This window comes from Oncorhynchus mykiss, chromosome 20, assembly GCF_057628025.1.
Source record: "Oncorhynchus mykiss isolate SJ-2025 chromosome 20, ASM5762802v1, whole genome shotgun sequence".
NCBI lineage: Eukaryota > Metazoa > Chordata > Actinopteri > Salmoniformes > Salmonidae > Oncorhynchus > Oncorhynchus mykiss.
Window position 1 is genome coordinate 35,911,245 of NC_143041.1, and position 72,089 is coordinate 35,983,333.

Here is a 72,089-nt window from a genome sequence, read left to right on the forward strand (position 1 = left end):
CATGCTCTATTTTACAGAACATTACACCTCGAGACAGTGACAGAGAGACAGGGGTACATTACACTAAGAGAGAGAGAGAGAGAGAGAATTGTCTATAGCCTCAGCACACCTCATCGTAACCACAGCAACCGTAGCTAAAAATCGCCCACCACCATCTCGAACACAGAGAAAGACCTTGGGTTTCAGGAGGAAAGATCAAAATATATGTGCATATGTTTACATGGAAAATTCTAACCCAACCAGCCAGTGAAAGATGTAGGCGTGTATAAAATCTACACCCAATCCACTTTGCTGCTTTAAGGTCTGCGTCACAAATGGTCCCCTGTTCCCAATATGGTGCACTACTTTTGACCAGTATGCATAGAGCCCTGGTCTAAAGTAATGCACATTGTAGGGAATGTGGTGCTATTTGGGATGTAACCTAACACTGTCTGCTGATTAATAGAGGGAAGGTGAACTTGGCCTCAGGTTGAGATAAGCAATGAATCCCTGCATTATAAAACCTTTTCTGTGTGACCTTGTGATGGGATAGGACAGTGGGGAATAGACCCAGGGCAGGGCCGTCGTTAGCTTAGCCCTTTCCCCTCTGGGAGAGCTCTGCTCCTATAGACCCCTGCCCCAGCCCGAGACCCAACTCTATGGCCACTGACCACCTTCATCAATGGAAGGTTGGAGTCACAAGTTTAAGTCATTGTCAGATTTCAATGTATCTCATATACTGTACTGTCTCATAATATATTTCTGAAAATATTTGTATTGTTGCTATGGGCAGCAGGTAGCCTAGATGTTAAGAGCGTTAGGCCAATAAGGTTACTGGTTTGAATCCCCGAGCTGACTAGGGGAAAAATCTGTTGATGTGCCCTTGAGCAAGGCACTTAACCATAATTGCTCCTGTAAATCGCTCTGGATACGAGTGTCTGCTAAATGACTAAAATGTAATGTCTGCTTAAAATGTTACTGTCCTAGGTCTAGGTTGCTGATTGGTCTGAACTCGTTCACCTGATTTTTCATATATTTTAACAGAGGCTCTCTAGCAGTCATTGCCAAGAAAGTGCACACACACACGCACGCGCACACACACACGCGCACGCGCGCACACACACACACACACACACACACACACACACACACACAAACCATACACTGAGTATTTCATGTAATTTAAAGGGACCAACCACACACACGCACAAACCATACACTGAGTATTTCATGTCATTTAAAGGGACCACACACACACACACACACACACACACACACACACACACACACACACACACACACACACACACACACACACACACACACACACACACACAAACCATACACTGAGTAGTTAATGTAATTTAAAAGGGACCAACCACACACAGCAGGAAGGCTAAGGCTGGTTCAGTCTTTTCAAACCACTGAATTCAAATTCAAATGAGTTTGGGGCTGCAGGTAGCCTAGTGGTGAGAGTGTAGGGACAGTACCCAGAAGGTTGCTGGGTCAAGTCCCAGAGCTGATAAGGTAAACATCTGTCATTCTTCCCCTGAACAAGGCAGTTAACCAGCTGTCACTGTAAATAAGAGTTAGTTCTTGACTGACTTGCCTAGTTAAGTAAAGGTTAAAAAATAATCTGCTTTTCTATTGCACATTCTAACTGACATAAGCATAACCAAACTTATTCAACTTATATGACAACTTGTGTGCATTGTAACTTGTTATCTGTCGCTCAAAGATTTACAATGGAGAAGTACTGTAGATAAATGACAAAAACGAGGGGAGAGAAATAAGCTAGTAGCCTCATTACCGTGTATGTAACTTACCTTCAAGGTTACACTACATAAATATCAAGACCAGAGTGTTGAGAAAAGGATGTTTTCTTCCCTGGTGTTACATTACCAACCTAGTATCTTACATAACATAGTGTTCTGAGAAGACTCCAGGAGGGTAACCTATTCAATACTACTATTATTATTTAATGCTATTATTATTATTATTCTATACCATTATTATTTAATTATATTATTTAGCTGCTAGCTGCTGTGTACTGTTGGTTGGGCTGTACAAGGAAGCACGGTCTGTGTGCGTTCGTGTGTGTGTTTGTGTGTGTGTGTGTGTGTGTGTGTGTGTGTGTGTGTGTGTGTGTGTATGTGTGTGTGTATGTGTGTGTAAGGTCAAGTTCTCTGTTCCTCTGGCAGTGTCAAGGTACACTAAGAGCATGGAAACACATGGGTCGACACTCTGCTACATACATACACATGCTGAGACATACTGGGGTTAATTCCATTTCAATTGCTGTCAATTCAGAGAGTAAAGCAAATTCCTATTCAAATCAAATCCAATTTATTTATATAGCCCTTCTTACATCAGCTGATATCTCAAAGTACAGAAACCCAGCCTAAAACCCCAAACCTCAAGCAATGCAGGTGTAGAAGCACGGTGGCTAGAAAAAACTCCCTAGAAAGGCCAACACCTAGGAAGAAACCTAGAGAGGAACCAGGCTATGTGGGGTGGCCAGTCCTTTTCTGGCTGTGCCGGGTGGAGATTATAACAGAACATGGCCAAGATGTTCAAATGTTCTTAAATGACCAGCATATTCCAAATGTTCCTCATAGAAAAGCACAGATCATTGGCATTTCAGTGTACCTCCTGGATTGACTGATATTGAAATTGAATTGACCCCAAAAAACTGTACACATACTGAAGGAAGAACAAGCTAATCAGATCATGTCATTATGACTTCAGTATTTTCTTTGAACACTTTATTTAAACAGTTTGAAACAGAGGAAGAGACAGGCAAGTGGGAGAACACTATGAAGGGTGGACATGGGGAATGAACCCCAGTCACCAGTGGGGACCAGCATGTGACTGGATGGGAGCATCACCACTAGAACATGGGCTCTGCATGTGTCTTCCCTCTTCATAAAGCCCTTCCTTTGTATAGGAAGAGACAGGCAAGTGGGAGAACACTATGAAGGGTGGACATGGGGAATGAACCCCAGTCACCAGTGGGGACCAGCATGTGACTGGATGGGAGCATCACCACTAGAACATGGGCTCTGCATGTGTCTTCCCTCTTAATAAAGCCCTTCCTTTGTATAGGAAGAGACAGGCAAGTGGGAGAACACTAGGAAGGGTGGACATGGGGAATGAACCCCAGTCACCAGTGGGGACCAGCATGTGACTGGATGGGAGCATCACCACTAGAACATGGGCTCTGCATGTGTCTTCCCTCTTAATAAAGCCCTTCCTTTGTATAGGAAGAGACAGGCAAGTGGGAGAACACTATGAAGGGTGGACATGGGGAATGAACCCCAGTCACCAGTGGGGACCAGCATGTGACTGGATGGGAGCATCACCACTAGAACATGGGCTCTGCATGTGTCTTCCCTCTTAATAAAGCCCTTCCTTTGTATAGGAAGAGACAGGCAAGTGGGAGAACACTATGAAGGGTGGACATGGGGAATGAACCCCAGTCACCAGTGGGGACCAGCATGTGACTGGATGGGAGCATCACCACTAGAACATGGGCTCTGCATGTGTCTTCCCTCTTAATAAAGCCCTTCCTTTGTATAGGAAGAGACAGGCAAGTGGGAGAACACTATGAAGGGTGGACATGGGGAATGAACCCCAGTCACCAGTGGGGACCAGCATGTGACTGGATGGGAGCATCACCACTAGAACATGGGCTCTGCATGTGTCTTCCCTCTTAATAAAGCCCTTCCTTTGTATAGGAAGAGACAGGCAAGTGTGAGAACACTAGGAAGGGTGGACATGGGGAATGAACCCCAGTCACCAGTGGGGACCAGCATGTGACTGGATGGGAGCATCACCACTAGAACATGGGCTCTGCATGTGTCTTCCCTCTTAATAAAGCCCTTCCTTTGTATAGGAAGAGACAGGCAAGTGGGAGAACACTATGAAGGGTGGACATGGGGAATGAACCCCAGTCACCAGTGGGGACCAGCATGTGACTGGATGGGAGCATCACCACTAGAACATGGGCTCTGCATGTGTCTTCCCTCTTAATAAAGCCCTTCCTTTGTATAGGAAGAGACAGGCAAGTGTGAGAACACTAGGAAGGGTGGACATGGGGAATGAACCCCAGTCACCAGTGGGGACCAGCATGTGACAGGATGGGAGCATCACCACTAGAACATGGGCTCTGCATGTGTCTTCCCTCTTAATAAAGCCCTTCCTTTGTATAGGAAGAGACAGGCAAGTGGGAGAACACTAGGAAGGGTGGACATGGGGAATGAACCCCAGTCACCAGTGGGGACCAGCATGTGACTGGATGGGAGCATCACCACTAGAACATGGGCTCTGCATGTGTTTTCCCTCTTAATAAAGCCCTTCCTTTGTATAGGAAGAGACAGGCAAGTGGGAGAACACTATGAAGGGTGGACATGGGGAATGAACCCCAGTCACCAGTGGGGACCAGCATGTGACTGGATGGGAGCATCACCACTAGAACATGGGCTCTGCATGTGTCTTCCCTCTTAATAAAGCCCTTCCTTTGTATAGGAAGAGACAGGCAAGTGTGAGAACACTAGGAAGGGTGGACATGGGGAATGAACCCCAGTCACCAGTGGGGACCAGCATGTGACTGGATGGGAGCATCACCACTAGAACATGGGCTCTGCATGTGTCTTCCCTCTTAATAAAGCCCTTCCTTTGTATAGGAAGAGACAGGCAAGTGGGAGAACACTATGAAGGGTGGACATGGGGAATGAACCCCAGTCACCAGTGGGGACCAGCATGTGACTGGATGGGAGCATCACCACTAGAACATGGGCTCTGCATGTGTCTTCCCTCTTAATAAAGCCCTTCCTTTGTATAGGAAGAGACAGGCAAGTGTGAGAACACTAGGAAGGGTGGACATGGGGAATGAACCCCAGTCACCAGTGGGGACCAGCATGTGACTGGATGGGAGCATCACCACTAGAACATGGGCTCTGCATGTGTCTTCCCTCTTAATAAAGCCCTTCCTTTGTATAGGAAGAGACAGGCAAGTGGGAGAACACTATGAAGGGTGGACATGGGGAATGAACCCCAGTCACCAGTGGGGACCAGCATGTGACAGGATGGGAGCATCACCACTAGAACATGGGCTCTGCATGTGTCTTCCCTCTTAATAAAGCCCTTCCTTTGTATAGGAAGAGACAGGCAAGTGGGAGAACACTATGAAGGGTGGACATGGGGAATGAACCCCAGTCACCAGTGGGGACCAGCATGTGACTGGATGGGAGCATCACCACTAGAACATGGGCTCTGCATGTGTCTTCCCTCTTAATAAAGCCCTTCCTTTGTATACTATCCGATTCATATAACACATATAACACATATATATAGACTGTATATACAGTATGTAGAACATTCATACTATTAGGAGAATGATCTACATATCCTGTAGGTTTGTTAAAATATGAATTACACCAACTACTCTGACATGGAGAAAAAGCCATACCATATTACCCATATTACATACTTTTAATGATTTCATTACAAAGGAGCAGAAGCCATTACACTGTATTACCACTGGCACCTCTGTCTCGGGGATGGTCTTATCAGAGAACAGTGTGGGCCAGACAGTAGGTGAAAGGAAGAGGAAAGAGATGTTTTGTGGCCTGGATCATGGAGCCATGGTTATGTCAAGGAGGGGGGGGTAGAGGAAGAGGAGGGTAGAGGAAGCGGAGGGTAGAAGAAAATGAGTGGAAGAGGAGGTAGAGGAAGATGAGGGTAGAAGAGGGTAAAGGTAGAGGAGGGTGAGGGTAGAGGAAGAGGAGGGAAGAGGAGGGGGAGGGTAGAGGAAGATGAGGGTAAAGTAAGAGGAGGGTAGTAAAAGAGGACGTTAGAAGAAGAGGAGGGTAGAGAAAGATGAAGGTATTGGAGGGGAGGGTAGTGGAAGAGGAGAGTAGAGGAAGATGAGGTTAGAAGGAGAGGAGGGTAGAGATAGAGGAAAGGAAATTAGTGTAGATGAAGATGGACGTAGAAGATGAGGGTAGAGGAACATTAGAGGAAACGAAGAAGAGGGTATAGGAAGATCAGGGTAGAGGAGGCAAAGGGTAGAAGAGGGTAAAGGAAGAAGAGGGTAGAGGAGGGTAGAGGAAGAGGAGGAAGAGGAGGGTATAAGAAGAAGAGGGTAGAAGAGGTGGAGTGGAAGAGTTGGTAGAGGACGATGAGGGTAGAAGAGGGTAAAGGAAGAGGAGTGTAGTGGAAGAGGAGGGTAGTGGAAGAAGAGGGTAGTAGAAGGTAGAGGAAGAGGAGGTTAGTGGAAGATGAAGGTAAAGGAAGGGGATATAGAGGAAGATTAGGGTAGAAGAGGGAGGAAGAGGAGAGAAGAGGAGGGTGAAGGAAGAGGAGAATAGAGGAAGAGGAAGGTAGAGGAAGATGAGGGTAGAGAAAGAGGAGGCTGAAGGAAGAAGTGGGTAGAGGAAGATGAGGGTAGAGTAGATGGAGGGTAGTTGAAGCGGAGGGTAGTGGAAGAAGAGGAGAGAGGAAGGTAGAGGAAAAGGAGGATAGAGGAAGATGAAGGTTAAGGAAGAGGAGAATATACAGTGGGGCAAAAAAGTATTTAGTCAGCCACCAATTGTGCAAGTTCTCCCACTTAAAAAGATGAGAGAGGCCTGTAATTTTCATCATAGGTACACTTCAACTATAAAATGAGGGTAGAGGAAGATCAGTATAGAGGAAGAGGAGGGTATAGGAAGAGGAGGGTAGAGGAAGGGAAATGGAAGAGGAGGTAGAGGATTATGAGGGGCGAAGAGGGTAGAGGAGGATGAAGGAAGAGGAGGATAGATGAAGAAGAGGGTGAAGGAAGAGGAAGGGGATGTGGCAGGGTAGAGGAAGAGGAAGGTAAAGGAAGAGGAGAATAGAAGAAGAGGAGGGTAGAGGAAGATGGGGTAGAAGAAGGGGAATGTTGTGGAAAAGGAAGGTAAAGGAAGGAGAGGGTAGAGGAGTGTAGAGGAGGTGGAGGAAGGTGAGGGTAGAGGAAGCGGAGGGTAGAAGAAGAGGAGGGAAGAGGAAGAGGAGAGTAAAGGAAAATGAAGGTAGGAGAGGAGGGTAGAGGAAGGGGAGTGAAAATTAGTGTTGAGGAAGAGGAGGGTATAGGAAGATCAGGGTAGAGGAAGAGGAGGATAGAGGAAGAGCAGTGTAATGGAAGATCAGGGTAGAGGAGGGTATAGGAAGAGGATGGTAGAGGAAGATGAGTGGAAGAGGAGGGTAGAGGATTATGAGGGGCGAAGAGGGTAAAGGAAGAGGTAGAGTGAAGGAAGAGGAGTGTGAAGGAAGAGGAAGGAAGGGGAAGCGGCGAATGGAAGAAGAGGATGGTAGAGGAAGATGGGGTAGAGGATGGTAGAGGAAGAGGAGAGCTGCAGGAGAGGAGGGTAGAGGAAGAGGATGGTTGTGGAAGAGGGTGGTAGAGGAAGAGGAGGGTAGAGGAGGGTAGAGGTAGAGAAGGGTATAGGTGAATAGAGGAACATAAAGTTGAGGAAGAGCAGGGTAGAGGAAGAGGAGGGTAGAGGAATAGGAAGGTTGTGGAAGAGGAGGGTAGAGGTGGTTTTAGGAAGAGGATGGTAGAGGAAGATGAAGGTAGAGGATGTGGATGGTAGTGGAAGAGGAGGTTAGAGGAAGAGGAGGATAGTGGAAGAGGAGGGTAGTGGAGGGTGGAGGAAGAAAAGGGTAGAGGAGAGGAAGAGGAGGATGGAGGAAGATGAGGTAAAGGAAGATGATGGTAGTGGAAAAGGTACATAGAGGGAGATGAGGGTATAGGAAGAGAAGGGTAAAGGAAGAGGAGGGTAGAGGAAGAGGAAGAGGAAGTAGAGGAAAATCAGTGTAGTGGAGGGTAGAGAAAGAGGAGGTAGAGGAGGAAGAGGAGGGTATAGGAAGTTAAAGGAGGGTAAAAAGGGGACAGAGGCTATCTTGGTACAGCAGTGGTATCAATGATTCAGTTCCATTCTGACCTCCCGACAGACACATCAGGTCCAAATTTGGATTTGGATCAGGTCCAAATTTGTTTTCTCTTCTCTCTCTCTCTCTCTCTCTCTCTCTCTCTCTCTCGCTCTCTACCTGATTCTCTCAACCAGCTTCACCTGGAAAGCTTTTCAAACAGTCTTGAAGGAGTTCCCATACATGCTGAGCACAAATAACACATAAGAAATCATGCAAAATTGATAAACTAATCAAAATATATTGTATATTTCAAATTCTTCAAAGTGCCACCTTTTGCCTTGATGACAGCTTTGCACCCTCTTCGCATTCTCTCAACCAGCTTCACCTGGAATGTTTTTCCAACAGTCTTGAAGGAGTTCCCACATATGCTGAGCACTTGTTGGATGTTTTTCCTTCATTCTGCGGTCCATCTCATCCCAAGCCTTCTCAATTGAAGAACAGATCAGCTCTGTTTCTCTTTCAATGTTCTAAAAAGAGAGAGTGGTGAAGTTGTTGTGAATGTGTTTACCTAAGTAAAAGCATAGGGCTGCAGTCGGAGGCTGTTTAGCTGGCGATTAGATTCTGCCAGGGCGAATCAGCCAATCTCGCGCTGTAAACAGTTTACTCCAGCTCCCATCCCACTGATGTCATTGTGCCACTGCTCGTCTTGCCATGCTCCCAATTGCTCAGCAGCCGGAGGAGACGCAGAGAGAATGTGTTCTCTGTTTTGCTGTGCTATTTCCTATCCTTTTCTTCAAACACGGTTCTCTCGCTCTCTTTCTCACACTCTTTCTGTTTTTCTATTTCTTTCTCTCTCTCTTGACAATTGTACCTGCCTCTCTCTCTCTCTCTACAACCCTATCTACCTCTCTCTCTCTCTGCCTCTCTCTATCTACCCCTCTTTCTTTCTCTCTCTTTCTATTTCTTTCTGTTGTAGAGAGAGAGGCAGATATATTATATATATATATATATATATATATATCTCTACAACCCTATCTACCTCTCTCTCTCTCTCTCTCTCTCTCTTTTACAACCCTATCTACCTCTCTCTCTCTCAATTGACAATTCTACCTGCCTCTCTCTCTCTCTACAATCCTATCTACCTCTCTCTCTCTGCCTCTCGCTATCTACCTCTCTTTCTCTCTTTCTATTTCTTTCTCTCTCTGCAATTCTACCTGCCTCTCCCTCTCTCTCTCTGCCTCGCTCTCTCTCTCTACAACCCTATCTACCTCTCTCTCTCTCTCTCTACATTGATATATATATATATATATATCTGCCTCTCTCTCTCTACAACCCTGTCTACCCCTCCCCCTCTCTCTCTCTCTCTCTCTCTCTCTCTCTCTCTCTCTCTCTCTCTCTCTCTCTCTCTCTCTATCTCTCTCTCCTCTCTCTCAATTCAATTCAATTCAAGGGGCTTTATTGGCATGGGAAACGTGTTAACATTACCAAAGCAAGTGAGGTAGATAATATATAAAGTGAAATAAACAATAAAAATGTACCTCTCTCTCTATCTGGCTCTTTCTCAATCCCTGCAACTCTATCTGCCACTCTCTCTCTTTCGCTCTATCTACCTGCCTCTCTCTCTCTCTCTCTCACTCTGCAACCCTTTCTACCTCTCTCTCTCTCTCTCTCGCTCTCTCTCTGACTCTCTATCTACCTCTCTTTCTATTTCTTTCTCTCTCTGCAATTCTACCTGCCTCTCTCTCTCTCTCTCTCACTCTCTCTCTCTTTCTCTCTCTGTCCCGCTCTATCTACCTCTCTTTCTATTTCTTTCTCTCTCTGCAATTCTACCTACCTCTCTCTCTCTCTCTCTCTGCCTCTCTCTCTCTATATGCCTCTCTGTCTCTGCAACTCTATCTCCCTCTCCCTCTCTCTCTCACTCTAAAGGAGAGGACACTACCTTAGACTGGTAAGTGAAATACGAGTCTTTATATTTATATTATCTTATAGTGCAAATCCGAACAAATCCAGTTGTTTCAATGGTTGGATGGTATTCATTTGAGAGATTTATTAAAATATTTTCTTTGGTTGCTATATATTTATATACAGTTGAAGTCGGAAGTTAACATACACTTAGGTTGGAATCATTAAAACTAGTTTTTCATACACTCCATACATTTCTTGTTAACAAACTATAGTTTTGGCAAGTTGGTTAGGATATCTACTTTGTGCATGAAACAAGTAATTTTTCCAACAATTGTTTACAGACAGACTATTTCACTTATCATTCACTGTATCACAATTCTAGTGGGTCAGACGTTTACATACACTAAGTTGACTGTGCCTTTAAACAGCTTGGAAAATTCCAGAAAATAATGTAATGGCTTTAGAAGCTTCTAATTGACATAATTTCAGTCAATTGGAAGTGTACCTATGGATGTATATCAAGACCTACTTTCAAACTCAGTGCCTCCTTGCTGGACATCATGGGAAAATCAAAATAAATCAGCCAAGACCTCAGAAAAAGAATTGCAGACCTCCACAAGTCTGGTTCATCCTTGGGAGCAATTTCCAAACACCTGAAGGTACCACGTTCATCTATAAAAACAATAGTACGCAAGTATAAACACCATGGACCACGCAGCCATCATACCGCAAAGGAAGGAGACTCGTTCTGTCTCCTGGAGATAAACGTACTTTGGTGCGAAAAGTGCAAATCAATCCCAGAACAACAGCAAAGGACCTTGTGAAGATCCTGCAGGAAACAGGTACAAAGTATCTATATCCACAGTAAAATGAGTCCTATATTGACATAACCTGAAACGACGCTCAGCAAGGAAGAAGCCACTGCTCCAAAACCGCCATAAAAACGCCAGACTACGGTTTGCAACTGCATATGGCGACAAAGATCATACTTTTTTGAGAAATGTTCTCTGGTCTGATGAAACAAAAATACAGGTGTTTGGCAATAATGACCATCGTTACATTTGGAGGAAAAAGGGGGAGGCTTGCAAGCCGAAGAACACCATCCCAACCGTGAAGCATGGGGTTGGCAGCATCATGTTGTGGGGCTGCTTTGCTGCAGGAGGGACTGGTGCATTTCAAAAAGTAGATGGCATCATGAAGATGGAAATTATGTGGATATATTGAAGCAACATCTCAAGACATCAGTCAGGAAGTTAAATCTTGTCACGAATGGGTCTTCCAAATGGACAATGACCCCAAGCATACTTCCAAAGTTGTGGCAAAGTGGCTTAAGGACAAGAAAGTCAAGTTATTGGAGTGGCCATCACAAAGCCCTGACCTCAATCCATTAGAAAGTTTGTGGGCAGAACTGAAAAAGTGTGTGCGAGCAAGGAGGCCTAGAATCTTGACTCAGTTACACCAGCTCTGTCAGGAGGAATGGGCTAAAATTCATCCAACTTGTTGTGGGAAGCTTGTGGAAGGCTACCCAAAACGTTTGACCCAAGTTAAACAGTTTAAAGGCAATGCTACCAACCACTAATTGAGTGTATGTAAACTTCTGACCCATTGGGGTCAATGTGATGAAATAAATAAAAGCTGAAATAAATCAGTCGCTCTACTACTATTCTGACATTTCAAATTTTTTAAATAAAGTGGTGATCCTAACTGACCTAAGACGGGGAATTTTTATTCTGATTAAATGTCAGTAATTGTGAAAAACTGACTTTAAATGTGTTTGGCTAAGGTTTTGCTATGTAAACTTCCGACTTCAACTATATATATAATTATATTGAATAGCTAATGAAATATGTCTATGAATAGCAAACAATGCACTTTAAAGACACAATATGTCAAAGTCAACATACGATACACATTGGGCTGCTGACTGGTGCAGTGGTCTAACACACTGCAGTACCTGGTTCGAATCCAGGCTGCATCACAGCTGGCCGTTTTATAATTTTTATTTTTTTAACTTTGTGTGTAGTTTGTGGTGGCTGCTAACATTGGATCAGTGTTGGCTGCTAACTTGGCCCTTATCTTAAGTATTTCACTTCTGTGTTTGGAGACATTGGATCAGCATTCTTGTCGCATCTCCCGTTAGTAAATTTTATGTAGGGAAGCTAATGATCCATAATGATTGACATTCCTGGGAGTGCGTAAACGTTTATTTTTTATTAGAATAGCATTTTTATATGTTTTCTATAGTTATGTTCTTGAAAATGTATCAATTTACCAATTCGGCCACTTGGAGGCACTTGGGCAAATCGTGAAGGACACCTGGGTGACTTCATACTAAATGTCATGGAGCTTGCTAATTCTTGAAGTTATCGGTCTTAAACTTTGCACATACACTGTTGCCCTCTTGTGGACATCATTTAAATTACATCCAGCTTCCTAGCTGAATGTGTGGCTTTTCTCTTGCATTTCAAAGATGACGTTACAAAAAAAACAGCTATAATGTGTTATATTCTCCTACATTCATTTCACATTTCCACAAACTTTTAAAGAGGTTCCTTTCAAATGGTATCAAGAATATGCATATCCTTGTTTCAATGCCTGAGCTACAGGCAGTTAGATTTGGGTATGTCATTTTAGGCAAAAATGTACTATCTTTTTGTTTTCTCATGATTTGGTTGATTCTAATTGTGTTTCTTTCCTGGGGCTCTGTTTATGTTTGTGAACTGAGCCCCAGGAACAGCTTGCTTAGGGGACTATTCTACAGGTTCATCTCTCTGTAGGTGATGGATTTGTTATGGAAGGTTTGGAAATCGCTTCATTTTTGCTGGTTGTAGAATTTAACATCTCTTTTCTGTATTTAGATAATTAGCGAGTATCGTCCTAATTCTGCTCTGCTTGCATTATTTGGTGTTTTATTTTTTACACGGAAAACTTTTTCATGGAATTGTGCATGCAGAGTCTCAATTTGGTGTTTGTCCTACAACAATAAAGGTCAATGGGTTCTATAACCGATTCAAGTATTTTTTGCCAGATTTTAGTTGGTATGTCGAATTTTATCTTCCCTTTGATGGTGTAGAAGACCCTTCTTGCCTTGTCTCTCAGATCGTTCATAGCTTTGCGGAAGTTACCTGTGGTGCTGATGTTTAGGCTGAGTTATATTTTTTTGTGTGCTCTAGGGCAACGGTGTCTAGATGGAATTTGTATTTGTGGTCCTGGCAACTGGACCTTTTTTGGAACACCATTATTTTTGTCTTACTGAGATTTACTGTCATGGCCCAGGTCTAGGTGATCAAGGCAGAAGATCTAGGTGCTGCTGTAGGCCCTCCTTGGTTGGGGACAGAAGCACCAAATCATCAGCAAACAGTAGACCTTTGACTTTAGATTCTAGTAGGGTGAGGTCGGGTGCTGCAGACTGTTCTAGTGCCCTCGTCGATTTGTTTATTTATATGTTGAAGATGGGTGGGGCTCAAGCTGCATCCCTGTCTCACCCCATGTGGAAAGATATGTGTTTTTTGCCAATTTTAACTGCGCACTTGTTTGTGTACATGGATTGCATAATGTCGTATGGTTGCCAACTTGAGTCAAAAGCTTTTTTTAAATCATCAAAGCATAAGAAGACTTTGCCTTTGTTTTGGGTTGTTTGTTTGTCAATTAGGGTGTGCAAGGTGAATACTTAGTCTGTTGTACGGTCAGTTTGTAAAAAGCCAATTTGACATTTTCTCAGTTCATTGTTTTCACTGACAAAATGTACAAGTCTGCTGTTAATGATAATGCAGAGATTTTCCAAAGTTTGCTGCTAATGCATATCACACGGTAGTTATTCGGGTCAAATTGTGACTGACCGGCTCACTTTAGTCTTATGTAGCAAAATTTGAAATTTGTGTTTTTGACATTTGATAAAAGTACAGTACTCAGAGCTAGAAAATTGTATATCATATCAACAGTTGGGAAAGTTGGGAAAGTAATTCTGCTTTGAAAGTTGATAAACTTGTAACCCCACTTTTGAGAAAATAGACCTTGAATGTTTTGGTAAACCTACTGGAGAGCTCTTCTTTGTCTACACCCATTCAGCATGGTTCACACCCTCTTAAGCCTTAGCCCCGCCCATCTCTTTAAGGATTCACACATGAGGCCATGTACTAAACAACCAACGATTTGAAGACTAAAGGCTGGTTTATACTACGCCTATAGACAGTTGTCGCAGTGACATCATGAACATTGTATTCTCGTCCGACAACAAACTTGTGATTGTATTTATGAAAAAGTATGAACACAAAACTACAGGCTGCATGACATCAGCAGCCTGGTGGTCCATAATAGCATGACTAATGTATTTAACACAAATAAACCCACCCATTTTAAATGAATTTAGTATAGGTCAATCTAGCAAACCAGGCAACTAAAATAAACTTCCTAAAAAATGTTTTGGTTAGTTTCTAGCTTGTTAGCTAGCTAGCTAATTAATGTTAAGTGTAATATTTGAAGGTGTTTTATACAACAGGCCTCTGTGTGTTCTCTTTTCGACTCAATCTGCATATTTGCAATCAAACGCCCAAATTATCAGAGCTGCAGGAGTTGTGAACCGTTTTGGTTAGTTGTGTCTACTGGGGGCATATTTGGGAGGGAATGCTGTCACCTCCAGGTAGGTGTTTGTTCCACTGTGTGCTAAGATTGCCAGGTTCTTGTCAAGTTCTAGCAATTAGGTTTCCCAGACATGTCCCTGGGCCTTGAAATGGTTGATCTCCCCGTCTAAGATGGAGAAGCTGTCATCGTATAGGGAATTTATTGGGGGGATGTACTGTGCATTCGGAAAATATTCAGACCCCATGACTTTTTCTACATTTCGTTATGTTACATCATTATTCTGAAATATATTACATTGTTTTTTCCCCTCTTCAATCTATATGCAATACCAAGTAATAACAAAGCAAAAAAAGGTTTTTAGAAATGATTATACATTTATTAAAAATAAAAACTGAAATATTACATTTACAGCCTTGAGTCTTCTTGGATATGGCACACCTACCTGTATGTGGAGAGTTTCTCCCATTATTTTCTGCAGATCCTCTCAAGCTCTGTCAGGTTGGATGGGGAGTGTCGCAGCAAAGCTATTTTCAGGTCTCTCCTGAGATGTTTGATTGGGTTCAAGTCCGGGCTCTTGCTGGGACACTCAAGGACATACAGAAACTTGTCCCGAAGCCACTCCTGCGTTGTCTTGGCTGTGTGCTCAGGGTCATAGTCCTGTTGGAAGGTGAACCTTCACCCTAGTCTGAGGTTTGAGTGGTCTGGAGCAGGTTTTCGTCAAGGATCTCGCTGTACTTTACGCCGTTCATCTTTCCCTCGATCCTGACTAGTCTCCCAGTCCCTTCCACTGAAAAACATCCCCACAGCTTGATGCTGCCACCACCTACAAGCATTTCGCAACACTCGCAATAACGTCTGCTAACCATCACCATGTGTATGTGATGAATAAAATTAGATTTGATTTTGATTTGATTTGACCATGCTTCACCGTAGGGATGATGCCAGGTTTCCTCCAGATGTGTCGCTTGGCATTCAGGCCAAAGAGATCAATCTTGGTTTAATCAGCTCAAATAATCTTGTTTCTCATGATCTGAGAGTCCTTTGGGTCCTTTTGGAGAACTTGAAGCAGGCTGTCATGTGCCTTTTACTGAGGAGTGACATCCGTCTGGCCACTACCATAAAGGCCTGATTGGCGGAGTGCTGCAGAGACTGTAGTCCTTCTGGAAGGTTCTCCCTTCTCCACAGAGGAACTCAGGACCTCTGTCAGAGTCACCATTGGGTTGTTGGTCACCTCCCTGACCAAGGCCCTTCTCACCCGATTACTCAGTTTGGCCGGGCAGCCAGCTCTATCTAGGAAGAGTCTTAGTGGTTCTTCCATTTAAGAATGATGGAGGCCACTGTTTTCTTGTGGACCTTCAATGTTACATACATTTTTTGGTACCCTTCCCCAGATCTGTGCCTCGACACGATCCTGTCTCTGAGCTCTGCGGACATTTCCTTTGACCTCATGGCTTGGTTTTTGCTTTGTCATGCACTGTCAACTGTGGGATATTATATAGACAGGTGTGTGCCTTTCTAAATCATGTTCAATCAATTGAATTTACCACAGTTGGACTCCAATCCAGTTGTATAAACGTCTGAAGGATGATAAATGGAAACAGCATGCACCTGATCTCAATTTCGAGTCTCATATCAAAGGGTCTGAATACTTATGTAAGCGGTATTTATTTTTTTATTTTTTTTATACATTTGCAAAAAATTCTAAAAACCTGTTTTCTCTTTGTCATTATGTGGTATTGTGTGTAGATTGATAAGAAAAAAACATATTTAATACATTTTAGACTAAGGCTGTAAAGTAACAAAATGTGGAAAAGGTAAAGGTGTCTGAATACTTTCCAAATGAAAAGCTTTGTGTTCCATAGTGTCTTGTGTTGTTTTTGTGTGGTTTAGGCCTGGACCATTACAGTCAGTGTGAGCAGAGCATGTTAATTAAGCTTCTCATACCTCTTAGGTCACAGGATGGGGCTTGGTTGGGTGTATTAGTGGGGGTTGGGCCTGTTGCTCTGCCACGGCCTGGGCATACAGTAGTAGTCAACAGTTTGGACACACCTACTCATTCAAGGGTTTTTCTTTATTTTTTACTATTTTCTACATTGTGGAATAATAGTGAAGACATCAAAACTATGAAATAACACATATGGAATCAAGTAGTAACCAAAAAAAAGAGTTAAACAAATCAACATGTATTTTATATTTGAGATTATTCAAAGTTACCACCCTTGATGACAGCTTTGCACACTCTTGTAGAAAATAGTACAATTAAAGAAAAACCCTTGAATGAGTAGGTGTGTCCAAACCTTTGACTGGTATTGTACGTAGCAGACACTTTCATCCAAAGTGACAACATTCCACATATTTTGGCATGTGAACCCAGTGGGAATCAAACCCACAACTCTGGTCTTGCTGGTGCCATGCCTAACTGAGTCACGTTTAGGACCTCCACAATAGATCGGTACAATGCTGTACAATACAATACACGATTACAATGCAGGTGGAAGATGTATGATTTCCATCTCCATGAACTCCTGAGTGGTGCAGCGGTCTAAGGCACTGCATCTCATTGCTAGAGGAGTTTTTACAGACCCTGGTTCAATTCCAGGCTGTATCACAGTTGCACAGTTGTCCCAGCGTGGTCCAGGTTAGGGTTTGACCGGGGTAGGTCGTCATTGTAAATATGACTTGCGTAGTTAAATAAAGGTCCAATTAAAAATCGTTTAAAAAATGAGCATTCCACCCTCCTTCAGGCCATGGATCAGACCTATGTCGGGCTTGGATTCGCCATGCCAAAACGTTTTTCCCCAGGTGCATGAACAATTAACATATTTACTGCTATTTTGATGAGAACCTATGGCGAAATGCTCAAGACAGGCTTGATGCAAAATATTGCTGCTAAACATTATGTTTCTTTGATTTATTTCATTTGATTACATGATGAAAGATGTTTCCAATGATCACACTTTTGATCACACATGGGATATAAATTATGGAAATGTGATGTTTAGTCAATTTGAATAGGTAGTGCAAGTGTTGAATTGGCATTTGACAGCATTTATGCAAGATAATTATTTTAATCGACTTACAGATGTATATGAATTGTTTACAAGAAATCTTATTCTATACTAAGCTAAACTGTGCTTACAAAAACATGTTATTCCAGTAGATGAATCATCCTGTTTTCCCCTAGCGGAACTCGCAAGGCTACACTTACCCCTTCAATGCCGGCAACACATAGAAATCCTTGGTTCTGTCCCGAATAGCACAATATTCATTATATAGTGCACTACTTTTGACCACAGGGCTCTGGTAAAAAGTAGTGCCTCATGTAGGGAATAAGGTGCAATTTGGGACACAGACCTTGCTTCAATGCTATTCAAATTCCTCCCTGCAATAAACAACAAAGCTGCTCGTGTCCATACACTGTCAGCAATCACAGAACCTGAGTCATGCATGGTTGGAAAAACACGCACTTAACTGTTTCTACTGAGAAAAGTGTTCTGCAAAATAACAGCATTATTTCTACCATTTCACTCAAGTAATTGTCAAGTAATTGTCTCTGCCCATCATACAGATTGTAATAATTGTCATAAGCCATCACAGAAATGGACCAATTGTCAAGTGTTATAACTCAATTCAAATGGTTAATTCATTTTCAAACCATTTACTATGTGAAAATGACACCCCTGCTCCAATGACAAAAATAGACTATTTCATCATCAGATCAGATCCTGGAACACAGGCTAAGAAGAGGGGAGGTTTTGTGACTGTGTGTGTTTCCTTCTGTGTACATTAATCATGATTAGCCAGGGAGTGAACCGAGTCCTGCAGCACCACATTGTTTGAGATGTCTGGGAGGGTAGGAGGAGCAGGAGCTGAGGGAGGAGGGTGAGGGAGAGGGAAGTGGTGCAGAAGGAGAGGAGGAGGAGGAAGGTGGAGGAGGAGGATGTGCTAGGTGGTGAAGGAGGAGAAGAGGGTAGGGTGCCGCAGCCTCAAGTCAGATGTGTTTACTGCTGCGTCTCACACACACACACACACACACACACAAGTCACTGCAGCTCTGTCCTGTCTGCCATGCCTAACGGAGTTGTACATCTCTCAGCCAGCCAGCCAAGCAGCGACCTGTCCAGCACCCACTCTCCCCCTGCCTCCTAATGATAGCCTTCCCCTGAGGTACCAGGAGGGAATTTTTTTTTAAAGAGATTCAGGTGGAGGAAAAAAGAAGGGTGAGGATAAGAAGGAAAAAAGGAGGCTCACGCACTCTCCTGCCTCCTAATGATAGCCTTCCCCTGAGGTACCAGGATGGATTTTTTTTTTTAAAGAGATGCAGGTGGAGGAAAAAAGAAGAGTGAGGATAAGAAGGAAGAAAGGAGGCTCACACTCTTCTCTCCTGCTCCACTAATGATCGCTTCCCCCTGCGGTTCTAGGAAAAGGAGGGAGGACGGGAGGTGAGAGGAAGCGGTGGTGGTGCTGGGGGGGTGGTGGAATGTGGAGGAGTAGGGGAGGACGCAGAGGTGGATGAGGAGGAGGAGGATGTGAAGTGGGTGGAAGAGAGGAGAAGGAAGAGGTAGAAGTGGATGAGAGGATGAGCAGAGAGGAGGTAGGGTGGAGGAGGGGTGGAGGAGGAGGAGGAGGTGGTGGTAGAAAAGACGGTGGAGGAGGTGATATAGGAGGAGAAGGAGGAGGAGGTGATCTGCATCGCTTCTCGCTCACCCTCTCACACTTAAGCCCTGTTTATACCTGGTTCTAACATGCATCTTCTGTCCTGATCCTGTCCAAATGTTGATTGTGCCCACATTTTTTGAAAGGTGTAGACAATCAAAAGATACATTGTGATCAGATCATCCTGCCCAACTACGGAGTGTAGTCAGACGCATTGTGTCCGGCTATCTTACAAGTGATGACAGATCTGGACAGAGAAACCATTGAAATTTGTATTATTATGCCCTCTAAAATCATCAACAGATGGCACCATTGACTGATTACATCAATATGTGTCTTATAATAAATAAATAAATAAAACATTTAAAGAATAGCTGTGAACTAATTTGCATAAAGGAAGAGACAATGTAATCTTGTCTCTTAGTCACAATGCAGACACAGTGGACAGATAAGAGAAACATTTTAATACCATTTCTGAAAATGTGGGCACAATCAGAATGTGGAAAAGATCAGGAAAAAAGACCCATGTTTACACCAGGTATAAACAGGGCTAGAATGTCTGACACCTTTCTGCTGTCTCTTACGATGTGGATCCTCTCGAAAAATGTAGGCGCTTCATCGGTAATGACATCAGTGTCGTTGAATCACATACTTGTGGTATTTCATGCTTGAAACAATTAATATATATTCATGCTTGTTATTTTCGTTAATTAGGAGGTAGAAACATTATAAACTGTGCATTGGACAAAAAACTGTGTTATTCAAGGGGAATTGATAGTGTTTTAGCAACATTAAATCTTAATCAAATCTGTTCATATACACCCCCAGGAAGAATATGACACCTTTTTTCTGACAAGCGAGCACCTAGATATGGTCATTTTCACGTTTTCATATGACATTATAGTAAGACATTTGTCAAGATTCTATAGCATCGGAAAGCCGGTGTGTGTTTGTTTTCAGCAAACTTAACGTGTAAATAGTTGTATGAACAAAACAAGAATCAACAACTGAGACATAAACTGAACCAGTTCCACAGACATGTGACTTATAGAAATTGAATAATGTGTCCCTGAGCAAAGGGTCAAAATCAAAAGTAACAGTCAGTATGCAGATGCAGATGCAGATGCAGTGCATCTCCTCCTCATGGACTGCACCAGATTTGCCAGTTCTTGCTGTGAGATGTTACCCCACTCTTCCACCAAGGCACCTGCAAGTTCCCAGACATTTCTGGGGGGAATGGCCCGAATGGCCCTAGCCCTCACCCTCCGATCCAACAGGTCCCAGACGTGCTCAATGGGATTGAGATCCGGGCTCATCGCTGCCATGTTGCAGGAAATCACACACAGAATGAGCAATATGGCTGGTAGCATTGTCATGCTGGAGGGTCATGTCAGGATGAGCCTGCAGGAAGGGTACCACATGAGGGAGGAGGATGTCTTCCCTGTAACGCACAGTGTTGAGATTGCCTGTAATGACAACAAGCTCAGTCCGATGATGCTGTCACACACCGCCCCAGACCATGATGGACCCTATACCTCCAAATTGATCCCGCTCCATAGTACAGGCCTTGGTGTAATGCTCATTCCTTTGACGATAAACGTGAATCCAACCATCCGACAAAACCATGACTCGTCAGTGAAGAGCACTTTTTGCCAGTCCTGTCTGGTCCAGCGACGGTGGGTTTGTGCCCATAGGCGACGTTGTTGCTGGTGATGTCTGTTGAGGACCTGCCTACAACAGGCCTACAAGCCCTAAGTCCAGCCTCTCTCAGCCTATTGTGGATAGTCTGAGCACTGATGGAGGGATTGTGCATTCCTGGTGTAACTCGGGCAGTTGTTATTTCCATCCTGTACCTGTCCCACAGGTGTGATGTTTGGATGTACCGATCCTATGCAGGTGTTGTTACATGTGGTCTGCCACTGCGAGGACAATCAGCTGTCCGTCCTGTCTACCTGTAGCGCTGTCTTAGGCGTCTCACAGTACGGCCATTGCAATTTATTGCCCTGGCCACATCATGCCTCCTTGCAGCATTTCTAAGGCACATTCACGTAGATGAGCAGGGACCCTGGGCATCTTTCTATTGGTGTTTTTCAGAGTCTGTAGAAAGGCCTCTTTAGTGTACTAAGTTTTCCCAACTGTGACCTTAATTGCCTACCCTCTGTAAGCTGTTAGTGTCTTAATTCTTATGGCTTAGATCCCGCTAACGGGATCGATATGACAACAGCCAGTGAAAGTGCAGTGCGCCAAATTCAAAACAACAGAAATCTCATAATTCAAATTCCTCAAACATACAAGTATTTTCAAACCATTTTAAAGATAAACTTGTTGTTAATCCCACCACAGTGTCCGATTTCAAAAAGGCTTTACGACGAAAGCACACCAAACGATTATGTTAGGTCTGCACCTAGTTACAGAAAAACACAGCCATATTTCCAGCCAAAGAGAGGAGTCACAAAAAGCAGAAATAGAGAGTGAATGAATCACTAACCTTTGATGATCTTCATCAGATGACACTCATAGGACTTCATGTTACACAATACATGTATGTTTTGTTCGATAAAGTTCATATTTATATCCAAAAATCTCAGTTTACATTGGCGCGTTACGTTCAGTAATGTTTTGCTTCCAAAACATCCAGTGATTTTGTAGAGAGCCACATCAATTTACAGAAATACTCATCATATAGGTTGATGAAAATACAAGTGTTATGCATGGAACTTTTTGATAAACTTCTCCTCAATGCAACCTCTGTGTCAGATTTCAAAAAAGCTTTACCGAAAAAGCACACCATGCAATAATCTGAGTACAGCGCTCAGAGACCAAAACAACCATACAGATACCCGCCATGTTGTGGAGTCAAAAGAAGTCAGAAATAGCATTATAAATATTCACTTTCCTTTGATGATCTTCATCAGAATGCACTCCCAGTAATCCCAGATCCACAATAAATGTTTAATTTGTTCGATAAAGTCCATCACCAAATACCTCCTTTTTGTTCGCGTGTTTAGTACACAATCCAATCTCACAACGCGCGGGCAAGTCCAAGCGAAAGTTCAGACAAAAAGTCCCGTTACAGTTCGTAGAAACAATTCAAACGAAGTACAAAATCAATCTTTAGAATGTTTTTATCACAAATATTCAATAATGTTTCAAGGGGAGAATTCCTTTGTCTGTAGAAATGCAATGAAACAGAGCTAACTATCATGTGAGCACACGTGATCAGCTCATGGCACTCTGGCAGACCTCTGACTCATTCAGCTCTCATTCCCCGCTCCTTCACAGTAGAAGCATCAAACAAGGTTTTAAAGACTGGTGACATCTAGTGGAAGCCTTAGGAAGTGCAATATGACTCCATAGACACTCTATATTCAATAGGCAATGACTTGAAAAACTACAAACCTCACTTCCTGGTTGGATTTTATCTCAGGTTTTTGCCGCCAAATATGAGTTATGCTATACTCACAGACATCATTCAAACAGTTTTAGAAATTCAGAGTGTTTTCTATCCAAATCTACTAATGCTATGCATATATTAGTAACTGGGCCTGAGTAGCAGGCAGTTTACTCTGGGCACCTTATTCACCCAAGCTACTCAATACTGCCCCCAGCCATAAGAAGTTTTAATGACCATTCCACAGGTGCATGTTCATTAATTGTTTATGGTTCATTGAACAAGCATGGGAAACAGTGTTTAAACCGTTTACAATGAAGTTATTTTGATTTTTACGAATTATCTTTGAAAGACAGGGTCTTTTATTGCTGAGTTTGTATATACAGTACCAGTCAAAAGTTTGAAAAACTTACTCATTCAAGGGTTGTTCTTTATTTGTACTATTTTCTACATTGTAGAATAATAGTGAAGACATCAAAACTATGAAATAACAGATATGGATTTATGTAGTAACCAAAAAAGTGTTAAACAAATCACAATATAATTTATAATTTGAATCTTAAAAGTAGCCACCATTTGCCTTGATGACAGCTTTGCACACTCTTTGCATTCTCTCATCCAGCTTCATGAGGAATGATTTTCTTTCACTCTGTTGCCAAAATCATCCCAAACCATCTCAATTGGGTTGATGTCGGTAAATGTGGAGGCCAGGTCATCTGATGCAACACTCTTCTTGGTCAAATAGCTCTTACACAGCCTGGAGGTGTGTTTTGGGTAATTGTCCTGTTGAAAAACAAATGATAGTCCCACTAAGCGCAAACCAGATGGGATGGCTTAACGCTGCAGAATGCTGTGGTAGCCAAGCTGGTTGAGTGTGCCTTGAATTCTAATTAAATCATTGACCGTGTCAACAGCAAAGCACCCCAACACCATCACACCTCTTCCTCCATTCTTCATAGTGGGAACCACACATGCGGAGATCATCTGTTCACCTACTCTCTATCTCACAAAGACACAGCGGTTGGAAATAAAAATCTCACATTTGGACTCATCAGACCAAAGGACAGATTTCCACTGCTCTATTGTCCATTGCTTGTGTTTCTTGGCCCAAGCAAGTCTCTTCTTCACAATGATGTCCTTTAATAGTGGTTTCTTTGCAGCAATTCAACCATGAAGGCCTGATTCACGCAGTCTTGCAGTTAATGTTGAGATGTGTCTGTTACTTTGGGCTGCAATCTGAGGCTGGTAACTCTAATGAACATATCCTCTGCAGGAGAGGTAACTCTGGTTTCTCCTTTTTCTGTGGCAGTCCTCATGAGAAACATTTTCATTATAACGCTTGATGGTTTTTGCAACTGCACTTGAAGAAATGTTCAAAGTTCTTGAAATTTTCCGCATTGACTGATCTTCATGTCTTCAAGTAATGACGGACTGTCGTTTCTCTTTGCTTATTTGTTATATTTGTTCTTGCTATAATATGAACTTGGTATTTACCAAGTAGGGCTATCTTCTGTATTCCATCCCTACCTTGTCACAACACAACTGATTGGCTCAAACGCATTAAGAAGGAAGGAAATTCCACAAACTAACTTTTAACAAGGCACATTAATTGGAAGCATTCATGAAGCTGGTTGAGAGAATGCCAAGAGTGTGCAACGCTGTCATCAAGGCAAATGGTGGCTTCTTTGAAGAACTCAAAATCTAAAATTAATTTTGATGTGTTTTACACTTTTTTGGTTACTACATGATTCCATATGTGTTGGAGTTGTGATGCCTTCGCTAGTATTCCTTAATGTCTAAACCTTTGACTTGTACTGTAATGTAATGTACTGTGTATATATATATATATATATATATATATATATATATATATATACACATATATATATATATATATATATACACTACCAATATACAGTAACAGTCAAAGTTTTCTACATTGTAGAATATATATATATTTCCTGAGCTTTCTTATATCTCCTAGATATAGGACAAACACTTCAAAACCTTATTCCTGTGTTTTTTACCATTTATGAATGTGCTATTCAACATGTTCCTATGGGCTGTAGTTGTAAAGGCCAAATTCAATATTTGATTAATATTTTTTAAATATATTTGTTTGATACCTAAAGCGGTCTTAAAATTGCAAATCAAATAGCTAAATGATCCATGCTATGACCTTCTTAAATCAATTCCATATCAGCTTAGAAGGAAGTAATTGAAGTGAAAGAGAAAGGAAATAGAGCACACACACAGTGACTCTGAGACCCTTGAGTGTTCCAGGTCGTCTGCAATGCCTGCTTTTTCTCTCACCACTCGGCTGCACAGCCCCAGGCTTTACTGAAAACACTTGTGATAGTCTCCCTGTTATGTCTATTGATTTCTATGTCTCTCTCTCTCATACTACTTTTTCTTCTGCTACCACTTTCTTCTCTTTGTTATCCTTTCCCTTTCTCTGTTTTCAAGTGTATGTGTATGCGTGCATGTGTGTGTGTGTACCCTTTTGTGCTAAAATAAAGGTGGCATCTGTGGTTCTGATGCCATGTCCCTCTGACTGCGTGGTGGTGAGGAGCACAGTCACCTTGGCTTGGAGTTGGCGGCAGTTGCATATCAGTCGGTCATCAGGGGTGAGTGTGTTGAATTTTAAGTTTCCTCCTCTTGCTTGCTAAATAAATACAATTTCAAATGAAATTTCGTCTGGTACAGGGAGGATCTTTTAACTGGTCCAGGATATCAGCTGGCCCAGTTATCAGGAGTATGGTGCACATTTTAGGACACCCTCAAGAGACTTAATTTGATACGTGGTCAAGGTAAACCAATAGTGTGGTCCTGGAAGAATTAATTCACACCAAAATGGATATATTTGGTAATTTGCAGTACCGTACTGTAGACACTAGCTAAACAAGCATTAACAACAATGCAAACCCTCAGAAGACTTGGAAACCATTGGGGAGATTGCATGTCTTCATATAAAGTTTTTCGTCTGACTCGTGAATGTGACTTTGTTTTGTTTCAGCCAGCTGTTCTTCAGGCCTCCCATGCTCCCCTGGTTGTTCCACCCATCTGCCCCCCTGAAGGGGAACATCCACGGCTTCTTTAAAAACACACAAATACACAACAACTAAGTAAACACCATCTGAGAGAATACCTGATTGGCTCCCTTGGCATTTTGAGCTGCTTTATTTGATTGGCTGCTTATTACATTTTGGTATACAGTAAAATATTGTTTATTGTTGTGTAAATGTACCTAAATGTACCTAAAGATGTAAACTAATTATCGAAATGCTATTGTAGGTACAATCTTTAATGCTGTAAAAACAATTATGATATATACCCATTGATTTTTGGAAGAATATAACTTAGAAATGCCTTGCAAGGGGCTGCCTTTGGCTGAAAAACAAATTACAGATAGTGCCTTTAATGTTGTGTCAAACTCCTCATTCTTTCACAGTTTTTTTTGTCACATTGTCTGGTTAGGAGCAGCAGACATGCTGTGGGAGCATGGGAGACCTGTATCCCTTGCAATATATACTATATTCTTCACTTCCATGAATATTAATGGATTTGTGGCTTCGAAGAATTCCTCCAGTACTGCACATGGCATTAATATGTGCAGTGACATGTAATCCATACAGCCAGGTCACCTGTAATATAAACTAGTATTTGACATCCATCCCTGTTTGAGGGCGTCGGGAGATAAAATGGAAACCGGTCACTAGGGGCTACAGTGAGCGCTGCTACTTTTCACGTAAGCATCTGCCTCTGGTGCCAAAGGTTGAACGTTCGAATCCAGTGATAGAAAATGTTTTTGGAGATTTTTGTTTTAAGCCTATACCAAACCCTTACCTTAACCATTCCGAGTTCATGCCTAAACTTAACCCTATCTTTAAAAATTCTGAGGTAATGCCTAAACTTAACCTTAAACACTTTGACATTTTACATTTGTAAGGGGTTAAATGGAGATTATTGAGACCCATTCAGATTCACTGTGAGGGGTTAAACAGAGATTATTGAGACCCATTCAGATTCACTGTGAAGGGTTAAACAGAGATTATTGACACCCATTCAGATTCACTGTGAGGGGTTAAACAGAGATTATTGAGACCCATTCAGATTCACTGTGAGGGGTTAAACAGAGATTATTGACACCCATTCAGATTCACTGTGAAGGGTTAAACAGAGATTATTGAGACCCATTCAGATTCACTGTGAGGGTTTAAACAGAGATGATTGACACCCATTCAGATTCACTGTGAGGGGTTAAACAGAGATTATTGAGACCCATTCAGATTCACTGTGAGGGGTTAAACAGAGATTATTGAGACCCATTCAGATTCACTGTGAGGGTTTAAACAGAGATTATTGAGACCCATTCAGATTCACTGTGAGGGGTTAAACAGAGATGATTGACACCCATTCAGATTCACTGTGATGGGTTAAACAGAGATTATTGAGACCCATTCAGATTCACTGTGAGGGGTTAAACAGAGATTATTGAGACCCATTCAGATTCACTGTGAGGGGTTAAACAGAGATTATTGAGACCCATTCAGATTCACTGTGAGGTGTTAAACAGAGATTATTGAGACCCATTCAAATTCACTGTGAGGGGTTAAACAGAGATTATTGAGACCCATTCAGATTCACTGTGAGGGGTTAAACAGAGATTATTGAGACCCATTCAGATTCACTGTGAGGGGTTAAACAGAGATTATTGAGACCCATTCAGATTCACTGTGAGGGGTTAAACAGAGATTATTGACACCCATTCAGATTCACTGTGAGGGGTTAAACAGAGATTATTGAGACCCATTCAGATTCACTGTGAGGGGTTAAACAGAGATTATTGACACCCATTCAGATTCACTGTGAGGGGTTAAACGAGGCTAAAGTGTGTCCCAAATGGCACCCTAGTCCCTATATAGTGCATTACTTTTGACGAGGGCCCATAGGGAAGTGCAATGCGTAGGAAATTGTGTGCCATTTGGTGACCGAGCCTCCACACTGTGGAGCACATACACACACACATACACATACACATACACACACGCACACACGCACACACGCACACAAACACATACACACACATATACACACACACACACTCAGCCCAGGGTCTTATGTGTAGAGCCGTCTTATCTGCTACTATCTGTGCCGCTCAGATGGTCCATAATTGGGGTCTAAATCTTCAAAAGAAACCCCTTGGGAGCCCCAGACACAAAGAAGAGAAGACACACACACGCACACTCAAACACCTCTGTCTGACAAAAACACACACCGCCCCACCCCCTCCCCCCACATATACACATCTCACACACGTATTTCATACGTGGTGATGCTTGATCAGAGGGTGACCGTAGGGAGGCCCGATCCATTGATCAAACTATGCTTTAACCTCAAAACGGGATAAGAAGGCTGAGCGTAGAGGCTGTCATGCTGGGCGCCTGACTGCTACCTTTGGAAGAGCGTTGTAGAGGGATACCAGCCAGGAGATCTGAACCAAAGACATGGTAGATATCACACACATTCTCTCTTGTGCACACACACACATCACACACACACATCACACACACACACACACACACACACACACACACACACACACACACACACACACACACACACACACACATACACATACACATACACATACACATACACATACACATACACACACACACACACACACATTTCACCTTTATTTAACCAGGTAGGCTAGTTGAGAACAAGTGTTCATTTACAAATGCGACCTGGCCAAAATAGAGCAAAGCAGTGCGACACAAACAACAACACAGAGTTACACATGGGATAAACAAATGTACAGTTAATAACACAATAGAAAAAAAGAAAGTCTATATACAGTGTGTGCAAATGACTTGAGGAGGTAAGGCAATAAAAAGGCCATAGTAGCAAGTAACTACAATTTAGCAAATTAACTCTGGATTGATAGATGTGCAGATGAGGATGTGCAAGTATAAATACTGGTGTGCAAAAGAGCAGAAAATAAAATAAAAACAATATGGGGATGAGGTAGGCAGATTGGATGGGCTGTTTACAGAGGGGCTATGTACAGCTGCAGCGATCAGTTAGCTGTTCGGATAGATGATGTTTAAAGTTAGTGAGGGAAATATAAGTCTCCAGTTTAAGCGATTTTTGCAATTCGTTCCAGTCATTGGCAGCAGAGAACTGGAAGGAAAGGTGGCCAAGGGAGGTGTTGGCTTTGGGGAGGACCAGTGAGATATACCTGCTGGAGCGCATGCTATAAGTGGGTGTTGTTATCGTGACCAGTGAGCTGAGATAAGGCAGAGCTTTACCTAGCAAAGACTTCTAGATGACCTGGAGCCTGGGTCTGGCGACGAATATGTAGCGAGTGCCAGCCGATTAGAGCATACAGGTCGCAGTGATGGGTGGTATACCCTCTGCCCTGGACACCATATGTGAATTGATTGCCCCCCATCTATCTTCTGAGCTCGTGCTGCTAGGTGACCTAAACTGGGACATGCTTAACACACTGGCCATCCTACAATCTAAACATGATGCCTTCAATCTCACGCAACTTATCAATGAACCTATCAGGTACATCCCCAAATCTGTAAACACGGGCACCCTCATAGATATCATCCTAACTAACTCGCCCTCCAAATAAACCTCTGCTGTTTTCAACCAAGATCTCATCGATCACTGCCTCATTGCCTGCATCAGTAATGGGTCTGCGGTCAAACGACCACCCCTCATCATTGTCAAACGCTCCCTAAAACATTTATGCAAACAGGCCTTTCTAATTGACCTGGCCGGGGTATCCTGGAATGACATTGACCTCATCCCGTCAGTAGAGGATGCCTGGTAATTCTTTAAAAGTGCCTTCCTCACCATCTTAAAGTAGCATGCTCAATTAAAAAAATGTAGAACTATGAATAGATATAGCCCTTGGTTCACTCCAGACCTGTCTGCCCTTGACCAGCACAAAACATCCTGTGGCGTTCTGCATTAGCATCGAATAGCCCCCTTTTTAGGGTAGTTAGGAACCAATATACACAGGCAGTTAGGAAAGCTAAGGCTAGCTTTTTCAAAAAGACATTTGCAACCTGTAGTACAAACTAAAAAAAGTTCTGGGACACTGTAAAGTCCATGGAGAATAAGAGCACCTCCTCCCAGCTGCCCACTGCTCTGAGGCTAGGAAACACTGTCACTACCGATAAATCCACAATAATTGAGAATTTCAATAAGCATTTTCCTACAGCTGGCCATGCTTCCACCTGGCTACCCTTACCCCTGCGCTCCCCACAGCAACTCGCCCAAACCTCCCCCACTTCTCCTTCACTCAAATCCAGATTTGACTTCACAGTGCCATCCGTTTAGTCCCCAAAGCCCCATATACTACCCGCCACTGCGACCTGTATGATCTCGTTGGCTGGCCCTCGCTTCATACTCGTTGCCAAACCCACTGGCTCCAGGTCATCTACAAGTCTCTGCTAGGTAAAGCCCCGCCTTATCTTAGCTCACTGGTCACCATAGCAGCACCACCCGTAGCACGCGCTCCAGCAGGTATATCTCACTGGTCACTGGTCACCCTCAAAGCCAATTCTTCCTCTCCTTCCATTTCTCTGCTGCCAATGACTGGTACGAACTGCAAAAATCTCTGAAGCTGGATACTCTTCCCTGCCTCACTAGCTTTAAGCCCCAGCTGTCAGAGCAGCTCACAGATCACTGCACCTGTACATACTGTAGCTCATCTGTAAATAGCCCATCCAATCTACCTCATCACCATACCGAATTTATTTATTTATTTATCTTGCTCCTTTGCACTCCAATATTTCAACTTGCACATTCATCTTCTGCACATCCTACCATTCCAGTGTTTAATTGCTATATTGTAATTACTTTGCCACCATGGCCTATTTATTTCCTTACCTCTCTTATCCTACCTCATTTGCACATGTCGTATATAGATTTTTCTACTGTATTATTGATTGTATGTCTATTTATTCAATGTGTAACTCTGTGTTGTTGTTTGTGTCAAACTGCTTTGCTTTATCTTGGCCAGGTTGCAGTTGCAAATGAGAACGTGTTCTCAACTAGCCTACCTGGTTAAATAAAGGTGAAATAAAACAAAAAATAAATGGAGCTTTGGTGACAAACCGGATGGCACTGTGACAGACTGCATCCAGTTTGCTGTGTAGAGTGTTGGAGGCCGAAGTCGAGGATCGGTAGGATAGTCAGTTTTACGAGGGTATGTTTGTCTGCGTGAGTGAAGGAGGCTTTGTTGCGGAATAGAAAGCCGATTCTAGATTTAATTTTGGATTGGAGATGTTTAATATGAGTCTGGAAGGAGAGTTTACAGTCTAGCCAGACACCTAGTTATTTGTAGTTGTCCACATATTCTAAGTCAGAGCCGTCCAGAGTAGTGATCCTAGTCAGGTGGGCGGGTGCGGGCAGCGAACGGTTCAAAAGCATGCATTTAGTTTTACTAGCGTTTTAAGAGCCGTTAGAGGCCACGGAAGGAGTGTTGTATGGCATCGAAGCTCGTTTGGAGGTTTGTTAACACAGTGTCCAAAGAAGGGCCAGATGTATACATAATAGTGTTGTCTGTGTAGAGGTGGATCAGGGAATCACCAAGAGCGACATCGTTGATATGTACAGAGAAGAGAGTCGGGCCGAGAATTGAGCCCTGTGGCAACCCCATAGAGACTGCTAGTGGTCAGGATAACAGGCCCTCCTATTTGAGACACTAAACTCTGTCTGAGAACTAGTTGATGAACCAGGCGAGGCAGTCATTTGAGAAACCAAGGCTGTTGAGTCTGCCGATAAGAATACGTTGATTGACAGAGTTGAAAGCCTTGTCCAGGTCAATGAAGACGGCGGCGCAGTACAATCTTTTATTTATTGCGGTTATGATATCGTTTAGTACCTTGAGCGTGGCTGAGGTGCACCCATGACCAGCTCGGAAACCGAATTGCACAGTGGAGAAAGTACGGTACGAGAAAGTACGGTGGGATTCGAAATGGTCAGTGATCTGTTTATTACATTGGCTTTCGAAGACTTTAGAAAGGCAGGGCAGGATGGATATAAGTCTATAACAGTTTGGGTCTAGAGTTTCACCCCCTTTGAAGAGGGGGATGACCACGGTAGCTTTCCAATCTTTAGGGATCTCAGACGATAAGAAAGAGAGGTTGAACAGACTGGTAATAGTGGTTGCAACAATGGCGGCGAATAATTTTAGAAAGAGAGGGTCCAGATTGTCTAGCCCAGCTGATTTGTACGGGTCCAGGTTTTGCAGCTCTTTCAGAACATCTGCTATCTGGATTTGGGTGAAGGAGAAGCTGGGGAGGTTTGGGCAAGTAGGGTGCAGAGCTGTTGACCGGGTTTGGGTTAGCCAGGAGGAAAGCATGGCCAGCCGTTGAGAAACGCTTATTGAAATTCTTGATTATCGTGGATTTATCGGTGGTGACAGTGTTTCCTAGCCTCAGTGCAGTGGGCAGCTGGGAGGAGGTGCTCTTGTTCTCCATGGACTTTACAGTGTCCCCAAACTTTTTGGAGTTAGAGCTACAGGATGCACATTTATGTTTGAAAAAGCTAGCCTTTGCATTCCTGACTGACTGTGTGTATTGGTTCCTGACTTCCCTGAACAGTTGCATATCGCGGGGACTATTCGTTGCTATTGCAGTCCGCCACAGGATGTTTTTGTGCTGGTCGAGGGCAGTCAGGTCTGGAGTGAATCAAGGGCTATATCTGTTCTTAGTTCAAATTTTTTTGAAAGGGGCATGCTTATTTAAGATGGTGAGGAAATTACTTTTAAAGAACGACCAGGCATCCTCGACTGACTGGATGTCAATATCCTTCCAGGTCGATTAAAAAGGCCTTGTCGCAGAAGTGTCTTAGGAAGCGTTTGACAGTGATGAGTGGTGGTCTTTTGACCGCGGTCCCATAGCGGATGCAGGCAATGAGGCAGTGATTGCTGAGATCCTGATTGAAAACAGGGGAGGTGTATTTGGAGGGCAAGTTGGTCAGAATAATATCTATGAGGGTGCCCATGTTTACAGATTTTGGGTCGTACCTGGTGAGTTCCTTGATAATTTGTGTGAGATTGAGGGCATCTAGCGTAGATTGTAGAACTGCTGGGTAGTATTGAATAAAATCTCTTTCTCTTTCTCTTTCTCTTTCTCTTTCTCTTTCTCTTTCTCTCTCTCACACACACACACACACACACACACACACACACACACACACACACACACACACACACACACACACACACACACACACACACACACACACACACACACACACACACACACACAGCACAAATCTCAATATTTCTCTCACCCACACAAACACCCTGATCTGCTCTGCCTTGGAGAAGATGACCTGATTTAAGTGGTGCCCTCAACTGTTTTCCAACCTGGTTATGTGTGTTTTCTTTAACCCAATTTAGCCTAACAGTGTAAGGCACGGAGGAGGCTAATGAGTTAGCCCGAGCTCCAGGCAACACACACGCAGGCAATGCAAGCAATGCAAGCATGGAGCACAATAATTCAGACCGTACATGCAGTGGCACAGACATACAATGACGCTTTTATTCTCATTCAGATTCATGAAATCTATATTTTATTTCTTATCCAAATCAATGTGCATACAAGCAGACAGATTGTATGCTGTTGTGATACGATGAGAAATTCAGATCCATAACATAAAATGTTTGGGAGTATTTCTTTCTTTCTTTTGCATCCAAATCAATTCACAGGCAGATTGTATTCTGTGTTCTGTCTCTGTGAGGTGCTGATCCATACCTTTGCATTCAACTTTAAATTGAAGTGATATACTAATACCTCTCTTTTCATCCCACCAACTATAAATTGTGTTACTGCGGCTTCTATCTCCCAAATTGTGGTTATTGATTGTGATGAAACCCATTGCCAACATCGCATCCATTCAGTAGCAGACCTGGGTTCAAATACTATTTGAAAGCATTTCAAATACTTTATCTGTGCTTGATTAAGCTTGCAGGCTGGGGAAAACGCTCAAAGTATTTGAAAGATTTTGAGTAGAATCTGAAACCAGGTTTGTTCAGCAGCAGGTCATTCACCCCAGTTACTGAGGACATGCTGGAACTTCTTAATCTTGAATTTTCCATCTTCCACCCTGGTGAGAGAAGAATCTCTCTCTCTCTCTCTCGCTCTCTCGCTCTCTCGCTCTCTCACTTTCAATTCAAGGATTTTATTGGCATGGAAAACACGTTAACATTGCCACAGCAAGTGAACAACATAATAAGCAAAAGTGAAATAAACAATAAAAAATACAGTAAACAGTAAACATTACACTCGCAAAAGTTCTCTCTCTCTCAGTTTCCTTATCTATCTCTCTCTGACTCTCAAATATATTTCTCACTCTCTAGCCCACTCTCTTTTTCTCTCTCTCAAATATCTTTCTCTCTTTCTAGCTCACTCTCTGTGTATCTCTTTCTCGCTCTCTCCCTCCATTTCTCTCTCTAACTTCCCATCTCTTTCACAATTCCCACATCTCTCTCTCGCTCTCTCGCTCTCTCTCTCTCATGGACCCTGCGCATTATAACACAACGTCAACACAATTCGGTGTTATTATCACACCATACCCTATTTACATTTCAGTTATAACCTTTTCACTTCAAATGGGCGGCAGGTAACCTAGCGGTTAACAGCGTTGGACCAGTAACCAAAAGATTGCTGGTTCGAATCCTTGAGCTGACTAGGTGGAAAATATGTCGATGTGCCCTTGAGCAAGGCACTCAACCCTAACCCTAATCGCTCTGGATAAGAACGTATGTAAATGTTGCATATTTAGTTTCATTTCTCAACCACCAGCCCGTCCAGTGGGTGTTGGATTTTGTTTATTCCCTGTGTGTGCATATGAAACAACAACACAGTTAGGCAGCTGTTTGCATATTCAGCAAAGACACACACACACACACAAACACACACACACACACACATACACTTTAGGGACTCGGTGTGTCTGTTTGGTGGTAGAACAGCAGTCAGCCAGCTATAAATTAATTACTGTTCTCTGCTCTGATAGGTCCCCACCATGAGGAGACATTAGTGTGACGAGGCTTACCAGGGGGTTTAATTGTTGACTTTCTCCTGAAGAGAATTTCACTCATTGAGGTGGTCTCCACAATAATACTGCAAGGCAAGCACAGTCAACTCATACCAACATAATACTACACTGAGTACCCCCCCCCCCCCCCCCCGCCCCCCCATTTTGCCCTCAGAACAGCCTCAATTCATCGGGGAATAGACTTGACAAGTTGTTGAAAGTTCTACAGGGATGCTGGCCCATGTTGACTTGAATGCTTCCCACAGTTGTGTCAAGTTGGCTAGATGGCCAACTTCTTGACATACACGGGAAATTGTTGAGTGTGGAAAACCCCAGCAGCGTTGCAGTTCTTGACAAACTCAAACAGTTGCACCTGACACTCACATGCAGGAACCAATGCAATAAATTATTGTTTTTATGTTTCTTGTTTTATGAAGAATGTATGTGGGAGTAAAACCTCAATGAACCAACCAGTGGTTATTTACAATGATAATATACTAGTTGTTTTCTTCCTATACGTTTGAGTTGGAAGTTGTTTTCTTCCTATATGTTTGAGTTGGAAGTTGTTTGTTTTATTCATACTACTGTTTAAAAAAAAATGTGTAATCCTATTTTAAACTGAGACTAAGTTTCAAGATGGGGGAATGTCATAGAATTACAGCATTGTGTTAATCACATGACTCTTATATTAGAACATAATCCTATTTTAGTACTCACACTGTCTGTTTTTCTTAGAGGCAACACAATAGGATTGTTAGAACTTTCCTGTGTCTGTGTGAAGAGAGAGAAGCCTGAGATTTAACGCTGACAAGTAGATTTACGATGGCTTGGTGATAACCTGAAGACTGCATTGCATTCCAATCCATGATTAGTTTCTGTGTGCCTGTCTGTCGTTAACAGGGAGAAACAACCACCAGGAAAGGATGTAGTATACTAGGATACATTAGTATTTCTGTATAAACAAGCAGTAAATGAACTAGAGACAGATATTTGGCGCCATGTAAAACTCGATGTCTGTTGCATGAGAGCACAATGTACCTTTTGTATAATTTCAACGTTCTTCGTTCTGTTCTTCGTCACAAGGACTCAGGAAGACTATAAAGAGTTGTAACCAAATGTTTTGGGCTTTAACTCTACACCATTGGGTGATTGTTAATGTGTCATTACTGCAGTAATTACTAATAAAGTTTGATTGTTTTGAAGAAATCTGAAAGTCTTTCCTTTGATTACAATAATTCCATGACACCTACGACCATACCCCGCTAAAAGGCACTTCAATATTTTGTCTTGCCCATTCCACTCTGAATGGCACACATACACAATCTATGTCTCAATTGTGTCAAGGCATAGAAATCCTTCCTTAACCTGTCTCCTCCCTTCAACTACACTGATTGAAGTGGATTTAACAAGTGGCATCAATAAGGGATCATAGGTTTGACCTGGATTCACCTGGTCAGTCTGTGTCATGGATAGAGCAGATGTTGTTGACGTTTTGTCTGCTTTGTGTATGTAATTTCACTCAATCTATTTTAGAATACCACTGCAAGTCAAGCACAGTCAACTGGTGGACACTACACAACAACATACTACTTTGTGTGCATGAGGTACACTTATATATCAGTAATGTGAAAACTTAACCTCACAGGTAGTGAAGCTAAGTGTTGAGGCGTGAAGAACAGGCAATAATAGCAAGTTGTAATGTAGCTGTATGTAGAATGCAAAGTAGCCAAGAAGGACATTAGGTTGGCAGCTCTCTGTACAACTGTGCGAGAGCATGTTGACCGTTTTGTCTTGAACGTGTTGTCTTCACTTCCAGGGTATTCTAATTTCCATACATTTATTTTCTCCTTAAGCCCCTTATGATTATTAATTAGCCCAATTTATTCAGTAGTAATGAACAGTTTATAATTCTCGTCCCTATCTGTAATTTTATTCAGCTTCCCAGTGCCTATTCTAAGATGTACAGGGTTATTCATCGCTTGAAGGCGCTGCGATACAGATTTGCATTAGCACATGCACACACACACACACACAAAACCACATGTACCACATGCACGCACACCCACACACACAAAACCACATGCACCACATGCACGCACACCCCACACATACACACATACACACACCCACATGCATGCAGGCGCACACGCACATGCAAACATAAAATAATGAAATATCCTCAACATTTCTCCAAAACAATATCCTTCGATAGCTGAAAAGAAACGATGTCTACGGAGTAATGATAACCAGTGCCAAGAACAGGCCAGGGATATATGGATTTCAGAAGGGACACATAAGTAAGCAAGGTAATGTCAATGTAAATGTGTAACGATCATGAGAGTGGGAACTTCTGTGCAGGTAAGACACAATAAATTAGACCTTGATCTAAACAAACTGTCCTTTATTTTCACATTTAAAGTACTTTCAGACCTTGTATATACATGTGTGTGTGTGTGTGTGTGTGTGTGTGTGTGTGTGTGTGCGTGTGTGCGTGCGTGCATGCGTGCGTGCGTGTGTGTGTGTGTGTGTGTGTGTGTGTGTTTCATCAAAAGTAGCCTCATTCCAACTCACAGAGAAGCTGCTTTAATCTCTGTCCTTGAGAGTAATCTTGCCGGTGTGCAAAATGGCTCACTTTATCAACTGGAAGGCAGCCTGTCGCCTCAGCCTGCCTGCAGGAGTCTGGGAAAAGCAGCAGCAGTGATGCCTTTCTCACGACAACTCAGCTCCCAACCAGCCTCTGTAAGATCACCTAGTTCACAGCCACTATCTCTGTCTGTACCAGGGTAAATAACAAAGAAGGGGAGCAAAAAAGTGATAAGAAAGCATGCCTAGAATTGTACTATATTTTACTATGTTACTATAATGCTAGCACCACCTAATACTAGCTACTACTTCTACTACCATTACTACTGCCATCACATCAACACCTATTGGCTCCCTCTTCCCCTGGCATATGGGGATGACACAGGAAGTCAGTGGATTGATTACAGACCTATTGCCCATCAGAGAGACATTCATGTGCCGTCTCCTATTTTCTGCCCATGTCAAGTCCCTATCTCTGTTTCTGATTCTATTTTCTGCCCATGTCAAGTCCCTATCTCTGTTTCTGATTCTATTCTCTGCCCATGTCAAGTCCCTATCTCTGCTTCTGATTCTATTCTCTCCCCATGTCAAGGCCCATCTCTGTTTCTGATTCTATTCTCTCCCTATGTCAAGGCCCATCTCTGTTTCTGATTCTATTCTCTCCCTATGTCAAGGCCCATCTCTGTTTCTGATTATATTCTCTCCCCATGTCAAGGCCCATCTCTGTTTCTGATTCTGATTATATTCTCTCCTCATCTCTCTGACTATCACCTGCCCTCCACAACTCTCTGTTTCTATTCTCCCTCTTTTCTCTCCCATGCCATAGTCCAACCCAAAGTCTTCCATAAAGTAGTCCTCCTCTCCAGTCTGACTGATCTATCTTCCTTTAATACTTCCTAAAGCTATCTTTGTAGAGCGCAGGGCAACATAACTTAGTGAAGCAGACAGACACACATACACACAAACACACACAGGGCTACATAACTTATTGAAGCAGCCAGCCAGGCAGCCAGGAGAGGCAACTTGTTTTATAGGGTGTCTGCTTGGCGAGCTAATAGAAAACAACAAGGAGAAGGAAAATAGGGGAGATCAAATACTTGCTCTCTAGCTCTCTATGTCTCCACTTTCTCTTCCCACAGCATCATGTGATCACCCACTGTGATGCCATACATAACATAGTAGATAAATATGCTACAGCCATATCCGCTTAATCTTTTCAGTGTATTTTGTTGTATTAATTATTCTATATGGCAGTGTTTCCCAACTCCAGTCCTCGAGTAACCCCAACAGTACATATTTTCGTTGTGGCCTCGGACAAGCACACCTGATTGTACTTGTCAACTAATCAAAAAGCCCTTGACAAGTTGAATCAGTTATTTTTGTCCGGGGCTACAACGAAAATGTTTGCTGTTGGGGGTCGTAGAGGACTGGAGTTGGGAAACACTGCCATATGGCGAGATGCTTGAGACTAAATAACCTTTAAGGTTTATGAATAGACCCAATGCATATACAGTGCATTTAGAAAGTAATCAGACCCCTTGACTTTTTCCACATTTTGTTACGTTAGACTTATTCTAAAATGGATTAAATTGTTTTTTCCCCTCATCAATCTACACACAATATCCCATAATGACAAAGAAAAAACGGGTTTTTAGAATTTTTTGCAAATGTGTTAAAATGAAAAGCTGAAATATCACATTTACATAAGTATTCAGACCCTTTACTCAGTAATTTGTTGAAGCACCTTTGTCAGTAATTACAGCCTCGAGTCTTCTTGGGTATAATGCTACAAGCTTGGCACACCTGTACTTGGGGATTTTCTCCCATTCTTCTCTGCAGATCCTCTCAAGCTCTGTCAGGTAGGATGGGAAGCGTCGCTGCACAGCTATTTTCAGGTCTCTCTAGAGATGTTCACTCGGGTTCAAATCTGGGCTCTGGCTGGGCCACTCAAGGACATTCAGAGACATGTTCCGAAGCCACTCCTGCATTGTCTTGGCTGTGTGCTTAGGGTCATGTCCTTCTGGAAGGTTCTCCCATCTCCACAGAGGAACTCGGGAGCTCTGTCAGAGTGACCATTGGCTTCTTGATCACCTCCCTGAACAAGGCCCTTTGCCCCAGATTGCTCAGTTTGGCAGGGCAGCCAGCTCTAGGAAAAGCCTTGGTAGTTCCAAATTGGTTCCATTTAAGAATGATGGAGGCCACTGTGTTCTTGGGGACCTTCAATGCTGCAGAAATGTTTTGGTACCCTTCCCCAGATCTGTGCCTAGCACATTTCTGTCTCGGAGCTCTATGGACAATTCCTTCGACCTTATAGCTTTGGTTTTTGCTCTGACATGCACTGACAACTGTGGGACCTTATATAGACAGGTGTGTGCTTTTCCAAATCATGTCCAATCAATTGAATTTTCCACAGGTGGACTCCATTCAAGTTGTAGATTATGGGGTATTGTCATTATTGTCATTATGGGGTATTGTGTGTAGATGAATTTGGAAAAACGTGTATTTAATCCATTTTAGAATAAGACTGTAACGTAGCAAAATGTGGAAAAAGTCAAGGGGTCTGAATCCTTTCGAATGCAATGTATGAAGTGTTTTAATGCAGCACATGGATGGATGCTGTAGCCTACCATGCTTTCACAGATGTATGATGATGTAGATAGCTCTACATCTCTTTACTATTACACTACTGTATATTGTGATAAAGTGCAATCTCCCTCAAGGGGCCATTGGGCATTACTCAGTAAATAGTTCCTTCTCCTGAGATTGTGCAGATATAGAGAGGTCATATATGGTTTCTGTCACCCCAAAGATGAATACTGTTTAATATTGCAGGGCAGCAGAGAGAGAGAGAGAGAGAGAGAGAGAGAGAGAGAGAGAGAGAGAGAGAGAGAGAGAGAGAGAGAAAGAACATCCTAACCCTTTGCCTCTATAAATCTTAACCATGGATTTCTATAAAAACATCCAGAGACTGGGAGACAAGGCGTAATGTAGGAACAGCTCATGCTTCACTTTAGTTTGTTTCTGGGATTAAACAAACAAAAGTAACTCTGTTAAAGTCATTTGTGTGGGTGTCAATAAGAACACATAATGCAACACCCGCAGATTGCATTACTTCTGAGTCATTGGTCTATATTTGACACCATTGTTTCCACGCTCCATAAAATAGTCTTATGGTCATTTCATCAATATGTATGTCCAAAGCGGTAATTAATCAGATGCAGTATGCTTAAGTATTGCACTTGTTCAAATTAATTCACAATATTACTGTATAACTCACTCTGTGGTCACCATGAGACAGAGATTATACAGTACATTGCTGTAATTTTTACAGTAAATGTTTGTCAAAGTATTCTGTACGAATGTGTATATTAATACTTATGTTTAACTTGGTCTCTGAAATGGTGACATCGAACCATGTTATTCATACAGTATGTCAACTAAACTGACATATTAGTTGCATGTAATTTATGATGACATATTACTTATATGTCACTGTCTGGTATTTTAGCACTTTATTAACATTGAAGAGCATGGATGTATTTTAATACTCTGGTTCTCTACTCAAGTCATCTTAAGGTTAACCCTGTCTCAGGCCATGTCTTTTAATTCTGATGTGAAAGGAAAGGTGTGCGCCATGATATAGCACATTTTAAATGTGTCTGACTGAATAGTAAATTAACCACATCCATCTAGGTGACACTGAATTGCCGTATTAAACTTCCAGTACCACATCCCTCCCTCCCAGCTTCATCAAAATGACCTTAGTTCTGAAGTTTCTGTCTAAAACCTCACTTTGTTCAGGTTGTGCCTACCAGTTTATTACCACTAACGACACCAACACTGAGTACAAAACCTTGTTGTGGCAGTTATTTTTGGGAGATGTTATCACCTTTCGTTTTTTGTAATGCCAAGGATGTACAATGACGATACTCAAATATGCCTGTTGAACAGCCATCAGTAGCCGGCTACCTGCCCGGTACTCAGCCCTGCACCTTGAGACTAATGCCCCATGTATATAGAGTGAGTCATTGAACACTGCTCACCTCATATTCTGTCTATATACTGTTGTTACTAACTGTGCATGTATATACTATATTCTCGACATAGCTCATCCTAATATACCTACTACTGTACATGCCATTTTTTGTCTATGGACACCACATATTTATATTCTAAATTCTCACATATGCTCACTCTAATGTATCTATCTACTTTGGATTGCTATTTCTTGTTTAGATTATTTGTGTATTGTCTTGTATTTGCGAGACACTCTACTGCACTGTTGGAGCATTCCTTTGAAACCTTTGGTATTTCTGGTATACTTACATACCACTTACTACAAAAAGTATGTACACTTTAGCCGTAAGGTGAAAATATGTGACTTGATTGAAGGTGTAGGTGGATACCTTATGCATGATATATAGCCTGGTGGAATATGTTACTATGTTACAAATAGCAGTCACTAGTTTCAAAATGATTACCCTTTAATTGTAATATGTGTCTGTAACTAATCTTAAAATACTGTATCACATTTGTGACAGACTGGCTCGATTCAGTCTTATGTAGCAACATTTGAAAGTGTATTTTAAATTGGATAAAAGTAGAGACTCAGATCTACAAAATTATATATCATACAGTACAGTTGAGGAACAATGGGAAAGTTATTCTGCTTTGAAAGTTGATACATTTGTATCCTCCCTTTTGAGAAAATGGCCCTTGAATGTTTTGGTACACCTACTGGAGAACTCTTCTTTGTCTACACACATTCAGCATTGTTCACACCCTCTGAAGCCTTAGCCCCACCCATCTCTTTAAGGATTCACATTTGAGGCCATGTACTAAACAACCAAAGATTATACAATGGGTGTGTTTGTAAAATTAAAGTGCTCAGAGTGCACTTTGGCCGTTCGTAAACCCAGAGTGTTGTCAGATTGTCTGTTCGTAAATTCAGAGGTTTTGCTCTTGGCACGTTCGGAGTGCACACTGGACGCTCTGGCCGAGGAGTACGGTTGATCTGAGCGTTCTGACCTAACAACAGCAGTCAAGCACCCAAGCTAACTGGCTAACGTTGGCTAGCTTGCTTGCTACTTTCAGACACAAATGAGAGAACAGCTCACTCTGACCATTTTACTCTCCCTAGCAGAGCTGGTTAGACTGTTTTTATGATATCCAGAGCATTGGTGACTGCAACTGTGCTGCTGGCAAAATGTTAATTACGCTTTTTTGCGGTTATTCTGCACTCTGGCACACTCAGACGAGAGCGCTCTGAAATCGGAGTAGATAGCCAGAGCGAATTTAACAGCTACGTCTATCGACAGTCGTCGCAGTGGCATCATAAACATTCTATTGAAATAGTTACTTGCATAGTGAAGTCCTTGTAGCTAGCTAGCTAGCTAAATAATGAACCATAATACCAACTCATAACGTTACTACCCTGCATGAATCTGCAGGTAGCTAACCAACCAGTTTCAATGTTAGCTAACTACACACATAAATAGCAATGCAAATGGCTCCGAGATATGAACATTTGAAACGTGTATTATCTGAAAACGTAGCTGGGTAGACTCTCTTAACCGTATACATGGATGGACACTTCTCCCTCTCTGTCACAGATGCCATAGTTGACCTTGGTTTGAAGATGTAATCCGGAGACAGGTGTTTTATACAACAGCCTTCTGTGTGTTCTCTTTTCAACTCCATCTGCATATTTGCAATCAAATGCCAGAATTTTCTCAATCTCCTTAGCTCTCATACTCTAATTCCACCTATTTCAAAACTCGGTGAACAACGTGAAATCTTTCAAAAAGGCTGCACTAGAAAGGATTCCCTACACATACTGACCAGCTCATATTATAGACAGAAGCATGCTACTCATCTCTCGGCATGGCCAGGCAACTCATTATCTCAGCCAATCATGGCTAGCGGGAAGGTTGCTGAATTTTTCCGTGGCTAAACCAACTAGGCTCGTAATTTAACAATTGTATTTGTATTTACAGATGGCATACAGGATTGTTATTAGGTTAAAGCACATGAACATTCATATGTTCCAGAATAAAATGTTGATTTATTTTCAAGTTTAAGTTCAAATGGCACTCCTGTGAAGCAGGCCTAGTTTCCTGAAACGAGTCACATTTGCCTCCAACATTTTCATCTGGCAGTTAACGAGCTATAAAACTTATTTTGTTTGTTTGTTTAAAGTTATGAAGCATTCAAATCTGCTCTTAGAACCTGTTGCCTTGTAAAATGTGATTTAAGGTAAGGGAAATCATACCAAAGCATTTTATGAATGTTGAAAGAATTCCAGTTGAATAATTAGTTCAGATTGTATCCCGGGCCTGAAAGTTGTTTCTTAGCTATGTATCTGGGTCTAGTTAAAGGACACGCTTGACAAGAACACAGGGACTGACTAAAGTTAATTGTGAATCTAATTATTAGTTTCTTTCTCTTTCTCTATGCATTTTTTTCTAATTAAAAATCCTCTATTTAACAAACACCATTGCAATCAAGCGCAACTAACAAATTAAGAGAAGAGCTCTCTACTCGACACTCCAAAAAGCACAGCGTAGTGTTGTTTTACCACCAGAAATAGTCAGTGACTGTGTCCCAAATGGCACCCTACAGATGTAGGATCTTCATTTGATCTTCATTTTGTTGCTGAGAATTTTCCTGCCCGGCAGGAAACGCAAACTTGTAATGTATTTGAGGTCTAAATAGGCAAAAATGTCAGACTTAATTTTCCATTATGAAATATGTATCAACCCCTACAAAAATGTAAGTTAATTATAGTCCACATAATAATTCACATTTCCTGTTGCTGTAGGATTATTTTCCAGCTGTAGCAAACTGGTTCAAATTAAGATCCTACATTTGCAGTGACGATAAGGACATACAGCCAGGGAGGCTTACATCTTTTGATTACTTTCAGATCAAAATCATTAAACCATCAAAAGAGTTAAATGTATTGACAAATTGTGTCAGAATTCGAAGAATCAAAGACAGACAGACATCAGTAAGAGATCTTAGAATTCATCTTACCTTGGATTCAGTGCAAACAGAGCAAGATTTATGATCGGTCATTTAATTTGTCTCACCTTCATTATATTTTAATTATGATCTATTGCCATGATGTAAATGAACCCTTTTACATCATGTGGGTCTATGCCATCCATTGCTACCCCCACCTGAACACAAACCTGTCAAACAAACATTTGCCTTTGTTAGTTGGCTTGCTTCTCTTTGGTGTAGTGTATTATCATTACCTTTGTGCCTGTAACGAGCAACATGTGGAGGCAGTCGACCCAGCACTAAACTGAACAGTAAACTAAACACGCAGACTTGCTGCTCCATCTTCTCAGATTCGGTTGTCTTTCTAGTCTCTCATTATCAGAATGATGTGGTGTCCCATCCAGATGCTCCAACAACACTATAATTAGTCTGCCGTGTTACTTTACCACAGTTCCCAGTTTTCTTTTAACTGTGCTACCATGGCATTATGGTTGCACAGTTTACTTTTCCTAAATTCCCAGGTTTTCCAGAAATCCTGTTTAGTGTATTCCAGATTTCTTGCTTATTCCCTAATGATTCAGGAAATCATCCAACAGGATTTCTTGAACACAAACCTCACTAACCAACATTTGTCTTTGTATCTGTATTGTAATAACATGAGGTCGGCACAGCATAATAAACAGTAAACCAAAAAAAAGCACCCTGACATATGTCTCGCCTCTCCATCTCAACTGCTGTTGTCTTTTCATTCGCTCATTATCAGACGGATGTGAGATGCCATCCAGATGCTTGTCCTCTTCAATGGCTCCGCTGGAAGCCTGCTAACCCCACTCCAACATCACTATAATTAGTCTGCTGTGTAATGCCAGATCACTCTGGGGATGATGCTGACTTTCAATCACAGACAGGAAAACCTGCAGACAGTCCCAGTGTGCAAGATGTGTTTTCTGGCCTGGTTAGTGTTTTTTGTCTTTTTTGTCTGTATTTTCTTCCTTTCCTATTTTTTCATAGTGACATTTAACCATTAACGTTTATATCAGCAAAAGCCGAAATATTAGCAGTCAGTGAAAGTGACATGTTAGTTATGTGTCACTTAGGGCTAGACTCAGTCAGCATCGAGGAATGTCCACGTTATAGCAAAATTGAAAATGACAGCAAATTTCCGATTGAGCCGACATATGCAGAGTTTACCGTTTACCGTGTCTTCTCGAACACGATAACAAGGCCTCTTAATTTCGATCACGCTATAGATCGGCTCTTCCAGAAAACGTTTTTCATCTAGGCCTTATGGTTAGGGTTACGGACAGGTTATAGCTAGTGAGATAGGAATAGTGTTAAGATGTGTCTAATGAGACGGTATCTTTGTAACACAGGAAATAATGGCATAAATAAAAAGTTACCTCACAACATTTTTCTTCAGTACTTATAGGGAGGGGGCAGCAATCTAAATTAGAATGCTAAATATTTCTCCACCCACCTTTGTTGCTTCAACCATATCCAAATGGCTACACACGGTTTTTATATTTGTCAAAATAGCCAGGAGGTCTTTGTGAAATCTTTGTTTGTTTTTGCAAACATTAACAGATTTGTCTGAATCTGTCAACTGCAATTCAGTGTTGTCCCTTCTCCTCCTTGTTCCTGAGTTATGTCAACACTGCGTTGCGAGAACACAGTCAAAAGTTCAGAGGATATGTTCACAATAAATGTATAATACTGCAGTCTGTGCACATCACAACACCTCCTACACAATATAAATAACACAGTCTGAAAAGTTTTCTGTATAAGGGAAATCCCATTCCAACCCCATTATATGAATGTCTTGATTGATATTTCTGTCTTTCTGTTATCAGTTCTGGCTTTCAAAAGGACTTCAATCTGGTACTGATGTAACGGATGGGCAGCTGGGGGAAGGGGAAGGAGGGACAAGAGGAAGAGGGGTTATAGCAGCACATCATTGTCTTCTAAAAAGACCTTGAAAACTCCTGGCCTTGCCTCTCCTTTTTCCCTCTCATCCCCCTCTCTCCTCCTCCTCCTCAGTTCAGTTCTGTGCTGCTGTCTCTCAATCAAATGAAACTCAATCCGCATTCAGGTCCTGGAAGAGGCGTAACTTTGGAATAATCAAAGTTCCCAGAGGACGGGGAGGTCACTGCTAGCTCAAACACAGCCCAGCTAGCAATGCAGGGGAAATAAAAGCTATGGAAATGTACCCAGGTTCTGAGGGAAGACCTGAAGCTAATGTCCACATGGAATTCTACCAGTGTGCTGCTGCATGCTAGCCCTTAACTGTGTAACATTTTAACAATAAACTCCCTCCAACAGAAGTCTCTCTGCATTATCAAATTGTCTGCATCCCAAATGACACCCTATTTCCTATATAGTCCACTACTTTTGACCAGAGTCCATAGGGCTCTGGTCAAAAGTACAAATACAAGTACAAATAGAGGATCTTAATTTGACCAGTATTGTCTCAGCAAAATATCCCTGCAACAACAGGATTTGAAATGTTTGTTGCTTGATCAATGGTTAGGCTATTAGCTAGCATAAATTAAGCTACATGAAAAGTGCATTGCTGTTTTTATAACCATGTTTGAAAATGAAAATTCTCAGCAACAGCAGAGTGATCAAATTAAGATCCTACACCCGCAGTGCATTATGCAGGAAATAATGTGCCATTTGGGACGCGCTCATGGGGAGCTAAATCTGCCCACATGCTCTACATGAAACTGTAGATAATTAGAACTGTGAATGAGTCAATGTGAGCTCAATATTAATTTCAGCCACAGCATGTCATTTTGTAATTTCAGGATCCTGCTAGGTTGGGAAATCATAAGAGATTTGTCTATTCAGCTTATCTGAATTATTGTAGCTGGTACAATCACTAAATTCTGTGAAAGTAAATCAATACACAATACTACTATTACTGTAATACAGTAATAACTGTAGTATCAACATTGTACTAACATGTAGTTACATAGTAACATATTTGAAATAGCATAGTGCTACCAGGAGAAAAAAACCCTGTGAAATAGGAATGAATTCAATTCATCAGGCATTCAACATCCCAGCGACAGTGGTACTATTGCTAGAGCTTCAGGTCTTTCCTGCCAGTCACCACACTACTACAGTTGTTTAATGACATTAAAAGCACAGTAGGGAAAACATTCACCTTCTCTCACATTCTCAGAAAGGTCAGGCAACCACAGTTCCTGCCAAATCCAGCATTAAAGGAACCCTTCTTATACATAAGAAAGAGGGGGGTATAAGAGAGAGAAATTGAAATAAAATGTTGAGAGAGAGAGAGAAAGAGAGAGAGATATAAAGAGAGAGAGATAAAGAGAGAGAGAGATAAAGAGAGAGAGATATACAGAGAGAGAGAGAGAGAGAGAGAGAGAGAGAGAGAGAGAGAGAGATGGCATGATGAAAGATCGTGAGCAGCAGAGACCATCTTTTAGCATTTAATAATACCACTGGTGATTCAGGCTATAATGGTGTGTGTGTGTGTGTGTGTGTGTGTGTGTGTGTGTGTGTGTGTGTGTGTGTGTGTGTGTGTGTGTGTGTGTGTGTGTGTGTGCGTGCGTGCGTGCGTGCGTGCGTGCGCATTCAGACATCTCTGGATGTTAATATTGTGACACCTAGTGGTTGGCAGGTGATGGACATCAACATGTTCCGTTTATAATTTAATGTGATAAGTGCCCATCTGACCCTAATACAATAAAACAGCACGTGCTTCACATAGCCTTATGTATAATGTATTGGAGCCAGTAATGTGTCTTGTGTTTTCAGCATGTATAATGTGCTATTTCAAGCCCTGACTATGCAGTAGGTTTTTTTTTTTTAAATCATCTAGGTCTACTTGTTATTTTCAGACTCACTCACGATGTCCTAAAATGGACACCCACCAACCAGCCATACAAGTAGGTGAGTCAAGCTGCAGGTGAGTCAGGCAGGTCTGCTCTTGTAGCATGACATCACTGACCCTGGCATAGCAGAAAGATGTGTCTGTAAATGTGAAGGAAAGGCCCAATAAAAGAAGAGCTTAGCCCGTCAGTGCATTTAAATGTTAATTATTCATATTCCCTCCCTCATCAATTTTAACAGCAAGCCTTTGTGATTAAAACAAAATATCTTCACCAGAAATATCCGCCGGGAGCTAGCATCCTTTAAGCCCTATAAAATAATAGAGGAATAATGATGGCGATTCCAAATGGCACCCTATTCCCTACCAGGGTCAAAAGTAGTGCACTATGTAAGGAATAGGGTACCATTTAGGACTGACACAATGCCTGAGCTCTCATAAAAACGATCCCTTGAGGATCCCTGTCTATTTTTCACACCTCACTTCTCCATTCTTTGAATTAAGGTCCATTTATGTCCCAACTTGTCTCGGAGCCGCCAGAGACAGTAACATTCACAAGGCTCATAAACACACAATAAACGGTGTTGCTATTAAACGTTACCATAGATACCTAATTACCTAATGATCAAGGTACATTATATATAATATTAATTTACTGATATAAAATGTAGACATGGTTATTTCACTGTAATTCGATTTGAAGGATGTTGAAGCGTATTGCTATCAAACACAAATCAACATCTATCAACATAGAAAAGTAACCCAATTAGTACCAAACTCAAGGTGATTTTCAGCAGTGGACTGAGAAGGTCCTAAAATGGACACTATACACACCACACATACAAGGCTTATGGACTCCATACACATCCTGATTGGCAAAACTTTCTCTTTCCTCTTCCATTGAGTCAAAGTAAACAGGACCACAACATGGTGTGATGCCACAAACCCCACTGAGCCTCATACTGAGAATTGTGCTGCTGAAATTGAGAACAGGGTCATCACAAATGAGATCACTGCACATTGGCGTTTACAGGCACAGCCTGAAGGGACAAACCACATTCCACTGCCCATGTAGATCAGCCTTTCCAACTCTCCTGGTGTGACTGCTTGCTTCATACACGCTTCTTCGGCACAGCACCTTGTCAAATCCCGAGCTTCCACTCCTTTGCCTGAAATAGTGCACATAGAATAGTATTGATCACCGCTTGAATCCCCTTCTACATTTCTGTTACATTTATTTACTTTTTTTTTACAGAAGGTATTTCAGAATATGTTGTGAATCTTATTTACTGAATAGTTTTAACAGTGGGGTTTTCCCGAGACCAGATAAAGCGGGGTTTTGATAAATGCAGTGTATATCATTCTGGTATAATGCACAGCAGAGATGTTGTCACAAAGAGTTTTGTGTTCCAAACACCAAAACTCCGGACATCTACCCATAAAACTCTCCTATCATTGAAAGATTAGAATTCAGTATACTCCGCGAAACGGTTTGGAACAAAAGTATAAACATTGCAATAACAGAAAGCAGCAGTCATTTCTCATACAAGCAGGCTCTAATAAATTAAGCGACAAATTAAATTCCAGTCTCCCCTTGCTTTCAGAAACGACTTCTCAACACATTATCTCTCTGCTTTGAACCTGCTATTTCCTTTATTTTAATTTGTAATAAAGAGAGACGGAAGAAAAGAGGGAAGAAATGAAGTAGAGGAGGAAAGAAGAAGCGGTCTCTTTCTCTATTTATTTTCCTGGGCTAATTAAGTCATTGTTGTTCCAATTTAAAAGCCCAAAGCTTTTTAATTAATATCCTGACATAAGAGAGGAGAAAAAAACGGACAAACCTGGGTTAAAATACTATATGAAATCATTCAAGGTACTTTGAGTGCTTTCAGCAGATAAACCTTGCTGTCTGTCTCTCCGACATTTGCAACATTGTTTCAATATTCAAATTCGATCTCCAGCTGTCCCATAGTAATGAACTTGTCGGAACGAGACAGACAGGCAGGCAGCGTTTCTCAGCCAGTCGAAATCATTAATCAGTTGGCATAATTTTTATGGATCTATACAAAGAAATGCCAATTTATAAAAGGTCAAACGAAACAAAGTGCAGCTAGTTTGCAGTCTTTCCAGGTTCAGTTTGAAGTGACTGGGTCGCGTCCATAGATACAGAACAAAAAGACTGAACGACTGGGTCGCCTCTCTGGCAACCAAACTGATAGATCAAATGACCAGCTAGCTTGGGTAGCAACCCTAGACTTGTGTCAGAACTAGCACGAAATAGTCAATTCATCAAAATAACATATTTTTATTAAAATATGTCAACCATTATTTGAATATGTTGGTAACCCATTGTATGAAAGTGATAATGCCCTCGATGCTGGTGTTTGGAGGATATACTGGCACGGTTTGCCGGCACTCGACTTCGTCTCGGGCCTAACAACACCCGTGAAAATATATCCTTCAAACACCGGCTTCTCTGGCATTATCACTTCATTGGAACACTTAAAACTGCATTGACACAAGTACAATAGACCAACCTGAAAGTAGCAGGTTCATATAACCTTCCCAGAGGCTGTAATCAGAAGCACTCTACATGGTGTTCAAGTGTGTAATAGTTCGTCTTTCAGAGGTTAATAGTGACAAGGGCAATAATACACCAAAAGACAGGGCAAAATGTTCACTCTTCTCTATCTCTACTCTCTATCTCTACATTCAAAGACCCAATCATGGCCAATTGTGGCTGCTTCCCGTGATGTATTGTTGTCTCTACCTTTTTGCCCAGTGCGCTGTTTGTGTAGGCCTAACAATGTTTGATCCATGTTTGTGCTGCTACCATGTTGTACTTCTGCCAGGTTGTTTTTCTACCGTGTTGTTGTCATGTGTTGCTGCCATGCTGTGTTGTGGTCTTAGGTCTCTCTTTATGTAGTGTTGTTGTCAAGGCCTGACCTTAGTTATCTTTGTTTTCTTTATTATTTGGTCAGGTCAGGGTGTGACTAGGGTGGGTATGGTCGTTTTTGTATTGTCTAGGGGGATTTTGGTATATCTAGGTGATTTTGTAAGTCTAGGTATATGTAGGTCTATGGTGGCCTGAATTGGTTCCCAATCAGAGGCGGCTGTTTATCGTTGTCTCTGATTGGGGACCATATTTAGGTAGTCACATGCCATAGGGTATTTGTGGGTTCTTATTCTATGTTTAGTTGCCTGTCTGCACGTCTCATATTTAGCATCACGGTTCATTTGGTTAGTTTGTTCAGTGTTCTTTCTTAATTAAAGAAGAATGTACGTTTATCACGCTGCGCCTTGGTCTCCTCCTTACGACGACCGTGACAGTTGTGGTGTCTCACTTGTCGTGGTGTGTGTTTTATCCTACTTTAGTTTTTTCTTGCCCCTGTCCCCTGCAGGAGGCTTTTTGCCTTTTGGTAGGCCGTCATTGTGAATAAGTATTTGTTCTTAATTGACTTGCCTAGTTAAAAAAAATATATAATGTTTATTGTTTTTATGTCATTGAAAACAATTGAGCAAACCCCAAACTCATTAAATGTCAATATGATGATCAACATGCAAGTGTTGTGTTGTTTTCCAGGAAGTAGCCTTGTTGTTTATTTTTTAAACTTTTGTAGGCTATTTGAGTGGTATTCAGCACAAAAGCATCATAAAAGGCATCTACGTAGAAGTACAGAAAATGTATCCACACACACAATAATAGATATATACAGTTGAAGTAAGACGTTTGTTTACATACACCTTAGCCAAATACATTTAAACTCAGTTTTTCACAATCCCTGTAATTTAATCCTAGTAAAAATTCCCTGTTTTAGGTCAGTTAAGATCACCACTTTATTTTAAGAATTTGAAATGTCAGAATAATAGTAGAGAGAATGATTTATTTAAGCTTTTATTTATTACATCACATTCCCAGTGGGTCAGAAGTTTATATACACTCATTTAGTATTTGGTGGCAATGCCTTTAAATTGTTGAACTTGGGTCAAACATTTTGGGTAGCCTTCCACAAGCGTCCCACAATAAGTTGGGTGAATTCTTGCCCATTCCTCCTGACAGAGCTGGTGTAACTGAGTCAGGTTTGTAGGCCTCCTTGCTCGCAGACGCTTTTTCAGTTCTTCCCACACATTTTTTTATAGGGTTGAGGTCAGGGCTTTGTGATGGCCACTCCAATACCTTGACTGTTGTCCTTATGCCATTTTGCCACAGCTTTGGAAGTATGCCTGGGGTCATTGTCCATTTGGAAGACCCATTCGTGACAAGATTTAACATCTTGACTGATGTCTTGAGATGTTGCTTCAATATATCCACATATTTTCCTGCCTCATGATGCCATCCATTTTGTGAAGTGCACCAATTTCTTCTGCAGCAAAACACCCTGACAACATGATGCTGCCACCCCTGTGCTTCACAGTTGCGATGGTGTTCTTCGGCTTGCAAGCCTCCAGTTTCCTCGAAACATAACGATGGTCATTATGACCAAACAGTTCTATTTTTGTTTCATCAGACCAGAGGATACTTTCAGGTTATGTCGATATAGGACTCATTTTACTGTGGATATAGATACTTTTGTACCTGTTTCCTCCAGCAACTTCACAAGGTCCTTAGCTTTTGTTCTGGGATTGATTTGCACTTTTCGCACCAAAGTACGTTAATCTCTAGGAGACAGAACGCGTCTCCTTCCTGGGCGGTATGACGGCTGCATGGTCCCATGGTGTTTATACATGCATACTATTGTTTGTACAGGTGAACGTGGTACCTTCAGGCATTTGGAAATAGCTCCTTCTTGAAACTTTCTCTCTCTCTTTCTCTACACTTGCCTTCTTGCCTTCTTTTCCGGGCTTCAGACAGCCACACCCTGACCATATCTAACCCTCAACCTGCTGTTTCCCTTGACTATCTACACACGTCTTATGCATCTGCTTTATCATTCTAATTTTTCTACATCTAAACATCCATTAAATTCGTACATAAACGTCTGACCCACTGGAATTGTGATACAGTGAATTATAAGTTAAATAATGTCTAAACAATTGTTGGAAAAATTACTTGTGTCATGCACAAAGTAGATGTCCTAACCGATTTGCTAAAACTATAGTTTGTTATCGAGAAAATTGTGGAGTGTTTGAAAAACACATTTTAATGACTCCAACCTAAGTGTATGTAAACTTCCGAATTCAACTGTATATATATATATTAAATGACAGTGTTCTGACGAATTTGATAATACCTGTCAATCCGGTTCAAAAGAGTAGGGGACATGATATTGACGTAAAGCAGAAAGGGGTTACTTTAACAGAGTACAGTCATCATAAGAGACATGAAACATGACTTCCAATGTACAGTCAGTGAGCTCTCAGTCTCTCTCAAACGTATGCTGCTGTTGGAACGTAGATTTAAAAAAGTGCTAGAGGTAGGGGAGGAAGGAAGAGAGAGAGGGAAAGAGCGAGAGCGGTGAGAGAGAAAGAAAGAAAGAGAGATCTAAAAGATGTAGAATCCTGCTGGGAGAGGACAGGAGAGGTGATGGTGTGATGTGGAGGAGGAGAGGAGTTTGTATTTTTAGAGGATTCCCCCGGAGGCAGGAGGGAGGGGAACATACTGTGTACTGTGTCTGAACATTAGGGTGGCTTTGAGGGGACCGGCGGGGTAGGTCCCAAATTGCAATCTATTACCTTTATAGTGCACTACTTTTTACCAGGGCCCTGGGCAAATGTAGTGCACTAAATAGGGAAGAGGGTGCCATTTGGGATGCAGGCATGCACTACAGCGATCACTGCAGGCTCACAGTGAGACAGAGACCTCTACTCTTCCCTAACAATCAAATCTGACACCTGATATCTGCAGGGGCTTCCTTATGCACAGCAGACCCAGGGAGGGGCGAGCGAGGGAGAGGGGGTTGAGTGTTTTACTGGAACCTCTCAGCTAGGGGTGAGACATGGGGGAAGGAATAGCGAGAGGGAGGGAGGAAGAGAAGGAGGGAGAGGAGGGAAAGAAGGAGGAGCAAGAGAGATAGAGGTTCAGAGGTTAAAGATGGAATCCGCAGTAGTGAAAAACAGCGCCATAGACTGGGTGGTAAACATTGGCTAGCTGGCTAACATTAGCTAAGCTAGGGGTTAGGGTTAGGAGTTGGGATAAGGTTAGGGTTAAGTTTAGGAGTTAGGTTAAAGGGTTATGGTTAAGGTTAGCTAAAAGGATTAGGGTTAGGGTTAGCTAAAAGAGTTCAGGTTAGGGTTAGGGGAAAGGTTAGTTGATATGCTAAGAAGTTGCAAAGTAGTTCAAAAGTAGTAAGTAGTTCAAAAGTTGCTAATTAGCTAAAACGCTAAAGTTAACCTTGATGAGATTCGAACTTGCAACTTTTGGATTGCTAGATGTTCGCGTTATACACCCACCCCACTTTCATTTTTTCCTTAAGTACCCACTCTCTTATGTAACCATATCAAACGTAACATATCATACTAATTTGACCGTCTCGGATTTACATTTACTATGTTATGTCTGGTCTATGAGATCAGGCTGAGTATAGTGATGCAGGTCTTTAGATGTTGTCGACATGAAATTGTGTTCCAAACTTTATCCACAAAGTTATATTCCATTTTATTGAGAGTCAAGCGATACCACTATTCGCAGAAGAGGCAGACAGAGCGGTCTTCTGGTCAGGCTCCGTAGACGAGCACATCGCTCACCGCTCCCAGGTATACTACTCACCAATGTCCAGTCTCTTGACAAGGTAGACAAAATCCAAGCAAGGGCTGCCTTCCAGAGAGACATCAGAGATTGTAACATTCTCTGTTTCACGGAAACATGGCTCACTCGAGATACGTTATCAGATACGTTATCAGAGTCGGTACAGCCACCTGGCATCGCACCGACAGAAACAAACATCTCTCTGGTAAGAAGAAGGGCGGGGGTGTATGCCTTATGATTAACGAGTCGTGGTGTGATCATAACAACATACAGGAACTCAAGCCCATTTGTTCACCTGACCTAGAATTCCTTACAATAAAATGCCGACCGCATTATCTACCAAGAGAATTCTCTTCAATTATAATCACAGTCATGTATATCACCCCCAGGCAGACACCTCGACAGCCCTGAAAGAACTTAATTTGACTCTATGTAAACTGGAAACCACATATTCTGAGGCTGCATTTATCGTAGCTGGGGATTTTAACAAGGCTAATCTGAAAACAAGGCTCCCTAAATTTTATCAGCATATCGAATGTGCAACCCAGGCTGGCAAAATTCTGGATCATTGTTACTCTAACTTCCGCAAAGCATATAAAGCCCTCCCTCGCCCTCCTTTCGGAAAATCTGACCACGACTCCATTTTGTTGCTCTTAGCCTATAGACAGAAACTTAAACAGGAAACGCCCATGCTCATGTCTGTTCAATGCTGGTCCGACCAATCTGATTCCATGCCTCAAGATTGCTTCGATCACGTGGACTGGGATATGTTCCGGATAGCGTCGGACAACAACATTGATGAATACACTAATTCTGTGGGCGAGTTTATTAGCAAGTGCTTCGGTGATGTTGTACCCAGCCACTATTAAAACCTTCCCCAACCATTCGCGCAAAACTGAAAGCACGAACCACTACTTTTAATCATGGCAAGGCGACTGTGAACATGACCGAATACAAACAGTGTAGCTATTCCCCTGCAAGGCAATCAAACAAGCTAAGCGTCAGTGTAGAGACAAAGTAGAGTCGCAATTCAATGGCTCAGACACGAGAGGTATGTGGCAGGGTCTACAGTCAAGCACAGACTACAAAAAGAAAACCAGCCCCGTCACAGACCCCAATGTCTTGCTCCCAGACAAACTAAACAACTTCCTTGCTCGCTTTGAGGACAATACAGTGCCACCAACATGGCCCGCTACCAAAACCAGGAAGCTCCCCTTCACCGCAGCCAATGTGAGTAAAACATTCAAATGTGTTAACCCTCACAAGGTTGCCTGCCCAGACAGTATTCCAAGCTGCATCCTCAGAGCATGCGCAGACCAGCTGGCTGGTGTGTCTAAGGAATATTCAATCAATCCCTATCCCAGTCTGCTGTTCCCACATGCTTCAAGAGGGCCACCATTGTTTCTGTTCTCAAGAAAGCTAAGGTAACTGAGCTAAATGACTTTCGCCCCGTAGCACTCACTTCAGTCATCATGAAGTGCTTTGAGAGACTAGTCAAGGATCAAATCACCTCCACCCTACCTGACACCCTAGACCCACTACAATTTTCTTACCGCCCCAATAGGTCCACAGATGACGCAATCGCAATCACCCTGCACATTGCCCTAACCCATCTGGACAAGAAGAATACCTGTGTAAGAATGCTGTTCATCAAACTCGTCATTAAACTCGAGACCCTGGGTCTCAACCCCGCCCTGTGCAACTGGGTCCTGGACTTTCTGATGGGTCGCGCCAATGTGGTGAAGGTAGGAAACAACATCTCCATCCCGCTGATCCTCAACAATGGGGCCTCACAAGGATGCGTTCTCAGCCCTCTCCTGTACTCCCTGTTCACCCATGACTGTATGGCCATGCACGCCTCCAACTCAATTATCAAGTACCACTACAGTGGTAGGCTTGATTACCAATGTGGTAGGCAGCATTCGCTGGTAGGCTTGATTACCAGACGGCCTAGATGAGGGCCCTCGGAGTGTGATGTCAGGAAAATAATCTCACACTCAACGTCAACAAAACAATGGAGAGGATCATGGACTTCAGGAAACAGCAGAGGGAGGACCGCCCTATCCACATCGACGGGACAGTAGTGGAGAAGGTGGAAAGTTTTAAGTTCCTCGGCATATACATCCCAGACAAACTGAAATGGTCCACCTACACAGACAGCGTGGTGAAGAAGGCGCAACAGCGCCTCTTCAACCTCAGGAGGATGAAGAAATTTGGCTTGTCACCAAAAACACTCACAAAATTTACAGATGCACAATCGAGAGTATTCTGTCGGGCTGTATCACCGCCTGGTACGGCAACTGCTCCGCCCACAACCGTAAGGCTCTCCAGAGGGTAGTGAGGTCTGCACAACACATCACCGAGGGAAAACAACCTGCCCTCCAGGACACCTACACCACCCGATGTCACAGGACGCCAAAAAGATCATCAAGGACAACAACCATGTCACGACTCCCACCGAAAGTGGCTCTGCCTGTTTGGGCGGCGCTCGGCAGTCGTCGTCGCCGGTCTACTAACCGCCACTGATCCCTTTTTCCTTTTCGTTTCATTTTGTCTTATTGGTTGCACCGGTTCCCTGTTTCGTTTCTTGATTTATGTCTATTTAAGCCTGTTAGGTCCGCCTAGGTTTGTGCAGGATTGTTACTCTGTTGGTTGTGGATGTGATTTTCGTGTTTGTTTTCTCAGGACTGTTTGGTCCTGTGTTTGGGCTGGTTTGTTTTATGCGCCCTTTATTTTGGCGTGACCATTTTTTAATTACGATATACCGAACCCTCTCCTCTCTGCGCCTGACTCCAACCCACCACTCCTAGTAAACTCTGACAAACCACCCGAGCAACTGCTTGTTCACCCCGTTATCATCCAGAAGGTGAGGTCAGTACAGGTGCATCAAAGCTGGGACCGAGAGACTGAAAAACAGCTTCTATCTCAAGGCCATCAGAATGTTAAACAACCATCACTAACATTGAGTGGCTGCTGCAAACGTACTCATTCAAATCTCTAGCCACTTTAACAATTAAAAGTGGATGTAATAAATGTATCACTAGCCACTTTAAACAATGCCACTTTATATAATGTTTACATACCCTACATTACTCATGTCATATGTAAATGTATATACTGTACTATATATCATCTACTGCATCTTGCCTATGCTGTTCGGCCATCGCTCATCCATATATTTATATGTACATATTCTTTTTAGTTCCTTTACATTTGTGTGTATAAGGTAGTTGTTGTATAAGGTAGTTGTTGTGACTACTTGTTAGATATTACTGCATGGTCGGAACTAGAAGCACAAGCATTTCGCTACACTCGCATTAACATCTGCTAACCATGTGTATGTGACCAATACAATTTGATTTGAATTTGATTTGATTTGCATAAATTATATACATTACTTTACTCTGGATTCAACATACATTTCAGTTAACTGCATTGTTGTGTTCCACACTCCCTCCATCTTGGGCCAATATCAGTTATGTTTAAGTCTTCGTTCCAATAATTTATATTTTTTCTCAGATATTGTCAGTTTGTGTCACACCTTGATCTGTTTCACCTGTCTTTGTGATTGTCTCCACCCCCCTGCAGGGGTTGCCCATCTTACCCGTTATCCCCTGTGTATTTATACCTGTGTTTTTTGTTTGTCTGTTGCCAGTTCGTCTTGTTCGTCAAGCCAACCAGCGGTTTTTGTGTCAGCTCCTGCTTTTCCCCAGTCTCTCTTTTCTCGTCCTCCTGGTTTTTGACCCTTGCCTGCCCTGTCCCGGGGACCCAACCACCTGACCACTCTGCCTGCCCCTGGCCCTGAGCCTGCCTGCCATCCTGTACTTTTCCCCCACCTCTGGATTACTGACCTCTGCCTGACCTGACCCTGAGCCTGCCTGCCACCCTGTCCCTTTGCCCCTGTTGCTGTAATAAACATTGTTACTTCGACACGGTCTGCATCTGGGTCTTACCTTGATTCTTGATAGATGGATAGGCTCTCTGTAATGTTCTGTATATCTTACCTATCATATGAGCATCTTTTTCTGACAGAAATAGGATTCCTTCAACATTGTTATGACGTCCAAAATCTTTCAGGTCAAAATTTCGTGGTACAAAACTTTTCAGTTGCATTTATTTGAAAATGTCTACATTGGTCAGTCCACAATTGCTTTTTAATTATGTCATGGAAATAATTGTGTTTCCTATTACCATGTCTCGAGGTTTCTATGCCTTTTTGCTTTCCATGTCGCCAATTAACTGTATCTGTGAATTCTGAAAAGCTATTCAAGGATTGTTACATATGGGTGTGTTTTTAGTGAGTGAAATTGGTTCTTATAGAATCCGTTACATTTTCTTCCGTATTGTTATAGTGTTCTTAACTATGAAGTTGTTAATGTTCTTAGCTCCATCCTTTGAAGTCTCAAGCTATTTCTTGTTATTTGTCAATAACTGGTGGTGTCCGATGTTTAATAATGAAGAAGTCTTGAATTTTTGCTCGCCTGGGGTAGAATACCTCATGTTAAGCTGTAGACCACACTATCTACCAAGAGAGTTCGTATTGGTAGCCGTCGATTTTCCACCACAAAACGACGCTGGCACTAAGACCGCACTCAACCAGCTGTATAAGGCCATAAGCAAACAAGAAAATCCTCTTCCAGAAGCGGCGCTCGTAGTGGCCGGTGACTTTAATGCAGGCAAATTTAAATCGGTTGTTACCTCATGTGCAACCAGAGAAAACCAAAAACCTCTAGACCACCTTTCATCCACATTCAGAGACGCATTAAAACCACTCCCTCGCCCTCCATTTGGCAAATATGACCATAATTCTATTCTCCTGACTCCTGCTTACAAGCAAAAACTAAATCAGGAAGTACCAGTGACTCGCTCCATTGCGAAGTGATCAGATTAAGCGGATGCTGCGCTACAGGACTGTTTTTCTAGCACAGACTGGAATATGTTCTGGTATTCATCCAATGGCATTGAGGAGTATACCACCTCAGTCACCGGCTTCACCAATAAGTGCATCAACGACGTCGTCCCCACAGTGACCGTACGTACATATCCCAACCAGAAGCCATTAATTACAAGCAACATCCACACCGAGCTAAAGGCTAGAGCTGCCGCTTTCAAGGAGTGGGACACTAATCCGGACACTTATAACAAATCCCGCTATGCCCTCAGACAGGCAAAGAGTCAATACAGGACTAAGATTGAATCGTACTACACCGGCTCTGACGCTTGTCGGATGTGGCAGGGATTGAAAACTATTACAGACTACAAAAGAAAACCCAGCCGTGAGCTGTCCAGTGACGCGACCCTACCAGACGAGCTAAATGTCTTTTATGCTCGCTTCGAGGTGAGCAACACTGAAGCTTGCATGAGAGTGTGTGATAACGCTCTCCGTAGCCGATGTGAGCAAGACCTTTAAACAGGTCAACATTCACAAAGCTGCGGGGCCAGAAGGATTACCTAGGATTGTCTACTCAAAGTATGGCCAACTGGCAAGTGTCTTCACTACATATTTCAAACAGAGCACCATAGTCCATGTGCCTAAGAAAGCAAAGGTAACATGCCTAAATTATTACCTCCCGGTAGCACTCACATCAGTAGCCATGAAGTGCTTTGAAAGGTTGGTTGTGGCTCACATCAACACCATAATGCGGAAACCTTAGACCCACTCCAATTCGCATACCGCCCCAGCAGATGCACAGATGACGCAATCTCAATAGCACTCCACACTGCTTTTTCCCACCTGGACAAAAGGAACACATATGTGAGAATGATTTTCACTGACTACAGCTCAGTGTTCAACACCATAGTACCCACAAAGCTCATCACTAAGCTAAGGACCCTGGGACTAAACATCTCCCTCTGCAACTTGATCCTGGACTTCCTGACTGGCTGCCCCCAGGTGGTAAGAGTAGGCAACAACACATCTGCAACACTGATCCACAACACTGGGACCCCTCAGAGGTGCGTGCTTAGTACCCTCCTGTACTCCCTGTTCACCCAAGACTGTTTCACCCTCGAGAGTTTCAAGTTCTTGGGTGTCCACATCATCAACGATCTATCATGGTCTAAACACACCAAGACAGTTGTGAAGAGGGCACTACAACACATTTTCCCCCTCAGAAGACTGAGAAAATGTTGCATTGGTCCCCAGATCCTCAAAAAGTTCTACAGCTGCACCATCGAGAGCATCCTGACCATTTGCATCACCGCCTGGTATGTTAACTGCTCGGCATCTGACCATAAGGGACTACAGAGGGTAGTATGTATGGCCCAGTATATCACTGGGGCCAAGCTTCCTGGCATACACTATGCGGTGTCAGAGGAAGGCCCAAAATATGGTTAAAGACTCCAGTCATAGACTGTTTTCTCGCCACCGCACGGCAAACGGTACCAGAGCACCAATTCACAAGCATTTCGCTACACTCGCATTAACATCTGCTAACCATGTGTATGTGACAAATAACATTTGATTTGATTTGAATTCTAGGACCAAAAGGCTCCTTAACAGCTTCTACCGCCAAGCCATAAGACTGCTGTCACGCCCTTACCTTAGAGGTCTCTATTTTGGTTTGGTCAGGGAGTGAGTTGGTGTGAGCATTCTATGTTTTTGTGTTCTATGTTTTCTATTTCTGTGTGTTTGGCCGGGTGTGGTTCTCAATCAGAGGCAACTGTTTATCGTTGTCTCTGATTAAGAACCATACTTAGGTAGCCTTTTCCCACCTGTGTCTTGTGGGTAGTTATTTTCTGTTTAGTGTTTTCTGCACCTTACAGGACTGTTTCGGTTTCGTTTATTCGCTTTGGTCCACACCTTCTTCATACGACGACCTTTACAACTGCTGAACAATGAATCAAATGGCCACCCAGACTATTTACATTGACACCCCCCTGCCCCTCTGTTTTTACACTGCTGCTACTCGCTGTTTATTATCTATGCATAGTCACTGTACAAATGACCTTGACTAACCTGTACCCCCGCACATTGACTCGGCACCGGTACCCTCTGTATATAGTCTCCTTATTGTTATGTAATTTTCTTATGTTAATTCTTTTTTTTTAACTTGAGTTTATTTAGTAAGTATTTTCTTAACTCTATTTCTTGAACTGAATTATTGGCTAAGGGCTTATAATTAAGTATTTCGCAGTAAGATTGTACTCGGCACATATGACAAATAAAATGTTTGTTTTATTTGAAAACAATTCATCTGTCTCATGTAACTATACAAAAGTAACATATCACACTAATTTGAGTGTCCTGGATTTACATTTACTATGTTATGTCTAATCTATGAGACCAAGCTGAGTAAAAGATTATGGGGATGAGCATTCGCATCTTCAATATGTACCCATTGTTCCTCTTTAGTGCATTTACTATATGTCATAAGCAGTGCTTGACTTGAAAGAAGTGCAGGAGCTGTCCGTTTCCAAGTCGGGCCATTAGACTATGTTCACCAAAATTCACAAATGACATTATGTTATAGAGACTTTGGATTATTCACTGTTAAGGGTTTATACACATTTCCTAGCCGTTGTGCCCTTGATCAAGGCACTTAACCCCCCACAAAGTAGAACTGTACTGTTAGTCACATGTTGTCAACATGTGGTCAATCCTCCATCTGGAGAACTCCTGGGTGTGCAGGCTTTTGATCCAGTCCTGTTGAGCAGCTGATGTTTAAGCTACAATGTGGTTAGACCAGGGTTTGAACAAAAGCCTGCAAGCAGTAGCTATCCTGGAAGATGGTTGACACCCTTGATATAAAATATTGTAACATTACAACCAAATACTTTTACACTTTATAAAATGATTCCCTCATTCAATGCATCAGGGATCAAATGGATAAGGTAGGCTACTTTAAAGCAAGGTATCTAACTACACATGTTTATACATAAGGATGAAATATTCCTATTTCAGGGGAGATCTACGCACAGCAAGTTATTTGTAATTTAGGCTATTAGAATATTTTTTGCTTTGTCGCAATTACAGTACATGGCAAATTTTTAATAGAGGGGAAAGGTGACAACCACATGAATGCTTAGTTAGCTATAGTTAACTAGCGAGATAACTGCTACACATTATGTTTTAAATTGGCCATATAGTTAGTCTATTGTCTGTCATTATTTTATACCTGCTGCTGAAATGTCCTGCTTTCTATCCTTGGGCAAAGGCCCACTCGCAATGTCACACACCCAGCACAAACAGACATGCACTGAAAGGTCTATAATTGCTGATATGTAGATTTTTAAGTGATTGATCATATTCAAAGTGTGCCTTCATGAATTACATTAACAAAAATTATGAAATAAATGTCCATGACTTTTCATGACCTTATACAAACCCTCATTTGACAACTTGGAACAGCGCATCGTGTGCAGTCAAGTTGGCACATTTTCAATCTGTGCGATCTCGAACAGCCTACTGTCATTAACACACCGGCATCAGGAAATGAATGCCCACTCCCCATTGCTATTCAACACAGATCCCGCCTTAATTCCTATTCCTACAGAGCAGGCAGGGACTTGGGGATTAAGAAGTAAATGAGAGAAGTGAAAAATTCTTACTTAGTTGTTGATGTTCTCGAAATCTAAAGGTACAGCCTAGATTCAAGCGAGTGTCTTAAATAGTTGAACATGTTATTACTCCAACCTCGTGAAAGTGACAAACTGATACATTAACATTTTTGTCAAATACAACTTTATATTGAATGAGTGCCTTTGATTTGACGGCCTGTACATGCGAAGTTCAGCGTGAGACGACTGTTACATGGTAGACCATACCGGTCGCTCTCATATGTGCGTCCGCGTGGGCCATCACACGCATGTAAATGTTGTTTACCCACACCAGACGCGATCAAGACACACAGGTTAAAATATTGTAAGGACCGACGCCGGGGATGAGAAGCATTTACGGGGAGTCAAACATTTAATAGGAACAGATAGATAACAGTACAGAAACATCGTCAGCACACGGGTATACAAGGACATATGAACATGAATGCAGAAGCAGGGAACAGAGTGGGGAACCAGACAGATATAGGGGAGGTAATAGGGAAGGTAATGACAGAGGTGATTGAGTCCAGGTGAGTACAATCATCGCTGATGCGTGTGACAGGGGGGAAGACATGATGATGGCAGGAGTGTGCAATGCTGGGGAGCCTGGCGCCCTCGAGCGCCAGGGGGAAGAGGGGGGGAGCAGGCATGACAAATATCAAAACAAACTCTGAACCAACTATATTAACTTGGGGACAGGTCAAAAAAGCATTAAACATTTATGGAAATTTTGCTTGCTAGCTTACTTTTGCTAGTTCATTTGTCCTGGGATAAAAACTTTGAGTTTTTATTTTACTTGAAATGCACAAGGTTCTCTACTCCGACAATTAATCCACAGATAAAAGTGTAAACCAACTTTGTTTCTAGTAATCTCTCCTCCTTCAGGTTTATTATTCTTCTTTGGACTTTATGTGGAGGTTAGCAACCAACTTTAAGGTGTATTACCACTACCAACTGGATTGGAGTATGGACCTCAGTTCATCTTTCAATCACAAACGCTGGTATATGCTCCTAAAAACCAATGACAAGATGGGAGAGGCGGGTCTTGCAGTGCGTCAAGCATCACAAATAGAACCAAGTTATATTTTAGCTCCTGCCTATGCAGACGCTCATTGACGTGCGCAAGCAGTGTGGGTGCAATGATTGAATAACATGTATGTGTACATTTATTTTGCAAAACTCATGCACGTTACGTGAGCAATGTGGTCAGCATGTTAAAACCACCCTCAGATTTATGGACATATAAAACATTCCTATTTATTCTGAGTTGTATTTGCCCATATTAAGTCTGTTATGGCCAAGTATACTTTAAAAAAAAATGTCTGCGGTAGGGTAATTGGAATTACTGAAATTAAATGTAAAAACTTTGGGAGCCATGCCATTCTGAAAAGGCAGCAGCTACTCTTCCTGAGGTCCAGCAACATTAATGCAGTTATGTACAATAAAAAATATTACATGACATTACATTTCCTAACACTTTTCACAACAAATTAAGTGTGTGGCCTCAGGCCACTCCTCTACTAACACATATCTACAATACACACGTGTGTAGAGTGCATGTGTTATCACGTGTAGAGTGCATTCAGAACGTTTTCAGACCCCTTGACTTTTTCCAGATTTTGTTACGTTACAGCCTTTCCTCATCAATCTACACACAATGTTCATAATGACAACGCCAATACAGGTTTTTACAAATGTTTGCAAATTTACAAAAATACTGAAATAGCTTATTTACATAAGTATCATGCCCTTTGCTATGAGACTTGAAATTGAGCTCAGGTTGCATCCTGTTTCCATTGATCATCCTTGAGATGTTTCTACGACTTGATTAGAGTCCACCTGTGGTAGATTCAATGGATTGGCCATGATTTGGAAAAGCACACACCTGTCTATATAAGGTCCCACAGTTGACAGTGCATGTCAGACCAAAAACCAAGCCATGAGGTTGAAGGAATGGTCCGTAGAGCTCCGAGACAGGATTGTGTCGAAGCACAGATCTATAGAAGGGTACCAAAACATTTCTGCATCATTGAAGGTCCCCAATAACACAGCTGGCTCAATAATTCTTAAATGGAAGAAGTTTGGAATCACCAAGACACTTCCTAGAGCTGGCCGCCCTGCCAAATTGCACAATCGGGGAAGAAGGGCCTTGGTCAGGGAGGTGACCAAGAACCCAATGGTCACTCTGACAGTACTTTAGAGTTCCACTGTGGAGATGGAAGAACCTTCCAGAAGGACAGCCATCTCTACAGCTCTCCACCAATCAGGACTTTATGGCAGAGACGGAAGCCACTACTGAGTAAAAGGCACATGACAGCCCCCTTGGAATTTGCCAAAAGGTAGCTAAAGGACTCTCAGACCATGAGAAACAAGATTCTCTGTCCTGATGAAACCAAGATTAAATTATTTGGCCTGAATGCCAAGCGTCACATCTGGAGGAAACCTGACACCATCCCTAGGGTGAAGAATGGTGGTGGCGGCATCATGCGATGGGGATGTTTTTCAACAACAGGGACTGAGAGACTAGTCAGGATTGAAGGAAAGAACAGAGCAAAGTACAGCGAGATCCTTGATGAAATCCTGCTCCAAAGTGCTCATGACCTCAAACTTGGGTGAAGGTTCATCTTCCAACAGAACAATGACTCCAAGCATACAGCCAAGACAACAAAGGAGTGGCTTTGGGAGTCTCTGAATGTCATTGAGTGGCCCGATCGAACATCTCTGGAGAGACCTGAAAATAGCTGTGCAGCGACACTCCCTTCCAACCTGTCAGAGCTTCAGAGGATCTGTACTGTAGACAAGAATGGGAGATACTCTTCAAATACTTCTGTCCCAAGCTTGTAGCATCATACCCAATAAGACCTGAGGCTGCAATTGCTGCCAAATGTGCTTCAACAAAGTACTGAGTAAAGGGTCTGGGGAAAAAACAATTTCATACATTTTAAAATAAGGCTGTAACATAACAAAATGTGGAAAAAGTAAAGGGGTCTGAATACATTCATAAAGCATTGTATGTGTATGTGTTTGTGTTTCTTCACAGTCCCCGCTGTTCCATCTGTTTTTTAAAATATGATTATACTGCTTGCATCAGTTAGAAAAGACTCTTTGTTTAGTGTTGCAGTGATTTCACTCACTGTAATAGCTGACGTGTATAGTGTTAAGACATCTGCATACATAGATGCACTGGCTTTACTCAAGGCCAATGGCATGTCATTAGTAAAGATTGAAAAAAGAAAGGGTCCTAGACAGCTGCCCTGTGGAATTCCTGATTCTACCCAAAGTCTAACAAAACAGCTCCCACAATATTTTTATCATAATTTTCTCTCAGCCAATTATCAGTTATTTGTGTAAATGCTGTGCTTTTTGAAAGTCCCTCCCTATCAGCATCCTGAATGTCTGTTGTTAAGCCGAAGAACACCATCCCACCATCATGTTGTGGGGGTGCTTTGCTGCAGGAGGGTCTGATGCACTTCACAATATACACGCATAATGAGGCAGGAAAATATGTGGATATACTGAAGCAACATCTCAAGACATCAGTCAGGAAGTTAAAGCTTGGTCACAAATGGGTATTCCAAATGGACAATGACCCCAAGCATACTTCAAAAGTTGTGGCAAAGTGGCTTAAGGACAATAAAGTCAAGGTGTTGGAGTGGCCATCACAAAGCCCTGACCTTAATCCCTTAGAAAAGTTGTGGGCAGAACTGAAAAAGTGTGTGCGAGCAAGGAGGCATCAAACTTGACTCAGTTACACCAGCTCTCTCAGGAGGAATGGGCCAAAATTCATCCAATTTATTGTGGGAAGCTTGTGGAAGGCTGCCCAAAACGTTTGACCCAAGTTCAACAATTTAAAGGCAAAGGCTTCTGACCCACTGGGAATGTGATGAATCCTGAAATAAACCTGAAATAAATCATTCTCTCTACTATTATTCTGACATTTCACATTCTTAAAATAAAGTGGTAATCCTAATTGACCTAAACAGGGAATATTTATTTGGATTAAATGTCAGGAATTGTGAAAAACTGAGTTTAAATGTATTTGTCTAATGTGTATGTAGACTTCCAACTTCAACGGTACATTTGGTTACTTACATTTGGTCTTCTAATGTCCCTGGTAAGGATCAACTGAGCTAGGGTTGGGTCATGTATAAGTCATTGTCTCAACACAGCCTCATAATGATGTGAAAGGATCCGGGAGCGTAATCATCAACTGAAACTAATTAGCATAACGCAGCGGACATAAATATCCCTAGAAAATATTCCTATTCATGAAAATCACAATTGAAATATATTGAGACACAGCTTTGCCTTTTGTTAATCACCCTGTCATCTCAGATTTTCAAAATATGCTTTACAGCCAATGCTAGACAAGCATTTGTGTAAGATTATAATAGCCTAGCATAGCATTATGCCTTGCTAGCAGCAAGCAACCTTGTCACGGAAATCAGAAAAGCAATCAAATTAAATTGTTTACCGTTGATGAACTTGAGATGTTTTCACTCACGAGACTCCCAGGGAGATAGCCAAAGTTTATTTTTTTCCAAAATATTATTTTTGTAGGCGAAACAGCTTCGTTTGTTCATCACGTTTGGCTGAGAAATCACCCGGAAATTGCGGTCACCTCAACGGCGATTTTTTTTCAAAATTAGCTCCATAATATCGACAGAAACATGGCAAACGTTGTTTAGAATCCATCCTCAAGGTGTTTTTCTAATATCTATTCGATAATATATCCGTCGGGACAATTCCTTTTTCTCTAGGACCGATTGGAGTAATGGCTACCTCTGTACTTTACGCAATAATCTCTCTCGGAGCCATCATGTGACCAGTTACGCAATGTGCCCCCATACGGCTATTCTTCAACAGAAATGCGAAAAACTGCGTCACAGTGCTGTAGACACCTTGGGGAATACGTAGAAAGCGTAAGCTCGTTGATGGTACATTCACAGCCATATAGGGAGTCATTGGAACGCAGGGCTTTCAAAACCTGGGGCACTTCTGGATTGGATTTTTCTCAGGCTTTGGCTTGCAACATCAGTTCTGTTATACTCACAGACAATATCTTTGCAGTTTTGGAATCGTTAGAGTGTTTTCTATCGAAAGCTGACAATTATATGCATATTCTATCATCTTTTCCTGACAAAATATCCCGTTTAAAACTGGAATGTTTTTTTTCCAAAAATGACAATACTGCCCCTAGAGTTCCAAGAGGTTTTAAACAAGCTTTGTTTCATGAAGGTATCAAAGTTGTCAATAAATGTTACACCCACAGAGCTGCAATTGTCTCGTAGCCAGTTATGGAGGGATAAAAGTTTGCTGAAACGTTCAATGCCATGATTTAAGGAGGGCAGAGGGACAGATGTTAAGGGGCATGTGTTGGTGTCAAGCAGAGACCCAATCTTCATCTGTTCTAAGCTGCCCTTCATAATGTCATTGAATCCCACAATGACCATGATAGACTCAATTTCCTGGTGCCTGTTTAAAATGTTTGGGAGCATCTTATTGATGTCCTGTACTTGTGCTTCTCGATAGCACAACGTTTTGCTCCAGGGACTGAGACAGTTCTCACCATTATGTCAATCTGCTCTGAACCTCTCGCAGACACTCCAGTCCGATTAGCAGCATGCCACTGCCTACGTTTTCCACAACTTGTAACATTTGACCAACGCTGATTGGAACAATCCTCTTGCTGTTCTCCATCTACTCCACTACAAGATGGAGGAGAAGCAGATAGAGATGACTTCCTTGGCAGGCAAGTTCCAGGTAGCGCAGGCCCTTTCGATAGGGACATATCACAAGGTGGGGATACATCCATCTGTGACCAGCTACAGGAGTTGAGAACGAGAACGTTCCAATTTGCATTTTTCCCATAAGTTTGCGCATAATTGAAATTTGCTTGGTAAGGATAGCCACGTCATTCCTGTAATTCTCCGCAAGCGAACAATTGCCATATTGGAATTCTGGATTGTCAATATTGCGCCGGAGAAGAGCATAACAAACACTGGTTCTACAGAGCTGGAAATATTCGTTAGCTATTCTAGGTGAAGCGGGAGCCATTGTCACCTTACTAGCTAGCAATTCTTGGGTAGCGGAATTACTTTTGCTTCCCTTCTGGCCTGAGGCATAAACTTTCTTGTAGGCGTAGCTTGAAGATATGGCAAATAGGAGGGCAATATCGTCCGCTATTATCCTCAGTAATTTTCCATCCCAAGTTGTCAGACCCAGGTGACTTCTCATTGTTGATAGACAAAAATATATTTTTCACCTCTTAACACTCAATTCACAGAATAAAAAATGACAGTGCTTGTCTTTCATAATTTGGTCAGTTATACTTGGATGTGCAGTGTCAGTATTTGTTGCTGACATGTTATGCATAAATTTGCTAATCTTACCAATTAAAAAAATAATTCAAGTAGTTGGCAATATTAGTGGCTTTGGTGATGAATGAGCCATCTGATTAAATTAATGATGGAGCTAGGAATCACTACAAAACTTTTTGTATAACTTCTTATACAGTATATTAGGCCCAAGCTTTGGAATTTTAGTTTTCCTGTTTGTTGTTTGTTGCCAGTTATTAAGCATTGTAAGTATTTAATATTTGTTGTGGTCATCTTAAATGATTGCTGTAGACCTTGAATATTGTTTTTTTTCCTATTGCCTTTTTTTCCTTCCCCCATGTAGAATTTGTTCATTATTTTTCAGAGCCCCCGTACTGTACAATCACAATGAAGTAAATCACTGTTTGGGGTAAGTTTCTCAAAAACAAGTGAAATAGCAAAAAATGTGTCTGGACCCTTTTAAAACATGCGATTTACATCAACAATAAAGATTTGGTAGTAAAAAAAGCGAATTTCTCCTTTAAGGATTCCAGCTTTAACGGTAAAGGAGGATGTATAGTGTATTCCCGAAAGTATTCAGACCCCTTGACTTTTTCCCCATTTTGTTACAATATAACCTTATTCTAACATTGATTACATGTATTGTTTCCCTCATTTATCTACACACAATACCCCATAATGACAAAGTAAAAACAGGTTTTTAGATTGATGAGGAACATTTTTTATTTCATGAATTTTAGACTGTGGCTGGAATGTAACAACATTTGGAAAAAGTCAAGGGGTCTGAATACTTTCTGAATGCACTGTATATTGAGTGCTTGATGGGGGGCAGAGGTAGAGACAGCGAGATGAGGAGAAAGACAAAATGATAGCTGTGAGGTTGGGATCCTGTGAGGGCGGGAATGTTACTCCCTCAGACAGGGTGCGTGTGTGTGTGTGTGTGTGTGTGTGTGTGTGTGTGTGTGTGTGTGTGTGTGTGTGCAGGCGCGTGCATGCCCTCAATGCCAGGGGCCTAGCTGTAGAGCTCTTATACCTGCAGGATCTGTTGTTTTCTGTCAGAGAAAACATCAACACAGTAACTCTCTTCAATGTGCTAAAGCTCATCACAACAAAGCTACAGCATGTAGCTATTTTTGTCTCCAACATGGCCTGTTGTTCTGTCGTTTGGCCCGAAGGTTTTCCTTATATGAGTGTAGTTGTCATGCATAATGGAGTGTTCTATTAATTCATCCTAGAAGTCAGGGTATTTCCATCATGTTGACTCACTGGAAATACATGCTATGTATTTATACCCTGTTCTTCATCAATAATACAAATAAACCTTTTTTTTATTGTTTCTGCCAACATTCTGGCTAAATTAATCTCAATATTGGTTCATAGAAAAAAAAAATGGGTATTACACATTTCAGCCAGAAAATCATATTCTAGTTTTGTGTGTGGGCCTATTGTTTTACTTCCAAACATTACACACACAAAAATGACTAAATACTTCACTGATTAAAAGGGATACATTAAATGAATTGAGAGATTAAAAAGGGAATTGCGCTGTAGAGTAAAATCGCTATTTCTATCCTGGTAGGTTTTGAGACCATCTGTTCATGGAGTTCCTAATGCAATACTGAAGCTCCATGGAATGGCAGGCAGGCACAGAAAGTAGTGGGTGGGTTGAAATTAAAACACACACACACAGATGATGGAATGGAAGGCAGGCAGGCTAGGCACCCAAAGACAGTAATGGGTGGGTGGATTGCAAAACACATACAGAGAGATGATTTGGTTACAGTTCAGAAATAATTGCATCAACATTACCATAAGCTCTATTTCCACACTCTGCAACTATCAAACATTTGTATTATATAATTGTTTAATGTTTGTCATGTTTTATTTAAAAGTTAAATTTTGTGACAATTTCCCTCATTTGGAGAATTGTGAAATGTGAAAAGGAAGCACACACACAGCCTCACGTACAACCAAGCAACAAACGTAGGCATATTCCTGTGATTTATTCTTAGGCCCAGAGCAATTTGCCCAGCCAGTGTACCTTAGCAAAGTTGTTAATCGAGAAATATGTTGACCTATAATCCATTAATTATCACATGGGGTCTAATGACGCATGCTCCATTTGTATGCTTTGTGTCATGCCTTACTAAAAAGTAATTATATGTACGAACACAAAAGGCCATATACAGTGCCTTGCGAAAGTATTCGGCCCCCTTGAACTTTGCGACCTTTTGCCACATTTCAGGCTTCAAACATAAAGATATAAAACTTAATTTTTTTGTGAAGAATCAACAACAAGTGGGACACAATCATGAAGTGGAACGACATTTATTGGATATTTCAAACTTTTTTAACAAACAAAAACTGAAAAATTGGGCGTGCAAAATTATTCAGCCCCCTTAAGTTAATACTTTGTAGCGCCACCTTTTGCTGCGATTACAGCTGTAAGTCGCTTGGGGTATGTCTCTATCAGTTTTGCACATCGAGAGACTGAAATGTTTTCCCATTCCTCCTTGCAAAACAGCTCGAGCTCAGTGAGGTTGGATGGAGAGCATTTGTGAACAGCAGTTTTCAGTTCTTTCCACAGATTCTCGATTGGATTCAGGT

General features: G+C 42.0%; 1 long non-coding RNA gene across 1 annotated transcript; it reads left to right on the plus strand.

Annotated features, from left to right (window-relative positions):
- The first annotated feature begins 9,726 nt into the window (after positions 1–9,726).
- LOC110499596 (uncharacterized) lies at positions 9,727–25,823 on the plus strand. The gene is made up of 3 exons (XR_005037978.2): positions 9,727–9,820; positions 24,872–25,032; positions 25,422–25,823. It is a non-coding gene; the product is annotated as an uncharacterized LOC110499596 (long non-coding RNA).
- Positions 25,824–72,089: the final 46,266 nt, after the last annotated feature.